Raw genomic sequence first — 67,022 nt, forward strand, 5'->3', positions numbered from 1 at the left:
TAGAATGCATGGAAAGCTTAGTGTGGACAGAGAACAGTGGGGCTGATTGTGGTTCATGCTGAGTGCAGGTCACTCAATAGCAGTCACACCAAGGAAATGCTGCTTTTTGGGTGTTTTTAACCAACTTCAGGCTTTGTCCAATGGGAAAAACTCAGGAGGGAAGGCTGTAGCATCCAGAGGCATCTCGGCATGCTGCTGAGTCTCTTGACTTGGAACAACAGCTTGCCCTTGGCCTGGGTTCATTTCACACTACAAAAAAGCAGAGTTGTGTTTATCTAACAAATCTTTGGCTGTAGGCTTTGTGACCAAAGCGAAGCTATCCTTAGGGGAAATACTTCTGAGTTTCAGGATATGTTTTCAACTTTTTGTTTGCTGGGAAGAATAGAATAGGAAGCAGCTGAAGGCGTCAGGATAAAACATCCAAAGGAACCATCCAGAGCATCCTTCACCCCTCTGCCTTTGGGAGGTTACTGGGATGCTGCAGCACCCCAGTTATGGGGCCAAAGCTTGGGTGTGCATTCAGTGCCTGGAATTATGATTGCTATTTATGGTATCCTCTTGGAAATGCAGCGATGCTCAGGTGGCCACAGTGGGAATTCTTTGCACTATGAAGAAGGTTGGGCAGGAAGACCAAAATGATACCTTCTGGGTCAGCATGTTCAGATTCTATGTAATGACTGGGTTTGGGCTGTTTCTCCTAAAGTCTGCTAGGATAATTAAGGCAAGAGTGGGACGCTGCACACAACACTACTTGTCTAGGCTGCTAAATCAATCTCTCAAGCGAGCACTTTGTCTCCCTTGCAAATAACGCTTCTTTTAATGCCTGATGGGAAAATGTTTTTGTTTTGGATGTCTCGATTCAGTTGCACTTACAGGAAAAACTTCCTCTGCTTGCTGTGTGGCTCCTCGGCCTGTCTATGTAAAGTTTGGAACTTAATGAACTCTCTCATATATGAAAGAATGCATTAACTACAGGTCAGCAAAGTCTGTTTATTGTGCTGTTTTAGTATGGAGAGCTATTATTACTATGTTGCTTTTAAGGTCGCCTACTTAAAGGTAATTATTTAGTTTATCCAAAGCCATGCAGAATGCCAACACACAGCCTCTGCTTGTTTGTGTTAATGGTACAGCGTAGTCAGAGTTCACCCTTGGGATAGCTGAGTTGTGGAATGAAGAGATCTTGGTAATGTTCTCTTCTTCACTTGTCTAGGATTGCCATGTGGTTTCCCTGGACTTGTCACCCATTCAAAATTAATTCAAAAAAGAATTTTTAACTGCCCCTTTAGGATTGGAATTCCGCAGTGCTCTATAACAAGGGTAGAAACCATGAGCCTGAATCTATTTTTACTCCTTGACACAATCCCACGTATTTTCCCATGATTTGTAATCACTGTGGGAATTTACAGCAGGGTGGAGCCCCAAATTGTGTGAAAAGCCCTTTTCTCTTGTAAAGGCAAAGAACACACCGGGACACGGCCTTGTTTGACAGTGTCCTGGGGAGGGTTGCACTGCATTAATGTACAAACAAGATTGGCCTGGCACAACCTCTGAAAGCTGTGCTCTTGCTGGGTGCGTGTGTGCATGCAGAAAGCCCAAAATCTCAGCCTGTTTGAGAAGTCTCCATGCCTTCAGACACTGACCCCATGTGATGTGTCTGCTGTCCGTCCTGAACATCTGTGGCAAAATCAACAAGTGAATCCAAATCCTCAAACTTCCTTCCCATTAAAGGGTAATTGGTGGCATCCTGGCCTTTCAGGCACCAGGCTGTTAAATGTCTCATAAAACATTCAAAAGACTTGCAGAGCCCAAAGAGGAAAATGAGGAGAGAGGTATTTTTTCCGCCTGATGGACGTGGTATGTAATTACTGTAGGCATATCCTGATTCTCCGTCTGGATTGCTCATCGCTGCTGTGCCTGAGAGTTACTTGATATTCAAAGAATGCCCTAACCAAGTCAAGTTTTCATCTCATGATTACATGATGGAGTATTTCACTCTTTAATATTAGTGTGCACACACTTTCATCATGTATCGGACGGCAGTTTGTTCTCTGATACTGCGATACCATGCGCCATGGGATGTCTCCACGTTGAATTATTTCAGGATAGTTATGCTAAGCAGCTCCACAGAGGGGAAACCTGTACTCTAGCACAAAAGCACCTCTTTCTCCTTTATCATAATCCATGTTTGAAATGGATTATGATGCAGGACAGGCCACTCCTATTTCAGAATAATTTTATATAGGAATGACTTTTGTGCTTTCAGCTCACACCCTGCATTATCCAAAATAGCTTTGAAGTGTAGACAAGTGTCTCATGTGGTTCTAGGATTTCCATTCTGCTCCCTGGCTTCTCCTTGTTCCTTTGGGAAGGTCCAGAGCAAAACCAGTCCTGCAAAGCCTGTCCTTTAGGTTTTTGAAAGCTTCATACCAAGGGACATTTCCAATCTGTTTCCCAATTTAGGTACAAGCTTCTGACTCAGAGCCATCCCCCCCAGACTGCATGAGTACATAAAGTGTTTCTGCTGAAACAGGGCTCCCTCTGGAAGCCTATGGCTCCCTCTGGAAGCCTATGGCTCCTCCTGGGACCCATTTGATTACTTCTCTGTTATCACTGTCCTCTTCTGCAACCTCCAGAGGAAACAGACAGATAAAATTCTGAGAATGTTCCAATGCAGTTTGTGCCCTACTGGCTGGGACCTGTGCCCAGCTGCCTGCTCTGTAGCTGGGATAGCCACGGATGTGTTGGGAAGGCTGCAAATGCTCTCAGCAACGACCCCTCTTTGGTTTTGCCAAATGCCATTGCCATGGCTGCTCCCCTGTTCCCTGAAGTTTCTCTTGGTTGGCTGCGCGGATCAGACAGATATCAGCCTCGGAACTGGAGGGTGTCCCTTCTTAAATCTACACAACTGTTTCAAGGTTCAGCCACAGAAGCAGAAGGGACCTCGTTCACAAAGACGGTGGAGGTGCTTTCTTCAAATAAAAAGAGGTTTATTAACATAATGAGAATGACACCGTGGTGCGGGTGTTGTACATCTATTGCAGCATTAAGAGAAACAACAGCAAGTACAAAATCCTGCAGAACTTCTATCCTTATCACAGCCTATCTCATCCATGCTACAGTTCTGTGTATCCAAAACTTCATTCCCATTTCTAATGGCAGAAAAACCGGAGACGTCCATCTTTCAAAAAGGAAAAAAAAAAAAGAAAACCAAATAACCAACTGAATTTGATATAAATAACTCGCACTGGACATTTTAAAACTTTCAGATTTAATTACACATAAATAAATATATACAGATTTAGAACAGTTCAGTTTGGCCTGGTTCAAGTTCTGCTCCTTGTGCTTAATTCATTATTATTAATATTAATAATAATTTTAAAAACTCATGTGCTGTTCTCTGTAGGTTGTGGAGTTGCAGCAAGTCCTGGGCTCGGCGTTCTGACTTTGTCCTCACTGGGAGCATTGTGGGCTCTCTGCAAAATGAAGCCTGGAAGCGTTTCCAACCCAAAGCTGGAGGCTTTCTCCTGGCCTGGCTTTAGGACTGGGCTGTAGGTGGGGAAATAGGAAGAAATAGGAAGGTTTCTTGGGTGTTTGCCCATCGCAGCCAGCTGACACATCCAAGCACAGCTCCCTGCCCTGTGCTGCTCGTGCCCCCTCTCCTGGCACTGGGCCGGCCTTTGCTCTTGCTCTTCTCAGTTCTTCGCTCAGAACAAATTCCTGGAGCGTGTCAGGATCTTATTACGGGCCTTTTTTTTAAAAAAAAAAAAAAAAAAAAAAACTAAAAAAAAAATAAAATTGCACATGACTTGGCTTCCTGCATCCGTGATTTAAAAATTAAAAAAAAAAAAGGCGAAACTAAAAAGCCATCAAACTGGCTTATTTTCTCCTCCTCAGTGCGTCCGTCAGAGTTGTTTTCTTCCTCCTCAATCCCTTCAGTCGTTTCTCCCTCTTCGTTGTTTGCGTTACGAGTTTCACCCCGAGTTCAGAAAGCGCCGCGCCGCTTCCTCCCGGCACCGCTGCCCTTCCTCCGGCGGTGGGAGCTCCCCGGGCAGGGGATGGGGTCAGCACTTCACTTCCGATGCTTCGCTTCCTTCTCTGACGCTTTGGAGTCTCCGGCCGCGTGCCCGTTCCCCGTGCTGCTGATGAACATTTTATCCAGCCCCTTGAGGGACTCCACCAGGTAGTTCTGGAAGGCGGTCAGCGCCGCGCAGATGGCCGGGCCGCCAAAGCCGTGGGTGATGAGGCTGAAATGAGTCAGACAGCTCTGCACGCCGGGCTCCAGGATCAGCGAGGGGCGGCTGTTCCCCAGCGGCGAGCGGTCCTGCGCTATCAGGTCTGCGAACTCTTTGCAAATTTGCCTGGAAGAGAAAGTTTGAGGACGGTGGAATTGTTTTGAGTTGGAAGGGATCTGTAAAGGTCATCTGGTCCTGCTGCCCTCGCGACAAGAAAGGCATTGAGGTGCTGGAGTGTGTCCAGAGAAGGGCAGCGGAGCTGCGAGGGGTCTGGAGCACAGAGCTTGTGGGGAGCAGCTGGGGGAACTAGGATGGTTCAGTCTGGAGAAGAGGAGGCTCGGGGCCATCTCATCACTCCCTACAGTGACCTGAAAGGAGGTTGTGGCGAGGAGGGGTTGGCCTCTGCTCCCAGCTAACAGCAATAGGACGAGAGGCGATGGCCTCAAGTTGTGCCCCGGGAAAAAGGTTGGATATTATGAAACATTTCTTCTCAGAAGAGCTGCCCGGGGAGTGGTGGGTCACCATCCCTAGAGCTGCTCAGAGCCATGGAGATGTGGCCCTCGGGGACACGGTCCATGGGCTCGGAGAGGGTGGACTGAGATTAGACTTGGTGATCTGAAAGGGCTTTCCCAACCAGAATGATTCTATGATTCAAATGAACAGGGACATCTACAGCTCGATCAGGTTGCTCAGAGCCCCAGCCAGGTCTGGCTGCGTGCAGCAATGCAACCACATCCACCCACAGAAGACAAAGCTTTTGGGGCTGTCCCTGCACCATGGCTGGAGTCCACCCCGCCGCAGCACTCACTTGGTGGCCAGCAGCATGTTCTTCCTGGTGTGGAGCTCCGTGGGGTCGGAGTGCTGTCGACACAGGTACTCTGCTGCTGCCTTGGCTGGGAACTCTGTTTCGCACACGTAGCCAAAATCCCGGGCCAGGTGGACGGCTTCACCTGCAGGTGGGACAGATTCACACGCTGCGTCAGCACCCGGCTGCGAGGGGACATTTCCTGCAACAGCCTCAGAATTGGCACTGTCAGGGTTTACTGCTGCTGGAATCAGGGTGCTCTCCTTTCTCAGCTGCCACCCAGGAGCCCTCTCAATCTCTGGCTCTCAAGCTGATGGAAACCACTAAGAGTTTCCCATACCCGTCTATAAGACAATTAGTGCACGTGGGTCCAAATGAACTATCGCCACCTCTAAACTGAAGCTTGACCCTTCCACTGCTGACTTAAAAAAAGGGTGAAAAGAGACCTTAGCAAGCAGGGCCCTCGGGCTGGGCGTGCGGGCGCATATCCATCACCCCTGGAAGAGCCCACCCATTGATGGAATTGATCCATCTCCAGGCGTCCCCCTGGAAATAATCAGAGCTGATGGCAATCGATCACATCCAGCACCCGAAATCCCGCTCGGGCAGGCAGAGCTAATTGGATGTGCCCCCTGCGGCTCGCACGCACGAGGCCATCCATCCTGACAGCATTAACCCAGATCCCAGCGCAGCCCGCCCGGCTCCGGGGCTGCTCTGCGGAGCTGTGTCACTGGGATCGTGCCTGTGCTTCCCACACAGAGCTGCTGCTTCCACTTTTACCTCCTCCTCCAAAGCAGCAGCACATGAGGTAAGCTTAGAGGATTGGAACTGCGGTTGTTTGTATGTTAGAAAACAAAGTGTAGCAGCTGCTGAAAAACAGTTATTGTGACACCAAAAACGGGGAAGGCAGAAGGGAGAAGAACTAAAGCAAGGCAGCAAACATCCGAGAAGGAAGTGCCCGGGGTGCAGGGAGACCAATCCATTTCCATGTGCAATGACAGTGCTGTAACACCTTCTGCTGAGTGAAGCACCTCCACGACACCAACTTGCAGGGGATCATATCCAGCGAGCACCTATGACACCCCTATTTATTTGCCACGAGCAAACCAAAACATCAGCAGCCACCTGAAATCAGACCGTACGTTTCTTCCTTCCTTTCTTTCTTTCATTCTTCTCTTTCTTTTCTTTTAATGGAAATCAGCCTTTCATTCAGCACAAACCAACTGCCCTCGGTAACAACCTCCGCCTAATGAAGCGGGTCATTTAATTTGTTGGCAACAATGGAGATGATTTTCTATTCAGAATCTGCAGGCAGCTGCCTCCAGCACACTGGGCACGGACACAATGGATTCCGGAGCTCGAAGGGACTCAGAGCTGTCGCTGCGTTTGTCTGCGTCCCACGTCCTTTGCTCCAAAGATGCGGCGCGACATCGTCATTTCCATAGCGTCAAAGGTGGGAGGGGAGCAACCCAACGGCAGCCCCAAGTGGCAGCACCGCTCCGTGTGGCACCTGGGGCCATGGGCAGTGGGCACAGTGGGGTGGGGTTGGATCCAAGAGGACTTTTCCAACCTCAGGGATTCCGTGTTTCTATGGAGCCCCAGCAAAGCCCTCAGTGCTCCCAAGGACAGTGAGCTGGTGGCCCATGTGGTTCCATGGTGCCGCAGAACAGCGTCGGACCGACACGTCGGCAGCTTTACTCACACCTTTTTCTCTTTGGTTTCTGTGGTCTCGACCAACTTCTCCTAAAGCTGCTTCACAGAATGAATGGTGAATTGAGGGATGGCCGACAGGGAGCTTGCATGTTCCGCCCCATCCAGGTCCCAGATGCCTTTTCCCAAACAGGCTATGACTGCTCCGACAGAAATGTCTCAGTTTCAGAGGACAGACGTGTTTGGGTCAGCGCAGAGACCAACACAGGGCACTTCCAGTCCCAGTGGTGACCACTGCATACTTTGCTTTAAGTGCTCTCATTTGTGGAATGCTGCAAATGAGGGGTGTTGGAGTTTCGGCACTCCCGTCTCGCCGGGGCTCTTACCTTCCACCAGCGATGTCAGCAGGGTGACGTTGGCAGCTTTGCGCCGTCCTGCGGGAAGATTGAGGCCGATTTTCTCCAACCTTTCCCTCAAACACCGACCCCCGTTTTTCGATTTTGCCCTGGAAAGAGAAAGAAAGGGGGGAAAAGAATGACATCGCCGTTCACATGAGAAGAACCGTAATTCATAGAATCATCACGGAGTCATAGAATGGGTTGGGGTGGAAGGGACCTCAAAGACACCCAGTCCCAACCCCCGGATGCAGGCTGGTTGCCAACCACTAAATCAAGCGCTAGACCAGGTTGCCATGGCCCCATCCAACGCGGCCTTGGGCACCTCCAAGGATGGGGCATCCACAGCTCTCTGGATTCCAACTGAAGCTTTTGGCTTTGGAGGGAAAGAAGAGAAAGCAACAAAAAGGCCATTCCCCAGTGAACCACACGGCAGCAATTCCTCACCCCTGCCCTTACCTGCGCAGGACCCCGCCGAGGAGGGAGGCGTTGAGGCACTCGGGGGGCGAGAGCCGCCTCTGCACCTCCCCCACCGTCACCTTGTACTTGGAGGTGGAGCTGAGCAGCGAGAGGCGGCCGGGCACCGAGCAGAAGACCTCGTTGGGGTTCGTCACCCCTCCGATCAGCCCGTCCTTGTTCATCAGGGAGGGAATGGTGCCGTTGGCCTTCGAGGGGATGGGCACTGCAGGGCAGGAAAGGGAGAGAGGAGAGGAGAGCAGGCTTCAGAGGGCAGAGCTCGGGAAGCACGACCGCAGCTGAAGCCACAGCGTGGGTTCATGTGCTACTCAATGAAGGAAAAGAGAGGTGAGGTTGATGAAGCCAAACAAAAAAAAGAAGAAAGCATAATGGAAGAAGCCCAGGTTCTGCTCTCACCTGCTTTCCCACGCCTCCCACCCTGTGCAATTAAACCCAGGGTTTTGGGTTGGTCTCCGAGAAGACCAGGGTCTGCCCACGGCCCCGCTGCCCTGCACAGAGCTGGGAGGTGCTGGGACGGGAACAGGGGAACCAGGGAAAGGCATCAGCTTCGGGGTTAGCCCTGCAAAGGGAGCTCGAGCAGCTCCAACCCCAGTAACCCAGCAGGAGCTTCCTTCTGCTCATGGGCACTGGGGGCAGTGCACTGAGGCAGCACGGGCACACTTCTCCCATGTGTCACCCCAGCAAGAAACGCTCTGAGACGCGGCAAAGGTTTATGGGTTAAAAGCTCTGGCTGAAACTAGTGCCAAACCTCTTTGGCTTTTATGTTCTGAAATGAATAACCAATTTAACTCTGGCAAAAAAAAAGAAAAAAGAAAAAACAGGTCTTCAGTAAAGCCAAAGAGATCTGCCAATGGCATCACTCCGCATCGGTTCGGCCCTGGCATCCTGTGGTTCCCCAGTAATGGTCGCCCCATGGTGCCACGCACGTGGCAGGTAACACAGGGTTTCTGAAGGAAATACACTTGCCCCAAATGAAACAGAAACCCCGAAAATTAATGGGGAAGGCTACGTGGGCTGGACCTATTCGTGGACGCTCACAATCAGCATCTTGTAAATGCAGCTTAACAGCTTGTTGGCGTGGCAACAAAAAAGGAGCACGTGTTCCATAAAAATGGCTCATGTTTAAGGCTGAAAGATGAATGGGAATGAGAGAAGTTCCCTCTCAGCATGGGACCTGGGCACGGCCAGGGACTGAAGGGCACAATGCACCGCTCCCGCTCGCTGAGGGGTGGGAAGGGAATCACAGCAACGTCACCACGGGACGGAGGAAACCAGAGCTATTTCCAGGAAGCAGCAACTTCAAAGTTCTCTTTCAGAGCCCTAGAACAGGTTGTGTTTGTCTCTAAATTACCCTTGAAATAAAAAGGCAGAGCAAGTTTCGCAAACATCCATGCATTACTACAGAGGCGTGTGTCAGGGCTGGGTACCCGGTGGATGCTGCAGTGGGGTCACCCCACAACCAGACCCCATCACTTGGGGGGCAGCTGCTGCTCACTGCACTCTGCCCGCCCACGAAACACTCCGCATTATTCCCACACAGACACATTCCTGCATGCCCAGGATCATGCGGTGATGTGCGCCCGAGCCCACATGCATGGCCAGGGAGCTGCGTGCGCACCTGGGTGTCATGCAGGAGGTGGGGGCCGTGCTGCACCACACGTGTCCCTGGATGGGGGCACATGGGGAGGAGGCCAACCCAGCCGGCAGCAGCAGCAGGCGCTGCAGAGGACTGGCGTGGGATGGAGCAGGGAGCGCAGGGCACGTGTTGGAGCGTCGCTCCGAGCATGGTGGGCGCACCGGGGGGATGGCGTGGGGCCACGCTTTGAAAGGACACGGTGGCATTTCGAGGAATGACCCTATAGTCCGAAACAACCCCACGGGGAGCTGCCCCGGAGCAACCATGCTGCGGGCATCTGCGAGCCCCGCGGGCACTGGCACAGCCCCAGCACGTGCAGGGACAGGGGCACCCCCGGCAGCACGGCACGCCACTGGAACAGCGCTGCATCCATCACACAACGTTGCCTCCATACAAGAATAAACATAGCCACGGTCGCCATTAATTATTAATGATCGTGATTTGGCCTCACCTGCAGTTTGCCTGGTCTGCTCTGCAGCTTGTTTGCCCATAAACATGCTGCAGGAGGGAGACAAGCTACCATTAAAGCCTGACAGCTTTGTTTCCTTGGCTTTGGGGGAAGCAAAATTGTCTCTTGTCATCTGAGTAAACCAAAAGTCCCCCTCGATCTTCAGTTGCTGCTTCCCCGCTCCCGCAAGCAGCAGGTGATCGGAGCACCTGAGCCAGCCTGCAGACAAAAGGAAGCGTGAGACCGGGGCGGCAGCCAGCGTGTCACCTGCACCGCGCTGCGGGGCACAGGATGGGGACACGACGGCAGAGCTGGGTGCCACGCCGTCAGGACGCGGGTGGGACACGCATGGAGCTGAGCCCTGCCGGCATTTGGCAGGCAGTATGGATGGGAGTGGGGATGTGGCACGGGGGTCAGCGCACTGGGATGTGAGCTCTCCTGGGATTGTCCTCAGAGACCCCTGCCCTTGGCACCAGGGACCTTCCCGCGATGGGTGAGCAGTCCCCAGCGCTGGTGAGCGGTCCCCACGATGAGCGGGTGACTGAGACGTGGGACGTGGGCAGGCCAAGCACCCACAGCCACAGACAGCAGTACCTGGGGCAGAAATGCGCTGGAATGGGGACAAGACTGCACATCACACACGGACTGGTTGGGTATGGTTTGGGTGCTCATCCCCTTCCCGGATGGATGGATGGATGGATGGATGGATGGATGGATGGATGGATGATGGATGGGACAAAGCACAGCTGAGCCCACCCCAGCCCAGGACACTGTGATGGCAGCACAGGGGTTGCCCACCCTGTAGCACAGCTGTGTTCAGTCAGCTTAGTGCAGGATACGGTCCCTGGGCTGCTCAGAAACCTCCGCAGATATGGGAAGAGCTCACAGAACAGTAAACCCCCCCCACCCCATCCTGAACCTGCAGCAGTGCCCCAGGAGCTGCCTCCTTACAGCAGCTGGGGACAACCAGGGCACAGAACAAGTTCAATGATTTACCAGGGATCAGCCACACGAGCACGATCCGGACGCACGCATTGCTGCGCTGTGGGAATGCCTGCAGAGCACCCCGGGCTGCACAGCACTTCCTAAACATTGGGCAATAGCTCGAGAAAACTGGTTACTGCCTGCTGTGCTTCTGGAGCTCCAGATTCCTTCTAATGCTGCGAATTAACGACCTATGTGTCGTTAAGGCACCATCCTTCCATGAGGCTCAGCACCTGCTGCCAGCATCTCCCCGGTGCCACGCAGGACCCCGAGGTCACCTCCAAGGTGCGGGCATCAACGCAAGGGAGATAACAGCATCTGCAGCACAGGGATGCGGTGACACAGCACCAAACTTGCTATGTGACCCCTGGGTGAAAGAAGCCCCTGGGTGGTGGATGCTGCCAGCAGGACGCATTGTGGGTGAGGAGAGGAACAGCGCGGCGTCCCAGTGCCTGCAGCAGCACAGGGGACAGAGGAGCTCACTTCTGGGGTGCAGCTGCTGTCCCCGCTGTGCCACGTCCCTGTTCTGGTGCTGATGGCACACAGACGGCTTGGGTTGCATGGGCAAAGAGATTTTGCCTACAGAAAGACCAAAAAAAAAAAAAGATGAAATACTGCATCGTGCTACCTGCTTGCAAAATCATTTGTTAAGCAGGGAGATGTGGGGTTCCTGGCCATCAAATTGCTTATGGTGTTAGCTGATTATTGCCAGTCCCAGCTGAAGCTCGGGGTGCTGCGAGGGGAAAAGCAAGGCCAGAGGGAAGAAGGGAAGACGCAGATCACTGCCTGTCAGACAGGTCTGGTTTCCTCCTCCCTCGGATCCATTACAGCACATCCTCCTTGGCAGCGCTGGACCACTGGATGCTGGCGGTTTCGTTGCGACATCTCTCTCAGAGCAGGAGCGTGCTACGGCTCAGATCACATCTAACGCGCTCTCAGCTGATCCCCAGGAGCCCACCTGCTCTGAGGCAGCCTCCCATCTCCAGCCCCAAAGGAGGACCTCAGCCCTGCGGGGCCTCTGCTCTGCATCACCGCCACCATATGCAACCCTTCCGGCTGCTCCCATTGCACGCTGCGCCCTGCTGCCGTGCTCACTGCAGGAGGCAGCGCACCGGGGAGAGCTGCAGGCACCGATGCGTGGCAATGGCACCAAGCACTGAGCCCAGGCTCTGCTCCCTGCAGCCAGGCACAGTGCCCTGCCTGAGCCCAGGCTCTGCTCCCTGCAGCTGTCTGCACTGCTGCAGATCTACCCAAGCCCAGGTTTTGCTTTCTGCAGTCAGCAATGTTGCTGCAGCTCTGCCCCAGGTTCTGCTCCATGCACTGGCGTGCATTGCTGCAGCTCAGCCCAAGCCCGCGTTCTACTCCCTGCAGCTGCAGCTCTGCCCCACGCTCTGCTCCCTGCAGCCGGGTGCATCGCCCTGCCCGCTGCGTGCGGCGCTGTGAAGCGTTGGCTGCTGGAGGAGCAGAGAAGCGAAGGGGCCGTACGGGGCCGTCTGCCAGGGAGAGCTCCCGGCGAACCAACCCAACCTCTGTTTGAATGCCTCTGATGTAAATTATAAGCCCGAGATCCACACATCAGGCAGTGTCTGCGTGTGGGTGTGAGCCAGAGGCAGCAGCTCCTGCCTGCTTCAGAGGAGGTGCGTGGTTCAGCTCCTGCCATTTCCTCATGCTTCAGCGCAGAGGTATTTATGGAGGGGCCGGGAAGGAGGTCAGTGCCACGGGCCATATTTCAAACCGCGCTCTGTAATTATCCTTTCTTCCCAGAGGGGTTATACAGGTATTTTCTTTATCTCGAATGCACCACCTGAATCGAGTCCCCATGTCAACGAGCCTCTCTAGGAATCGGCTCGGAGGCCTTTTCACATGGAAGGACGGAAAGAATCCGGGTTTGATCTCTGGGCTCTCCAGATCGCTGCGCCGCGATAGGGAGCGGAGCTGGGACCCTCGGGAGGGGACGGAGCCGCGGTGCCCGCAGCGTTCCCACGGGACAGCGCCCGGCAGAGCCGCGGGGCCATGCAAAGCTCCCTGCGTGCCATCATCCGCCAACGCACATCAGTACGTTAAGCGACGAGCTCCATCACAAGGTGCCATGTGACATTCGCGGCCTCTTCCCGCAGCCTCCCCCTGCACCCAGTGACGTGCTGGAAGGACACACAGCAACAAAACCCAGCCGGGCCCTTCCGAAAGCACCGTGGGCTCCATCGGGACCGGGGAGGCGATGAGCAAGCGATGTGCAATGGCTGCACTTGTTGCAATTACTGCAGCTGCTGCACCTCCCTGCTTTGCCATTTCGCAGCAGCTCGGCCTCAAAGGCTCCTTCCGAATCTTTAGTGGATTTGGGGGAGCGGCTGTGCCGGGTTGTAGGGGCTGTGCTGTGCTCGTGGATGGGAGTGCTGGGAACGTCCCGCTGGAAGGCAGCAACGTTAGCGATGTGCTCCCAGCTCGTGCCCAAAGCCTCACAGGAACGAATGGAGAAGGACTTGCATCCCGCTTTTGATTCTGTGAATCACAGCTCGGGGCGGATGGAAGCAGCTCTGCCTCTTTTTGTATAGGAAAACTGTGATTCACAGCACGGAAAATACTCAGCGCACTGGGAAGGAAAAGAAAGGAACCGGGAGGATGGGGAGCACTGGGATGTCAACGAGAGGAGCTGGGAACCCACAACGAGGGAAGGTCCCCACTGCCGCCCCGCTCTGCCCCACAGCGCTCGGCGTCACAGGTTTATTCACTGAGCAGCACAAACTCCCATTACATTTTGGCAGCCGGTATAGGGGATCTTTATGTGTTTAAACAGTATAATCCATTTTGCAGTAACATGCTTGAGAGGTTCTCCCTGTATTCCCTATAGGAGCGCCTGAATTCGTGCGGCTCAGATCTACATAATCTGCACGGGGAGAACAAAGGTGCAGTGTCTCCTGCACGCGGCGGCGGATCCCGTGTAAGCCGTGCTAACGCTGCTATCAATTTGTTAAAAACGCGTTTCGATTATTGAAGGGCAAAAGACCCTTCAGCAAAGATTAGACGTGAATAATCATCGAAAAGGAACGCTCCTCTTCGTACGGAACTCGGTGCCAATCCTTGCGTGACCGCCCCGACGCTTTGCAGCTCGGGTCTCCCAGCGGAACCACGCCACCCGGAGCAGCTCCGGGTCCCTTTGGCCAAAGCTCTGTGAGCACCGGGGCTGAGCCCCGCGCTGCCACCGCGACCCGTCCGACCAGTCCGGGGATCGGCGCCTCGCACCCGGGGAATGATGCCAGATAAATGCTGGAGATGGAGGGCGGGGAGCCTCGGCCTGCAGGAATCCCAAGCACGCGCTGCGGGACCCGGGGAGGGCGAACGTTCTGCTCCCCTCGGCCACATTGGGCTGCAGAGTGCAGCTCATTGCTGGCAGCATTCTCGCTCCCTTCTGCTTCCCTGCTCTTTCACACACCACGACCCCCACCTCTCTGTGATACCCGGACAGAGCAGAAGTGGTGCAACGCACCGAGACGAGAGCCGAGCGCGCAGCAGCTCCACGCGTTACCTCCGCGCTTGCTAATGAGTTCCTCCATTAAGAATTAAAAGAAACAACCACACGGAAGGACGGCGAGCATGAGTAATTCCCCAGGATCACACAGGGAAGGGAGGGAGGGTTCTGTGGTTGGGGCGCTGCTCTGCGACTTCGGAGAGCTGCATTTGGGCTCTTTAAAAAATGAAGACGGATTGCACATACGTATTTTTTTTTTTCTGAGATCACAGATCTCAGAACGTCACTGAACAGGGAGGAATGGGCCACGTTGGTCTCTGCCCCACGGAGGTAGCACAGAGCCCCCGGGTCTGCCCCACTGAGCCCCCACACCATGGCAGCGCTGCAAAGCAAAGCCTCAGTGCCACCCCCCTGGTGTGGGTCACCTGGGCACTGCTGCCCGCTGCCCGTGTGCCTATGGGAGCATGCTGCAAGCGGGCAGCGTCTGCACCACGGCAGGAGAACGGGCACTGTGAGCTGCATCCAGCGGCCCAGCAGAGCCGGGTGCGGGGACATGCCCTGCTCTGCACCTGGAGCACACAGCAGGCCGGGGAGAAGCAGAGGATCTGCTGTGTGAGTTGAGCAGAAAGAGCTGCACTGCAAAGGTTTGGAGGGCTGGGCACAAATTGGAGCACGGGAGCCTTGGTTTTGACCCAGAAACTTCAGCAAGGAGCAGCAGAAACGTCATGTTGCAATCAAGTGCCCACGGGGGAGGCCTCCCCGGAGGCACTGACTTTTCCCCAGCAGAGCAGCTGCTGCCCACGTCCCTCCCCATAAGCAGCTCATGCTGACCACCCACCGCTGGGTCCCGTGGGCCCAGGAGCACTGCAGCCAAAGCACTGCCCTGCAGGAGCATCTCCAGGGCCACCCCAGCCCCGTCCCATGGACAACCCCCCCCCTGGAGCCCCTCTCCTGCTGTCGGTTTGACTCACCAGCCACATGCCAACAAGCAACCCCAGCTGGCTTTGCCGAACCTCCTCTGCAAGAGCTTGGAACAAAGCAAAAAATTCATTTAGAAACATCTAATTAAGCAGTAAGTCATGACAAGGTATATGAAACTTGGAGATAACACATGCCTGGGAGGCACCGGGAAGGCCGAGACAAAGCCCAGCACCTCCACCAGCACCCCAGCGTGTTATCGCGTATGAACACACACCTGGGTTTATCCCGGTGCAATTACGGGACATTAAAAATACAATTCTAATGCAGGAACGGCGATCTGGACGCAGTTCAGAGCGAAAACTTTCTTTCAAGTCGTGCTGCTTGATCGGAGGTGTTCCTGCATGCGCTGCGTCCGGAGGTGGGAGCAGCGCTGAGCGCGCGTCCCGGCCTCGCAGCAGAGCTCGCACCCCGAGCTGCTGCAGCCCGACGGCGCGGAGAGCAACAAGTCCTCGCAGCCCCAGGTGTTTTATGGGGGTGACCTCATCCATTCATTGCCTTCCTCATCGCAGGAAATGATGTTTATCTCATCTGCCGCCAGTGTCGCGCTTGGGGGATTTTCCGCCGCCACATCTGGCTCTGCAGTTCTGCGCGGCGTTCCTCGACGCGGATGGAGCCGAGAGCGGCGGCTCCGCTCCCACCAGCCCCGACCCACGGGGGGTTGAGGGGGGGACGGCCTCGTACCCACATTGCACGCAGCGCACGCAGCCCCTCCGCGTTCCGGAGCCGTGACACCCCCCCGCCCCGTCCCGGCTCTCAGCACCGCGAGGCACGGCTTTCCGCCCCGGCTCCGCGTTCCTGCGCTGCCGCTGCGGGGCGGCCGCAAATCCCCGTGTGGAAATCTCTGCGACTCACAAACACGAGGGAGAGCCGAGCCGAGAGCAGAGCGGCCCAAGCTCGCTGCTCGCGGGGACCCCCCCCCCGCAGCTCCTCCCCTCCCCCCCACCCCAAGGCAGCACCGTGCTGGGGAAAGGGATTTGTCATTCTCTTTCCGAATCAAAAGGCTCTACCCAAAGCTTTCTGCTGATCCCGAGAGGATGGCGAAGCCATAAAACTCCTCCTTATTTTACGACCAGGCTGCAGGGTTGGGTTTTTTTGTGGTTTTGGTTTTTTTTTTGTTTTCGGCTTTTTTTTGGTTGTTTTTTGCTAAGAAATGCCACGGCACAACGCTGGGTTCCATCAATGGAAGATCCCACGCCGCTGGGTGCAGAGCAGAGCGCGGCCGGAACTTTGTCAGAGCTCCCCATAACGTGTTCACGTCCATTATATTCCCGGTCTTCTATAAAACCTTGGTGGGGAGGAAAAGCAAAACCAAACCAACCCCAAAACACAATTTAAAAAAAAAAAAAAGGCATAGGAAAAAAAAAAAAAAAAAAAAAAAAAAAAGAAGGAAAAAAAAAAGGAAAAGCCGTTTCTGAAACGCTTTCCAAAAAGAAGGAGAACAAACAAACGGGTCCACAACACACAGCGAGGAAACCTCTGCTGCCCCGCGCCGGGCTTTGCCCACGGGACCCTCCCGAGCGATGCAGCCCCTGTTTGCGGTGCAGGGGAAGGGGATCCCCGCTGCCCCCTCTCCCCCGTCCCACTCTCGCTGTCCCCTTTCCTGTAGCAAAACGGCCCCGGGCGCAGCGCAGCGCTCATCTCGCGGTCCCCGTGAAAAAAATCCCCATCGAGAGCCGCCGAACGCGTTCATTTAAGCGGGGGTGGGGGGGCACGAATCGCGGAGCCGCGGATACTCGCGCACGTTTCTCCCCTCCTCGGCCCGCACCGCTCCCCGCACCCGCTGCGCGTTCGCTGCCCCCCATCGCGGAGCTGAGGTCGCTTTGGGGCAGCGATCGGGGCTCGGTTGACCCGGGAGCGCAGGACGGCGGCGGCTCACGGAGGGCGGATGGGAGACGTGCGCGCTCGCACCAGCACGCGTTTCCACCAGGGCTCTGTCCGACGGCCGCACCGCGAGGAATTCGGGGATCAATGCCCCCCGTGCGGTGTTCGGGATTCAGGACCCCATTTCTTTCGCTACTCACGGAGATATTCCACCCCCCACATCCCCTCCGGCTCACGCGCCGTGGATTCTCTACCACCAGTTTTATTTCTCCGAGAGCGTAGGGGGAAAAAAAAAAAAGGGGGTACGGAGATGGGCTCCGGGGGCTGCGGCTCACAGCAGAGCCGGAAAAGAAATGACAATAAAATGAAATAAAATTAAATTAAATTTTAAAAAGACCACGAGTTATCTCAGAACGAAAGGAGATCCGTCCAGGGCGGGCGGCGAAGCCGGAGCCGCCCCGTCCCCCCGCGGCGCTGCGGGCGTTCGCTGCGTGGTTTCCCCGCAAACTCTTCGAGCTGTTCGGGGGGGGGGGGGAGGGGGCGCGGAACCCCCGTCCCACAAAGGGAGTTCGCATCTTTCTGCCGAACACGGCGGAAAAATAAAGAATGACTGGGAGGGGACGCGGGCGCCGCAGGCACAGAGCAGCGCGCACCGCTCCGCGGCTCCTGCGTTCGGGGGGGGCTTTTTTATCCGAACGGAGGGAGCGAAGGATTCGGGTACAGCTGCGGCACCGAGCATTAATTCCCCCCGACGCCAAACGGAGACTTCGGGGTAGGGGTCCGTTTCGGAAAAGGGAGGAAAACAAAACGGAACAAAACAAACCGCGCACATACGCACAAAAATAAAGGAAAACGAGCGCTAACTTCGGCCGAGCTCCGGGCAAACGCTGCTCCCTGAGCGCATCTTCCAGGAGCGCCCCGGTGCCGCCCGCACACACAAAAGGAGCACGCACCCCGCGACGATATTTCACGCAACGCCTCCCGCGTGCTCTAATGAGAGCTCCACTAATGACGGTCCGTTCACGCTCCGCGTTGTCACGAATTCGCAGAACCCCCATTTGGACGGAATGGGGCGGGAGCGCTCCGGGAGCGCCGCTCCCCGCACCGCACCGCACCGAGCAGGGCCGGGGCTCTCCGCCCGCACCGCTCCTCCGTCTCCCGCAGCCCCCGGTGCCCCCGCGTTGTCCCGACCCAGCACCTTTCGTTTGCTGTCCACGCAGCCGCGAGCCGCCACCGACACGTCCTCGTCCTTTCCCTCCACCCGGTGTTGTTAAAAGCAGCGCCCGGCTGCTCCGAGCGGCTCTCACCCCGCGCCGCGCATCAGCCCCTCGTGCTGCTCTGGCTCCCAGCAATGCCCCGATGATGTTTTCATGAGAAAAATATATATATATATTTACGGAGCGGAACTACTGAGACAGCGGTGCCGTGTTTGGAGCAAAGGGTCGGGTAGAACCGGCAGCAAAACCGCGCAGGCGGCGGCTCACCCCGGGTTCCGTGCGGGGCCCCTGCCCGGAGCCGCCTCGGCCCCGTTAAATGCGTCCTCCCCTCTCCCCGGAGCGCTGCGGGGCCGCGGCTGCATCCCCCGCACCGCTCCGGTCCCACCGGGGCTCCAACCGCGAACCGCCCGCGGCCGTCGGGGCTCTCCGGTAGCCGCGTGCTCTCGGCCCGCCGGGATCCGCCGCGTTCGTTTCGCCCCCGGCTGCGGCAGCGAGCTCCGAGCAGCCCTGGAGCCGGGACACCGCGCCGGTTCCTCGCCCCCATTATCCCCCCCCGGGCCGCGCGGTGCCGGCTGTCGCGGGGGGACCCGACGGAAGGGAGCCCCGAGGGCAGGAGCCGGGCCCGCCGCTGCGTCCCGCGGGTTCTTACCTTTCTTGATGACGGACTGATCGAGCAGGTTCATCCCGCCGTCGTCCGCCGCCTGGAAGCACCAAAGCAAAGAGCCGTCAGCGGGAGCTCCCGGCGCGGCTCCCGGCTGCTGGGCGCGGGGCGACCGCGGGGCCACGGCGCGACGAAATCGTTCGGCTACGGCCGAGCCCCGGCGCTGCGGCCCCAGGGGAAGGAGCGGAGCGGCGGCCCGGGTTCTCGGGGGCGGCCCGCTGCGCGCTCCCTCCCGGTAACGGGGCAGGACGCTCCTCGCCCGGGGGTCCGAGCGCCCCGGGGCCCCGCTCCGCACCCGGGATCGCTCTCGGCACCAGAACCGGATCCGGCCGCGTCCCCCCGCGCCCACCCCCCGCCCTCCCCTCGAGCCCCCGGTACCTGGATCTCCTCGAGGCCGTGGTGCCCGAGGCCGTGCAGGCCCAGCGGGCCGTCGGGGAGGCCGTGGCCGCCGTCGGGCAGCCCGTGGAGCAGGCGGGGCACGGCGGGGTACTCGCGGCGGGGGTCGAGCCCCAGGGCCCGGTGCGTCTGCGAGAGCAGCCCCGCGTCGTCCTGCCGGGAGCGTTGCGGGGGCCAGGCGGGCTGCTGGTGCTGGTGCAGAGGGCTGAGCGCCGCGTACGGGTCGGCCAGGTGCGGGTAAGCGGGCTCCTGGCCCTGCGGGTAGGGCAGCGGCGGCTGCGGGTACGGCGGGGGGAAGTAGGGCGGCTGGAAGTCGGCGGCGGGCGTGTGGCAGAGCGGCGGAGCCGAGCCGTAGGGCGCCTGGTTGAGAGCGGGCAGCTGCGGCAGGCGGGCCCCGGCCGACGCCCCGGGCAGCCCCTCGGCGCGGTCCTGCGGCGGCGGAGACAGCGGCGGTGAGGAGGGAGCGGGCCCCCGGTCCCGGATCCCCGATCCCGGCCCCAACCCAGGCCCTACCCCCGGCCCAGCCCGACGCGCACTCACCATGCCCGGGTAGCTGTGCACCAGCATCTGTGCGGGCCCACGGCGAGCCCCGGGCGGGCCGGGCCCCGGGGGTGCCCCCGTCTCCGCCCCTCTATCCCGCCGGAGCGGCGTCTCCCATCGCCCGCCCGCTCCTCTGCGCCGGCCCCGACTCCATGCACACCAGTTATAGTGGCGGGGGCGCGCCCGCCGCGCCGGGGGCGCGCGTCAGTGCGCGGGGCCGGGGACGCGCCGCCCGCTCCCGCGGGGCCCCGACGGCTCCCGACGGGCGGAGGGGGCGAGGGGCGGCCGGGGCTGTTCCAACGCCGTCGGACGGCAGCGTGGCTCCCGCGTCCCACGGGCACGCGCCGCTCTCGCTTCACCTCCCCCCCCCGGGGCTCCCCCCGACGTCAGCTCCCCCCGCCCCGGGCCGCGTTCCCTGAGAGCCCCGAGGGGAGGACCCCGAGGGCCGGGAGGGGTCGGGTGCGGGGCGCGGCGGGGCCCGACGGTTTCACTTCTTTATTAACCCGAGCGGAGTGTCAGGGCCTCGGGCGGCAGCCCGGAGCCCTCTGCCCGACGGCAGCGGCCGGAGTAATGCCCGGGGCCAGGACAGAGCCCGAGGATCCCCCCGGGGCGTTCCCCACTTCTGCCCGACGGGCACCGGGGAGAGAACGAGAGAGAGAGGAACGTGCGGTGCTGCGGGGCCGGCAGCTGCCCGAGGGGACGGGCGGGACGGAGCGCGCTGCGGCGCGACAGAGCGAGGGGAGAGCGCGGAGCAGGCGGTGGCGAGCGCTCCCTGCTCTGCCCAGCCGCCCTCCCCTCCGCCCTCCGTCCGTCCCTCCTCCTCTCCATCCCTCCCTCCTCCTGTCTGGGCCCTCCCTCCGGGTCGCAGCATGACAGCGTCGTGCCCCTGCGCGTGGCACGGGGCTGCAGCTCTGAGGTGCCGGTGTTCCTCTCGGCAACGCGCTGACCCGCACCGATGCACGCACACATGCAGCCGCTGATGCACACTGACCCACATCGGCACGTTTGCACGCTCGCACTGGCACGCTTGCACACGCAGCCACACGACCGCGCGCCCTCGCGGGTTCCGTGCTCCTGCTGCCCGGGTCCCGCATCCTCACCGTGCCGGGACCGCGCTGCCCATCGCTGCACCAAGAGTTCCCGTTCGTGGCAGAACGTAATTTGCGCGCGAGCAGAGAACAAACACTTTCCCCTAAACTGTAATACACTGTGATGTGTGATAGACGTTAACAAACACAATCCCACATTACATTTAATTTAATTCCGCTCTTCCTGCCCCGAGCTACGGCTCCCTTCATTTTCATTTTTCCTCTGAATTCCCACATCTCAGACCTCTTTGATTTCCAGGTTTAATTAACAATGCTCATTAAATGAATTTTTATTCATTTCTTTTAATATTACCCTGCCACCTGTCTTTAGGAGGCGAAGGCTCATCATTTATTCTAATTTATTTCTGCTAAAGATGGCATTTAGGAGAGGGGGGAGGGATGTGCAGAGCAGCGAAGGGCCGACCCGCTCGCATCTCTCCTTCCCCCCCAGACGCTTTTCAAGGAGGCTGCTCCTGAAAGTTCCGTGTTTATTTTCCACCAGATCCGTTTCATTTGCTGAGAAAAATCGGATTGGACATGCTGCATTTCGCAGCGATGTTCCAGTTCATTCTTGGAGCCCCTCGCTCGTCTCGGCCGTATAATCCCGATTCTTCATTCGTCTGAAAGAGGTGAACCTGCAAAGTGCTCGCGGTGAGCGCAGCGAGCGGGGAAGTTGTGCTTCCACCCACAGATGGGAACCTGCAGAACCGAGCAGATCCCTGCTGCCATGTCCCCTCCTGCAGCACGAGGCTCCTGGGGCTCCTGCAGTGCCAAAGAGCGGCCTTAGGAAAGTGTGTGTTCGATTGTCAGTGCTCCTGGGACAAAGACACGGTAAAGTAAAACACACCGAGGCAGGGCTTGCAATGGCATCGTGACATTTAAGCTGTGGCAGCAAAACGGAATGTGCGTCTGCTCCTCTGGGGCCTTTTCCATGTTGCCCAAGCCATGGGAAGGGGCTGGTTCCTGCAGAGCTCGCCCCAGTGTTACAGATGCACTGGGAGGCAAAGCACTCCTTGCTCCCCGCTTTGGGTGATGCCATCCTGCTCTGTGCGGAGCTCCCCCAGCACCAGGGCAGGAGAGGGACACGGCAGCACCTGGCAGCAGCACCCACGGCTGGGCTGGCAGAGCTCGGGGTGGCCAAGGAGTCACCTCCAGAGCCCCCACCCAGCTGCACCCCATGTCTTGCACCAGGAGCAGTGCCAGCACAGCGGGACCTGCGGGTGGGCACAGCCCTGGGCGGCAGAGCCCCATGGCACGAGGCCACGCACTGCCCCTGGGATGTGCTGCCCTGCCAGAGCTGGGGCAGGGGGTCAGCCCAGGAAGGAGGGTCAGCCTGGGGAAGGGGGTCAGCCCCGAGATAGGGGGGGGTCAGAGAGCAGTGCCCTGGGACAGGAGGGCACCGACACTTCTCACTGCAGATCTGCGCAGCGCATTCCCTCTGGCATGTGGCCCTGGAACGGTGCTGGTGTCCCACCCTCACCCTGTCCTCTGCCACCTCCAGGAGAGCATTTCATGGCGCAGAAAGAAAGAAGTGTATTGTGTCCTGAGCACCCCGAGCAGGTCCAGCTCTGGATGGTCCTCACACCGTAGAACATTCAGAATGAGGGATGTGGGACTGACGCAGTGGGCACCTGCTGGTGGCCCAAACCTACTGCCCAGTGCTTGGAGGACTTCTGGGGCTCTGGGTTTGCTGCTGGGGGCACGGCTGGGTGTTAGCAGGTGGTCTGCTTTGGCACTGAGGGCAACAGGGAAAGGTCTCCAGGTGTAGGACTGCTCCAGTCCTGGGGCTGCAGCTGCTGCCAGGTAGTGTGGGGTTAATGCTGTCAGCCCAGCACCATGAACCTCCCTGAGCTGGGGCCACTGGGGAGCTCCCACCTGCTGATACAGCCACCTATCTCTCATTAATGCTAACGATAGCCTTTTATTAATGAGAAGCCCACACCCTTTGGCTGGGATCAGAGTGTTGTGTGGGACTGGGGAGAGCTGAGGCTACAGAATCTGATGGGTTGGATTATTATTACTACTTTTTTTCCCTGACAATTCTGAAGTGATTTTCTGGCTGTTTCAGTGAAGTTGCCCCACGTTGCAGGATGAGCTGTTCCTGGCACGATGGGAGGCCCCCAGCCCACGCACACCAGGTATGCTCTTTTCCAAGTCCAGCACTCTCATTTGCTTGCTTGGCTCGCGTTGCTTTCTGGTAGCACCTACCTTTGTTTCAACTTGCATTAACGTTTCAGGGCTGAGCTGGTGAGATCAGAAAGATACTTCTCCTGATCAACAGCAGATGCCTCCTCTCTGCTTATGTAAGGCACTGGTGTTTATGAATTTGAGCTGAGTGTACGTGTAACGCTGGAGTCCCCGCAGTCAGCCCTCCTTTTGGGGCAGCTCCCCGCCTGTTTTTCTTCTGTTTTTCTCTCCATCAGCCGATGCCGCAGCCCCCCTCCACGCAGGGCAGCAGGATCAATGCTGTGTCCAGCTGCCAGCCTGGGCTCCCTCTCCCAAAGAGCTCCTAGGCTGACACCTGGTGGAAATGCCTCGAAGTGGCCCCGCAGAGCTCTGGGCCGGGCCGAAGCCATCCTGGGCTCGTCCAGCTCCTGCCTCCTCCCCAGCCAGGCTGTTCCCCCTGCTCCCAGGGCGCCCTGGGGCTGGCAGCCCAGCTGCAAAGCCAGTGGTACCGGTGGTTTACTCCTCCTCTGTACAGGTGCGTGTGCTTTTACACCTGGATTCCTTCTTCCGCAAATCAAATGGTAATTCCCCGTCTGCGGGGAGATGTTGAGGTGTAGTTCACTTAATTTTATTTTCATAATACTTACCTGAGGCTCTAAAAAGAGGGAAGGTCTTTGCAGGTTGAGCAACCCCTCTTCCGTGCAAGCTCACAAAGCTCCGCCTGCACATCCCATCCCTGCAGCAAGAGGGAATGTAAGCAAACACCACAAAGCTTCGTGTCTGTGCCTCGTGCAGGCGTGTTAGAGGGCAAACTTGGGATGATGGTGGTGGATGTGAGCAGGTGAAGGGCCTTTCTGCATCCCCCACACACCAGAAGGGGACGGACCTGTGCTAAATCTCAGAGTTACTCTTGCTGCTATTGTTAGAAGTTAAAGCTCTTCCTTTTGCTGCCTTTTGCAGCCTTCTGCTCGTAGTGCTAAACTGCCTCACTGACATGCAGGCCTTTGACAGCAAGGTGATGTTCTGAAGGGGTTACTGGGAGAAAACTGGGAGGTGTTACAGGGAGAAGGAGGCAACCTCTCAGTGCCTTGGGCAGAAATAAATCCCAGCGCTGCGTGAGTTTGAAAAATGAATAGAAAACCTCTTTAATAGTCCAATGATCTGTTCTTAAAACAAAACACTGACAGAAGATAAATTAGGCGCATCTTGAAATGTTCTGAAGCAGCAACAGTTCTGCATGTCAGGTTCTGGAGAGAGAAAATCCTCAAGAGCTCTGCTGCATCGTTGGTTCTATAGAGTTGGTCACTTAAAGGTTTCTTGTCCTTGCTGGCACCAAAGGGTGCATGAGAAATGCTGAACAGATGTCCTGCAAGTGTCTGGCTTCATGTTTCATATCAGGGTGCTGCTGAAAAAAGGCTCTTCATTGCCTGGATAGACACTGTTCCAAAGCTGCCATACCATAAAGGTTGGCCCACTCCTCCCCGTGGTGTGACAGGATCACTTCCCTGCATGGCTCGCTGGTTCTGACCAGCTCAACCAGGACACCCTGGAAAGCAGCGACGAGCTCGAAATCCACTGAGGCTGCAGTGACACGTGTCAGTAACTCTGAGAGCCCTTCCAGCCACTGTGCCTGGAGGACAGCTTGTGGCAGCCAGGGGAAAAGCGGCACGCAGCTGGCCAAGGCCTGCATCCCCAGGAACCAGAGCTCACGGATGTCATCCCAGGCACTCACATAGGCAGGGGATATGGCCAGGGCCAAGCCATGGCTGCCAGGGTCTGCTTGGGCTGTGTGAGCCTGGGACAAGAAGTGAATGGCTGCTTTGAAAAATTCCTTTGCAGAGCCAGTCTTCTGAAGAACTGAAAGAAAGAGGAAATGAATTAGTTGATACAATGCCTACTTGGCCAAAGGAGGGACCCTTTGGGCTGGCCCGCAGCAGGGCTTCCAGGGAGAGCAGAACACCATGCTCCATGCTGCTTCCCAGCCATTCAGCCTGCATATTCCCTCCTCCTCTGGGATTTTGGTTTTGTCAAGCTACCAGTGACAAAAACTCTGCCTGAAATGAGGTCTGTTCCCCTTATATTCTGGGGTCCCCTGTCTGTGCAGAGCAATGTGCAGCTTTGCCATTAGGAATGTGTCTCACCTGCTGAATTTGAAAGGATCCTTGCCATCATCAAGCCCAGAGTGGCAATGTTGGCTGCTAGCACCAGGTGATCCCTCTGAGGTAGAAGGAAGGGAAGAGACTTCAGCAACGTGTCCATCAAAGAAGAGAAGGTTTTCTCCTGCCTAGAGAGAAAGAAAACCCTGAGCAGAGCCAGACACACTTGATAAAAGCAGCATTAAAAAAGTAACGTGATTGGCACTGGGAAAAGGGGCATTGCTTTTTCAGTACAAGTGTCTTAAAAGATCCTGGAAGTTCATCTCGCGTTGCATCCTCTTCCTTCCAACTGATGGTTTTAAAACAGGCTTCCGTGGCTCTGTTACCTGATGAGGTCTGGTGCAGTCACAACCAGGTTAAGGAAGATCCCACATAAAGTCTGCAGGCTCATCTCGGTGCTTGTCAGGGGACTTGGGGACTGAGACTGAGAGGTCAGCACCTCCCACTGATGCACAAAGTAGTCACACAGTAGTGCTGGTGCCCCTTCTGAGATAAGGATGTCTCTGGGTCTGTCCTCTGCTGTTAAATGGCAAAAACCAGGTAGCAGAAATCTGTAAGGTGGAAAAAAGAGCCACAGAATTGGTACTGCAGAGAGAACAGAAAGGAGAAATTACTCTCAAAATCAGCTCAGCCAGCAACACAGTACCGAGTTCCTTATGCCTGAGGGAAATGTACTGAAATCTTACAGAAGAGACCATGTAGGCCGATCTGCTTCTATAGAGGCCTTATTCTTTGCCCTGCTTGCTATTGCATATCAAGGCTTTAGCTGCTTCCAGAAGTCTTTCCTTGCCTCTTAGTCTCTGTGGGCAGCTGCCATCTCACATTAGTCATACATGGAGAGCTGCATTGCACTGTGGCAGTTCCAGTTGCCTCTTTCACAGCAAAGGATCAACAGGAACTTGACCTAAATGCAGGACGCATTTCTTTGAGCACAGGAAAAAAGAGTTATTTTGTGTTGAAATGCATTAGCTCTGTACTTAAAATACATACCGCAGAGCATCCTGGCCTAAGATGGAGCCGTCACTGCTGACCAGCCCAGCTGTCTGGGGAAGATTCTCTGCTGGGCCACCCTCTTTGAAAAGCTTCTTGGTGTAATGAATAAGGAAAGGCAAGAGCTCACAGATCTCTTGCTTGAGGGAGGATGTCTCTTCTGCCATCCAGGCTCCAAGGATTCGAACAGAAGCAAATACAAAAGGATCTTGTAGCTCCTCCTCTTTAACCTGTGTAAAGAAGAAAACAGATAATAGAAAATTACAGCTCATGAGCTACCTCAGGCCTGAAAAACACAGTGGGCCAAGATGCATATTGTGTCTACACAGCTATGGACACGAGCTGCTAGAGCCACTCTGGACTTCTGCAGCTACAGTAGATGCTGATTTTTTCTTATTCTGAGGTAGGAAAAGGATGGATCATAAAAACAAGAATCATAGTAATCACTGAGTAGTTAATTTGCTGTCTTGTGATCTATCAGACTGGATGCATCATACTGTAACCACATGCAGGTCAGAGGCCAGTAAGACCCAGTTAAAGCACTCCAGGAGCTGTTTAAAAGCCTCCCAGAGAAATCCACAGTGAACAGACATCAAATGTGTTCCTTGCTTTGAAAGTTCTTTACCTGTCTCAAGTAAAATACTACAGCTCCAAATGCTTCCTCCATGATCCTCATGAGCTGCATTCTCTGTGCTTCATCTAGCGGTGATTCCTCTTCTTTCAGACACTCTTGGATCCCCATCTCGATAAGGACATAGCAGGCTGTTACCACTTCTTTTTTCCCCTCCACCTCCAAGGGATCAGGCTCCTCTAGGGTTAGGCGGACTTCCACACAAGCCAAGTTCACCAGCAAGGCCAGGAACTTGCTGCCAGTGCTCCCTGCCGGGATCCACTCTGACCCACAGGCCTGCACGAGGCTGGCAGCAAGCTTCAGAGCAGGGTCCCGCTGTGACTGGCTGAGTTTACTGCCCAGAATGTTGGTCAGCCCTCTGTAAAGCTGATGGAAGCACTCAGAGCCCTGTGAGACTTCTGCAAGTGGTGGTGAGAGGGGGATGAAGCAAGGCAAAAGCTCACACAGCTCAAACTTGGTCACGTCTTCAGCCTGGACAAACTCCTCAGAGAGCTTGCTGAGCACGGCCAGGAGGTGTGGAGCATCCTTCTGCCAGCACTTCACCTCTGCTACAGCCAGCAGCCCCAGGAGCAGCGTCAAGGCGCGGTCAGAGCCATAACCACCATTCACATAAGCCTGGCACAGGGCAGAGACCGCTCCTTTGGTCACCAGCTCCCTGGGGCCCCTGGGGGTGGCCAGGACAGCGGTCAGGCACTGGTACGCATCATCCACCATGGACGTGCAGTCCGGATTACAGGGGGAAACCAGGACGTCGCTGAAGGTTGGGATTTTGTTCAGGATCTGCGAGTGGCCGGCCAGCTCCGGGTCGGTGCAGAAGCATGCCAGCAGGGTGAGGCCCAGCGCCCGGAACGTGTGCTCGGGGCAGCCCGGCGGCGCCTGCCTGGAGCTCAGCAGGCGGTTGGGAAACGTGAAGCCAATGGCGTCGAAGATCTGGCGCCGGGTCTTCGTGTCCAGCTCTCCGGCTCTGACCGCTTTGGTCACCTGTAAGGTAAAGACAATAAATAGCAAGAAGCCTCGCTGCGGCTTTCGCGTGTTTACAGCACCGACGAGCAGAGGCCCAGGCCCGGCGGTGACGCAGCCGTACCAGCAGCAGGGCTGCCAGCTGCTCGCTGTCGTTCCTGGCGTCCCTCAGCACGTCCAGGCACTTCTTCAGCGTGGCGGCTCCGGGTCCCGAGGCCATGGCGACCGGCGCGGCTCCACCCGCGGACTGGCGGCTATTTTCTGGATAGCGAACAGAACCCGACCGCCATACCGCACCGCGCTGCACGCGCGATCCGCCCCGGACGCCGCCGCCGCGGCCTCGCAACGCTTCTCGGCCAATCAGAGCGCTCGCGCCGCGCCGCCAGCCAATCAGCCGCCTCCTTATTGCGCAGTTCTCGAAGCCGCGCCCTGTGGGCAAATCCCCCGCGGCGGCGCTGCCGACCCCGCCCGGGGCTGCGGGAGGAGCGGCGGCTCGAGGCCCCTCCCCGTGCGGAGCCGGGACAGCCGGCAGCGGAGCAGCGCAGAGCCGAGCCGAGCGGACGACGGCGGCCCTGACGCTCCCGGTGGGTCGGTTCCGTTTCCGGAAGGTGTCGGTGCGCTTCCGGGCTGAGCGGGCGCCCGGCGCTATGGCCGCGGGGCAGGAGGCCGCGTTGCCCCCCGGCCCGGCGCTCTGGAGGCCCGGCAGCCCGGCATGAGCCCGCGCAGGAGCAGCGGAGCACCATGCGGCCCTGGTACGTGCCCGCTGCGGGGAGCGCTGCCCCGGGCTCGGACAGGCCGCGGCCGGGCCGTGGGGTGCGGGGGTTGCGGGGTTCGGCCCCTGCCGGCTGCGGGCGGCTCCTGTGCCCCGGCGTCCCGGCCCGGTTCTGTGTGCGCCTCTCGGTGCCCGATGCGTGGGGTGGATTCCCTCCGGATTTAGCAAATAACGAGATTTAAGCGACGTTCTGATGGGTGACGCCGATTGCCGAGCCTTCAGCGGTGACAGGTTGAGCTCCTTGTGCCCAATAAGGCTCCATCCCCCCTTGGAAATAGGCGCTGTTTATTGCCTGTGCAGTATGTAACATCTTGCATCACACGTTGCCTAGCGCTGATTGGGATTTCAGGAACGTCTGTGCCTCCAAAATTGACACTGGGGAGACCGAGAAGCATCAGTGTTTTCTGGTTTGTGCCCGCAGAGCAGAACGTACCCGTATCTTAGCACTGCTCAGCATTGCTGTGTTGTGCTCGTTTTGTTTGTGGCTGGCACCAGCTGGCACCGACGTGTGAGCAGTGACATCGCAGCACGGATGTGCAGGGTTTGTCAATGTCTGTGTTATGCTGGAGGAGCTGAGTGAGGATCCGTTGCCTGTGGCTTATTTAAAACCAAGAAAGTCCCAAATACAACTTTGGGATCCGGTAGTTTATGCTGTTTGGCGTTTTGCTGCTGAAAGTGATAGAATCGGGGTGGGGAATCACGAGGCATGCTGTAGTTCAGCAAATGGGAATTGTGCTGCTGAAGGTCTCATTTTAGTACTGTGACACTGGTGGTTACTTATCTGCTGTGCTTAGCTGCTGATAAGATTAGATGTTCCTTTTCCTCTGCAAACGCTCTGTGCTCTTCATCATGTTGAATGAGTCCATGCAGGAATATACCAATCTCCAGTGGATATCTTCTGTGTTTCCAGAACCCCGCTGCTGCCCACAGAGGCCATGGAGAGGAGGTTGGAAGCCAAGCTCAGCATTAGCGCTCCATTTCTGCCACAATACTGCCGGGGAAAACCTGCGAGGGAGCTGAGAAGCCTGCAGCTGCTCTACCTGTGTGCTTGCCTGTGTGCCTTGTGCTCCTCAACAGGTGATTGTGCTGCTCTGCCTGGGACTGCGTCGGTATCTTGGCTGTTTGTCCCTCTCACGCCTTTGAAATATTCAGAGAGGAAGGTGAAGTTATTAGCTGCTAGCCTTTGTTTGGTTTTCATCCAGCTACAAACTTGATCGTTGCTAAATGAGCTGTCAGAAGTGTGGGATAACCAAGGCTCTCTGGAGAAGTGTGGGACGATGAGGGGTTGTTTCTTATAATGCTGTATCACTTTGATACCTGACTGCTGTTAACCAGGCATTTGGCAGCAGGGTGTCTGTCTGTCCCACGCGGCTCCTGTTGGGCATCTTCACACGTGCTGCTGGCTTTCAGGTGTTTGGATCTCACAGGGAGCTTTCTCTGAGATAAGAATCCTTTTCCCAAAAAGGAACAAGTGATATCTGGTTAATAATTTCATCTGAGCAGTACTTGAAGGAGGTTGGGAAGGTGGGAGCGTTCTTAAGCACCTAATGTTTGAAAGTCTCCACAAACACTGTGTCAATAGTTGATTTGCCTGTGGGTAATTTTTGTTTGTTTTTGTATTTCCTGTTCAAACTTGAGTAACCAACCTCCTGCTCAAGTAAATACACCAAATGGGTTTCTTACATGGAAGCTTTCTTGTAAGGACCTGGGTGCTTGGGTGTTTTTTCTTTTATTTAAAGAAAAAAAAATCAGATTCTGTCTTTTCAGAGGAATGGGTTAAATTTCTCTAAGTGTTTTAAGGCCTCATCCTCCCCAGGAGGTGGTAGTTTTACCATGAGTGCACATAGCATTTATCAGATCTGAGTTAAGGTTGTTCTCTGGGTTTTACATGCAGGTTGATTTGCAGGTTGAAGACAGTGATGGCTGCAGTACACACTGATGCATGTGACAACTACCACACACTGGAAGGTTGCTATGTCTTAATGGTAGCAAAATATGGAACTGAGGCTGTTCCTCTTAGTTTCTTTCCCTGTGGATGCATTCTGTAGGCTGCCACAATGTCTCTATTGTTTCACTGGGCATTCCTTGGCACCTACTGACAGAGAGGTTTGATTTAAGCTAACAACCTACGTGACCATAATCTGTTCATTTAGAACATGGGAAAACATAGTTGTATTCCTGTTCGGAGCAAAAGGTTCTCAGTACTTTGTGTTTGAATGACGTGTCAGGTGGACTGTGTTTCCTTTTAGATAGGCTTCGTACTTAGTGTTTCCTGTCATTGGTAATAGCTGAGAAGTGCAGAGCCATGAATCAGATGTTGTTCTGGACAGTGCTGTGGTGTTTGAGGGCTTATCTGCGTGGGTGAGTTAAAACCATGAAGGCCGATGCGTGTACAAAAACAAATGTGATTACATTTAACGTAGTTATCCCTCCGTGGAAGCTTTTTTTCAGTAGAATTTTTGTTCTTTTGGTTTTGTGCGCCTCACTTAGGGAGCAGAGTTGGTTAAACTGAAGAGGAATCATAGATGGACAGAAATGAGTGTGCTCATGCGGAGTTACCCGAGGAACTATGTTGACATACTTGGTTACGTGTGACAGATTACAAAAAGACCATGCAGCCGAGTTGTTAATCATTAATTCCTTATCACTAGGGATTAACTGCCTAAGTCTATGAACCTGAGCTTATTAATAGAAACTGTTCTTAACCGTTTTGTTTCCCCGCTGTTCAGCAGAGCTGTGAGTTGCATCACAGGAACAGGAACTCCACCGATTGAGGACAGCATTTTCTACAAATATATACTAGAGAGGAAAAAAGGACAAAAACCAGTATGAAGGAGTGACTAAGCACACAGTATGCAGCAGTCGTGTGATTGGTGTTGTGCAAGGCTGGTTACCTTTCTGGAGCTTAGGACAGGACTTGTTCACAGGGTTGTTCCTGCTGGAGATTTTCTTTGCATCCCCTGAAGTTGCTGGCCTGACCCAGCCTCCAGGTTCCTCTGTGCAGCTGCCATGCTTACAGCATGAGGAGCTGTAAGGGGCTAAGCAGGTGGCTTCTGTCTTAGGAAACCTAAGTTGGTAACTCTGCCTGTGCTTACAGCTGCCTCCACTTGTTTGGTACAGGTCCATGCCCTCCCAGTGCTGTGGAGGTCCTCATTTGTAGGGCTGCAGATAGCAGTGTGGAGGTTTTTCTGGCCCTTAGAGTGTTCCTGGAGGATCCAGGGAGGCAATGTTTTGTGAGCAGGCTGGGTGAATTTTCCATGCAGACCAGAGGTGAAATGCAAATGTAGACAGAGGAGCTCTGCTTTCTGCCATCGTGCTTCGATGAAGCTGTGTGAATTTGTGACGCCTGCCAAACACCGTGGGAATTGCATAGATGAAAATCAGTGTGGTTCTATGAGAAATGCATATCTTCAGTGCTGGCCTTCCATATTGTGAGTTGCCTGTTTAACTTCTGTTGTTTCTGTGAGTTAATTGAGCTTTAAGCTATCTGTGTAGAGCAATAGAGAAACCATACTGGCTAATTACAGATAAACGTGTCCTAGGTGGGCATTACCAGAACTTTGGAAATGAAATCTGGATGAAATATAATTCTCATCTCTGCATTTTGACTTCGCTGTGGGTTAAAAGAGAACAGAATGTTCTCAGCATGGTGGTGTTTTGTCAGCTAGGCTAAATCCTGACTCTGGCATACCTAGGAGATGCTGATGGAGATTAGAGTTTTAAATTTTAGGTGCATACGTATAATGCTTGTCTATGTAGTGACTTTTTTCACAAGTGATATCTTCCTGGGGAGCACTTAGATTTTAAATGTGCTCCATTCTGTTTGTGCTTGGTTCTCAGCCTGTTACTGGAACGCTCCTGGTGAGTTTCCCTGGGCTCTGGACTGAGCCTTAGTTTGTGTTGTATGCATGAACCAGGGCTCACACCTGAGGAGTGATGGATGAGCCCTGGGTTCAGGAGGAGCAGGGTTTTTAAGGATGTGGAAAGCAGCACTTTCTGCACAGGAAGTATTAGAGAACCTTAAACAGAGAGTGAGGGTTTTTTGTTGTTTTCTTCTTTTTTTAAGACTAAATCAAATCTCTACAGGTAAGATCCTCTTGAAATTCACAGCAGTAGTGTTATCCTTCCATTCATTGCCTGTTTTTCCAATTCCAGTGTGTGCATGCTCACGTGCTTCTTGTGCTCACAGCCCCTCCTGGTGCTCTCCCCTATTTCCACACCCTCCAGGTCGGTGCCAGGTGCTCTTCCCTGCCTGCACACAGCCACGTGTCAGGGTGACTGTCAGCCCCAGTGCTTCAGAGTGTAATGAGGTCAGCTGCTGGCCCTGGGCAGGCAGGCTGCCTGTCTTCTTGCTCTCCAAGAAAATGCTGTGCTGATGAAGTGTGACAACTGCCGTGCTGATCTTAAAGGTGCTGCTGTCAACATCTCTTTCTGTTGAACATATGCAATATTTCACAGATCGCAGTTTCTCAAGTGGAGAGCTTCCCCTCCTTTTTGCAGTTCTGGGCTCAGACACCTGCAGAGAGCTCTGGTCCCTCGTGACTCGTTCACAGATCTCAGGTGCCTTCTGTTGTGCCTGGTGCTGGCTTGCTGGAGCCTTGTCTTTGGACTGCCTCTGCTGTGCTGGCCTCAGAAATAAGCTATAAATAACACTTCTTCCTTCTTTCTGCTGTCTCGTAACTTTCCACGTGGCGTGAGTTCCCTTTTTGGGTTGAAATTCTTGATGTTGCAAGAGAAGGAACATGAAAATGGCCATCAGCCTTTATTTTGAACAAGTGTGTAATCCACTCTGGGTAAACAAAATTAATGTGTTTGAAAGCCTTTAATGATGAGTAACAGAAGAGCTGTGACACCCACTGAGATGTTTGTGATAACTGGATTACAGTGAAATGCATCTGTCATTGCTGCTCGCTTTCTTTGGTCATATAATGTTATCCCAAAGATACTGGGGACTGGGGACGAGGGGGAAAGTCACAGCAAATTTGTGCTGCCAACTCTGGGTATTAACTGTGATTCAGAGGATCAGAGTTCATTGCCACATCAACAGCGTGAGGTAAGTGCCTCCGTGGCAGGAATGCCGAGTTCTGAAGTCAAATGATAAAAGTCACCAAGGTGGAAAACACTGTGTTTGTGTCTCAGTCTCACAGAGAGTCTCCCAGGGTTGTTGTTGCAAGAGATGGAGGCTGACCACTGCTTGTGAGCTCCACATTTGATTAGAAAAATAGGAAAAAAAAAAAAAAACAGAAAGGAAATTGAGACTACTTTATTTTAACAGGGGAAAAAAGAAGTTCCTCATTTGTGTTGTGGTCCTTATGGGGAGGGAGCCAGGTCCAGAGCATGGACTCCAGCTGCACCACTCAAAAGTCCAATGGTGTAGTTTGTAAAGTAATCTTCCAGTAACCTGTTATCCCTTGGATGCTGAACACAGCACAGTGTAACAGTCCCATAGGTCATTAGTCTATTTTTAGGGAGTCCTTAATCCGCAGAGCTCTGAATTTTGGAAGCCTTTAATCCATTGATCCTTGCCAGCACTCCGATTTTTCATGCTAGAAGAAAAAAAATCTGCACGTAAAGCAATTGCTGCTTTACCCCCAGTCTGAGATCTGAAGTAACTTGAATAATAAAAAACATGTTTGACAGATAATTGCTTTTATAGTGTGAAGCAAGGCACTGTTACTACTTCATTCAAGGGTGGCTATGGGCAGAGTACACTAATTTTGTCTTGGCGATAGTGATGAGGATTTAGTGTCGACTGCCTTAAAAAACTGAGAATTGTCTTTGTCTTTCCTCCTTCTTTCCTAGATGCAAACTGGAACGGATCTAAATGTGAGCCAGGGAAGATCCTGCTTGGTGGACGTTTGGGATCATGGGAAGATCATCACTTACAGCTTCTGGAAGGCTTTCACACTGTGCAGTCCTGTCAGGCTGCTTGCTGCCAGAGCCCTGCCTGTGATGCCTTTTGGTTCTTGGAAAATATGTGCATCCAGGTGAACTGCACTGTGCCTGCCACGTGCCAGGCGAACAGGACTGGCGCTTCTGATTCTGTTTTGGTGTTTTTAAAGAAATCCAAAAGCACTGAGCACTTCTTAAAGCTTCAAACGGAAAATGACGTGAAGACCTGGCTTCGCAGGTGGTTAGACTGGGGCAGCCCAGTCCAGGGGAAAAAACGACTGTGGAGGTCTTTCCAGAAACGGAGCTTGGCAAATAACAGGTTGCAGCTCCTGAAAGGGGACACTGCAGCAAGCCCCAGTGATGAGGCTGCAGCCAGAGCATCAGACAGCAGATCTAGAAGCAGCCGAAGTGACACAGAGCACTTGAAGGATCAAGTACTGAAGCACCTAGGGGAGGACAGGGCTGTTCCTGGGGCCCATCCAAATCAAAAGAAAGACTCGCTGAAAAATGGGCAGAATCCACAAGAGCAGAAAACCAAAAGCCCGTTCCCTCCTAAGAGCAATAATGTGAATGGATCTGGTGATGCAGACAGTGTTGGCTTCCCACAGGTGAGTATGATTGCTGGGACTGCAGTGGGGCAAACTTGGGCAGCTGTCACTCTCCTGCTCTTGCTTTATATAGATTTGGACTGTTTAAATGACAGGATAACTTTCTAGATGTCTGTTTTCAGCCTTCTGTCAGCAAGGCAAGGACAAAGGTTCATTTTCTGCTTGTTTTTTTTTGGGGGGGGAGGAGTGAGGGGTTGAGTTTTTTCCCCACTTCTTCCTATTTGGGATAAACTGTCTTTGAGAAGGAAGATGGAAATCATAATCATGCTTACACTTTGTATAAAGTCATGGAGCATACCGGTCAAGTGAGATGTGATAGTGGTGATGTCAGTGGGAAGCACCTGGGAGCTGAAAACTGTTACCCAGTAAAGTACCTTTTTGGATCCACAAAATCAAAGGAACTGTTTTCTTTGGAGTGCTGAATTGAGGCAGCTAGGTACGTTATTTATAGACTTTTATGCATGGGGTTTCCTATCTCAGCCTGCTTACTTGAGTTGGCATCTTCACTTTCTGTTCTGTTTTTGAAGGCTTTCAGTTTTTCAAATCCCCAAAAGCTTACGTTGGCATTGGTTGAATGAAACCAGTTCAGTCTCTGCTCCAAATATGTGCCACGTTAATCTAGTAAATCTAGACGTTAGTCTTAAGGTTGTATTTTTAAATCTGCCAGCATATATATATATATTTTAAACACATACCAAAAAAAAACCCACAGATGATGATGGTTAAACAAGAAGAATCCTGCTCTGTGAAACTCTTCTGTACATATCTCCTGCCTCGTCTCCAGGATTTGGCACTGTTGTAGCCCGATGCCTTTTCCTGTTGCTGTGTTCCTGTTCTGGAAATGCCTGAATTTATTTCTCTCCCTTGAATGCAAATCTTGGTTCCAGGTGGGGCTGTGAGCGGAGCGAGCCACCGCCCCGCAGAGCAGGATGTGGAGAGCAGCCAAGGAGCACCACGTGGAGCTGCAGGGCAGCCCTGCTGCTGCCTGAAATCATGCACCAAGACTTTACAAATGTTTGATTTTCCAGCACCTCGCAGCATTCAAGGCTGACTGTAGAGTTCACCTTTCCCTCTGCCCTGCAGTATTGCAGCATTTCTGCCCTACTATTTTTTTTCCATCTCATATTTGGGATTTGCACAGTGACCCAGCTCTCTCCTTTGTAATGCATGTAACCTCTGGTGAGACTTCTTTTGCTCTTGAATGTCTGCTGCATCTCCCTGCTTGTTCAGCTTGTAGTGTGTTGCATTCTGAGTGTTCATGTTATTACTGTTCAGTGCCTCAGTGAATGGGCTGCAAATATTAAATTACATGGATTAATCAGTCGGTGAATATTGCTGAGCATCCAATTTTCCCATCTGTAGAAGCACTCCCCTTTGTCATTCAGGTGCATTGTAGGGTGTATGGGGGGGAATGGGTTTCCTGCACCTTACTGGTTTTTGCTAGCAAGGAAATCTGCATCTTCCAATGGAATTCTGGTTCATCACAACAAATTCTTACTAAAAGGTACTGGCTGTGATGCAATTCCTGGCAACTGCATTTCTGAGGTTTAGGAATACAGTTTTTGAGGAAGAATTAAGAAAAACCACCTTAACAGGAATGTGGAGTTGAAGCTGATTCTGCCTGGCCCTAGGCTAATTCCTTGGCTAGCAAACCATCCAACTTTCACCAGCAAAATATAAGTCAAGCTATGCAGCTGTCCTCACATTTCTGATCTGAGAGCAGTTTAATTTAGGCCAAGGATACAACATTCAAGGCTTTGTGCTTGGGCCCTGGCCAGCCTTTGCAGGAGGGAGATGCCAGAGTAGGGATTTTTCCAAGCTGGGTCGATTTGGGGCCAAAATAAGTAAAGTTACACACACGGTGAAATCAATAGAATTTAATCCGAGCTAGATTTGATCAGGTACATTGTTTCAGTAGGTGAATGCAGTGCTTCTAATGCTGCATTTGTAACACAGATTTGGCAGGTAGGGTGGAAGCTGGAGGAAATCACTGCGTGCAAAGCAGTGCATGCTTGGGAGCATCAAACATCTGAAGTGGAAGAGAATATGGAGTGCACGGCAAGGAGAAAATAAAAGGATTCCCCTAGAGATGTGGGGAATGGTCAGGTGACTGTTTTAGGAAGACATTGCCTCACTGGGTTTTAATTTTCCTCTCACAGTTCTGACAGCTCCATAGCCATCTGCAGTGTCATTTGCTAATTTGCAGCTAGCATTCATTTGTGGTTTTACTACACCCATGCTGTAGTGCCAGAGATGGGGGAAGGGGAGGGTACCAAGGTAAACCGCAGTGCACCCTGCTCGTCAGTCCTTAACTGAGGAAGGGAAATTTGGGCTTGTCCTTTAGTGAGTGATATCTTGCCAGGAACCCAAATCTTTCCACCTTGTTGTCAAAATACTTTGCCAGTTTTTGAATCTGGCAGTGCATGTCACAGCCAGTCAGAAGTATTTAAGTGCAGCACTGCTGACGAGAAGGGCTGCAGCAGCACTGCAGCAGTCCTGCAGGCAAATCATAGCAAAATCTGCAGCCTTTAAAATGGGGTTTTTGCAACAGAGCCAGCAAACAGCTGAAGATGCAATCTAAGCTGCAGGGAGCCTGTTTTGTATATGCACACCACTCTCACCAAAGAAAGGCCCGTTTAAGTTGAAGGATGAAACAGAATTCCTGAACATGGGTGTTCTTCTTTTAAAGTACATGGAGTGCTGGTTCTGATGCACGTAGCTGCTCTGTTTGAATGCTGCAGACATAAGACTGTCAGGCAGGGGGAGAGATCACTTGTCCCAGGACAAAGGCAGTTAGAGGCTGGAATAAAAAATGCCTGACACTCACGTTCTCTTGGGCCAGTAAGCCACTTTTCTCTGTTTTGTAAGCTAACAAGATAGGACAGCTGGCAAACTTCTAGTCTTCCCCTCATCTATCCCCGAGAATGAGATCTTCTGTTCTTTGCTTTAAAGAATTCGGGGTTATTGGGTAAAGATAAGAAATGTCTCAGCTTAAAAGCATCAGAGGCATTTTTGACTGTTATGTTGCCCCAGGCAAAGCTTATCTATCTCGAGCTGTACACAGACATTTGGCTGTCAATTCATCCTGAAGACTTCTGGGAGGAAGAGGGTCTTTCTTAACTGTCAAGTATTTTAGGCATTTAAAGGTGTCCCAAGGAAGCATCCAGCTCAGTGAAGATATTACTGAGCAAAGCAGAGCTGCAGCTGCTATGCCTTATTTGTGACAGCTGTTCTTGCAGCCCGTGGGGGTTGATTCTCGCGAAGCAAAAAATGGTTCCCGGTAGCGGTGTGCGGTCACGGGGGCTTTCCCCTTCTTTGCCTTCCTGAAGCAGTCAGTCTTGAGTGTCTCTGAGCTCCTGCCCGGCTGCTGAGCTCACATAAAGTTTTTCTGACTTCATCTTAACTTGGCAAGAGTATGCCAGTATCTCCAGTTGCATAGCTGCCAGTCTCGAGGCTGCTGCTGCAGAGCAGCGTGGGGCAATGCTTTCAGTTTTGTGACTGGGGAAGGCTAACTGTGATACAGAGAGAGGAAGTTATTTGCCTGAGACAGCAAAAAATGCTTCTGCAGAGAAACCTTCAGTGCCTCCATTGCTGGCTGTTCCAGTGCATGCAGGATAGCTTTATTTTTACAACCAGCATTTAATATTTTATAAGCCCGGCCCATTTGCTAGCAGGATGTTGCCCACCATAATCTAGAGCACTTGTTTCCTGGACTGAATGCCAGAAGCCTGGTAAGGCAGAAAGGCCTGAGAACGTTTCCTCCAGTGTGAGCTTTTGAACAGCTCCTGTTTTGGGGAGCAGTGGTGGGCAATCCAGTTCCAAAACACTTCCAAAATCGAAAACAGTGAGTTGCTCCATTGCAAACATTTAGCAGATGTTCCCCCAATAGGGTTAGCACGACGAAATGTGCTGCACACGTGTACTTTATGGTGGAAGGTGGATTGTCAAGAATACAGCCCGGTGGACGATGAGCTGGAAAGGGGCTGGGTGCTGCCCAAGGAATTTTCTGATGAAAGAAAGGAAATTGTTCCTGCCACTTTGATTATTTTCAATAAAGCGGTTCATCCCGTGTGGATGTGAGCAAGCTTTCTGCCCTCAGGCTCCAATCCCTGCCCCAGCAGCGTCTCCTCTGGCATGCACTGAGGCGGTCGTTCATGTCAGGCCACCTTGCTTTGAAGAGTGATTCGGAATAAATTTCATCTGGCTGAAAATATTTGATTATTAAATAAAAATGCCATCGCAGCCCTCCCTCTGTGTGCTTGCCAACTGCGCAGCTTTAGTGAAAGGGAGACGTGGCCAAAATAAATGCCCCAAATGAACCCCGGTTCCTGATCCTTGTTTTCTGCTCCTGTGTTATTCCCCCTCTCTGTTCTTTTAGTCCTGCTCGTTGCAGTTTTGAGCCCGAATCTTCTGTCGTGTCTGCCACGTCAGCAGCAGTGACACTTCAGCTGCTGTACTTAGATCTGAGGTCTTAAGTGGTGTTTCACTGAGCTAGGAATGGTTTCTCTGCTGTGGAATAACAGGGAGAAACGTTTTAGAAGCAGTAAAACATCATCCTTACAGGGAAAAACAAACCAGGGGCTTCTCAGGATCCCCCAAACAGAAGTGATGCAACTTTTGGTGGAGTTCAGTATATAGAACAATCCAATGGAATTTTGATCCTCTGTGAAACAAACACAGCGGGACAGAACTGATGTTCAGAGCTCAATTCAACTAAGACTACTCTTTCCTTTCCAGACCCATGCAGGAACACCTGCACCAGAGCCACCAGTGTTGGCTACGTTCTCCAGTCCTGTGGCACTGGGCTTGACAGCTGCTGGGAAGACGGAGAAGCCTGAGCTGCCAGATGATGCTTTCGTCCAAACCCACTCCTCAGATACACTGCCCACCACCAGCCCTGCGCAGGGGAGAAGCACAACGAAGATGCAGGCTGCTACTTCTGTGCCAAGTGGGGTTCCCACAAATAGTAGTGTTTCTCCAGGCCAGACAAACAGCGCTGCGCCGCCGAGTACCACTGCGACTACACCAGGTGAGAGCATGCAGGGATCCCTCATCTCTTTGGGTTTTCTTGAGAAACCATTGCAGCACTGAAAAACACGAGGTATTTTAATGGTGGTACCATCAGAAGAATGCTGAGACACATATTAGTGCATGCAGTGATTGGTCCTCATTAATTTATGAGGTCCTGGAAGGAGATACTGGCCTTGTAAATCTGCTTGTGACCATTGGGTGTGTTTCCAGGAGCAGCTTGAAAGTAACTGTGATATCTTCATTCCCAAAGTGCAAGTTGGGATGTGGTGTGAGGCACAGTCATGGGAAGCGTTCTTTCAGCAGCTGTGACACGTTGCTCTCGATCAGGTTCAGCAGAAATCTTAATTAATGTCTGTTCAAAATGGAGTGCATCTGATTCTCTTCCATCTCTGAAATGTCAGTGCACATAGAGAGCAGCGTGCTTGGCCATTAGCCCGTGCTGTGCTTTGCAGCAAAGTGGCATTTCTGTTCACATTGGTATTTCTTAAAGCAAACATCTGAAGATGTATGAAAACAGAAACGCACTTTGGGCAGCTCTGTTAGCCCACACAGGCCATTAGCTCATCCCGTGAGGATGTGTGCTCACACTGACCGATGTGTACTGGCCATGTGATAGCCCTGAATTCAGTTAATCCAGTTTTCTGAATTTCTTTTGAATTTAGGGTTGCTTTTCCCTTACAAGGAAACAAATGGAAAGCGTGAAGGAAACATTGCATCCAAGGACATTTTAGGCAGGAAGCTGATTGGATGCCTGTGCTAACGAGTTAGCATTCTTTTTAAGGACTTAAACCCAACTAAAACCGGAAAACTTATTCAAAATATCTTCGGTGGTTTGTGCTGGAAAAGCAGCATAGCCAGGGCCTCCTTGTTTTGCTAAATAATGCAGAGATGATCACGTGAAGGGTATTTTTTTCCTAAGAGGAGTTTTGGGTTTTTCTCTGTTTGTTTTCTGATGAGGTCAGATTTCTTTTTGCCTTGGAACTCTTTGCAGCTGAAAGACTGATGGGGCTATAAAATCTCAGGAGGTGGAGTAATTGAGAGGAGGGGAAAAAGGATCTGATAAATTTGTTTTCTTTTAGTTAACTGGTTAAATCCAATAGCTATTAAATGGATGGAAGAAAGGCTAAATGTTTACTGATATTTTCCATGTCTTTCTTTATTTTTGGTACCTATCTTTGAAACATTGGTGGGATCAAACTAGGAAGGAGTAAGCTTTCTTTATCTGCCAATTTATTTGAAATGGTATTGAAGGAAATGTCATAGTAAATGCTGCAGTGATTTCCTATTTGGAAAAGAAAAGGATAAAAAGAAAATATAAACAAAGGGAACAGGTTTGTATTTTGAGTTCCCGTACTCAGTGCTGTAGCTATGCAGATTTTAGAAAATCTCTTAACCCCCAAGCAGTTTTTCAACTAAGAAATGCCTCGGATTCTTCATATATTTGTAAAGATCTGAAATTGCAGGTTGGTAGATAGCAATGTTTGTCTTGCTTTGCTATGAGACTGCAGCTGGGTTCTCTGCCAAAAACCTGTCAGCAAAAAAACCCTTCACATCCTGCTGGACCTGACTGAGCAGAGGCCCCTGTGCAGGGCCTGGGGTCACGTTTCAGCTCTTCAGAAAAGGAGCTGGAGCTGCCCAGTATCTGCCAAGAGGCGAAGGTGATGGAGTAATTTTGCCCATTAGTGCTTGTGCTTTAACAATGAGACTGAAACCTGAAGCAGGAGTTACACTGAGTGATGAGATGTTTACAAAATACAGCCTTTTGCTGCTGATTTTTATCCCACAGGCTCTGAAGCCAAGGTGGTTTTTATGTACGCATCTAATGATTCTGTTTCTCCTTCAATTCCGTCTTTCTCCCTCTCAGTTATGAAGGAGCTGGTCGTTTCTGCTGGAGACAGCGTAGAAGTGACCCTGCCAAAGAATGAAGTTCAGCTGAATGCGTTTGTGCTGCCTGAGCCACCACCTGGTAAGGCTTCCCTGGGGATTCTGCTGAGGGCAGGTGATGGTGATGTGACAAACAGGCCTTACAAACAGCATTAAATAAGGGCAATCTTGAAAGTGTCTTTTGTCAGAGAGCAGTTTGCATGTACAACATTTTTCTGCCTGTGCTGTGATCTCATATGCTGCCTCTCACAGAAAACAGTGAGACCAAAAGCATTGAAGGTGCCATGAGATCGTTCTGTTGGGTTTGGGATGCTGCATGTTCTCAGTGCTAGGTGAGGAAGCAACTCTTCAGCACCTATTGGTGATACTTGCTGGTACATGCCAACCTCTCATAGCATATGATCTCTCATTTGGTGATTTAAATCATCTTGTTTGGGGGCTTTGACAAGCTGAGGAATACTTTCCTATTCACTTTCATTTCATCATACCAATTATTCACAGGTATTTGTAAAGTTCACGTTTATAGCTCTGTCCACAATAGCAGCAGGAGTAGAGGCAAGCAAGTTACATGGTGCACAGCAGCAGGGGTAGATGAGATGTGTTCCTGTTCAGAAGCTGGCATTATGTCATGCCTGCAGGATCTGTGGGCACAGTAAGGCTTTTCTCTGTTACCATCCTGAGCTGTGATTGTTCCAAAGCTCTTTAATGCCTTACAGGCAGAGAGATGGCTTTTGGCTGTAGAGTAAGTGTGTTGAGAAGCACAGATTGTCTCTTTTCCTGGGTATATTCCCAAAAAGCTGCAGTCCAAACTCTAAGCAGTCTTATTTCTCCATGCAGCAGAATGGGCCTTGTAAATATTTAATGCCTTTGCTTTTCTCTAGCATGGCAGAAAGGCAGTCTTTTAAAAACTAACTTCTGGAGCTTTTCTTTTTTGTTATTTTTTCAAGGAACCACTTATTCCTACGAGTGGGAACTGATTACTCATCCGAAAGACTACAGTGGAGAAATGGAAGGGAAACACTCCCAGACCCTTAAGTTATCTAAGGTAAAGCTTTTGCTGCTTGATGTCCTGTTGTATGGAATGCCAGGTGGAGAAGACAGGAATCCTGGCAGCCAGGAGAGACTTATATGTGATTTCACAATGAATAGGAAATAGCATGATGGGCAAGCAGCCAACATTTCACTACCAGCCCTCTTCTAAGTCTCTTGGAAAAAGGAGCTTGCTCTGGAATGAGGGGAGAAATTGATTTCAGCATCTAAACGCTGCCTGCATGCCATGTGTCAAACTGAAAATGACACAATTTAACATGAACAAAAGGTTGTGACTATTTCTACTACTGTAACACTGCAGTGGTCTGTTTAGGTCAGAAGCCTTGTACTGCTCTCTAAAAGGATGTGCTGATTCCATTAGCTTAGAGCAGTGGAATACCTCCTAGCATGTCCCTGGCTGCTGCTTTTCGACAAGCTCTAAAGGAATGAAAGGATTGTTGGTTTCTGCACACGGGGTTTCTTAACAAGAGAATGACTTTAAATACTGTATGAATATACAGTTCTGTTTTTATGGGACATTCCTTTGAGCATCATGGATTCTTCTGCACTCAGAACAAAATGTGCAGGCATTAATTGTGATGGCATGCAGAGAAAAGCACTTCTAAAGGAGCACGTCTGTCCCTGTCAGGTTTTCAGCCTTTTAGATAGCATGACTGTTGTCCAGCACCCAGTCCTCCTCATTTTGATTCAGCACTGATGAAAGGGTGACAAACTGACTCGTGTCCCCTAGAAGGAAGAGAATAAATACGTTTTTTTGTAAAAACACTTGAACAGATTTATTTTTTTTGTTACATGCAGGCTTTGTAAATCTCAAATGTAATCTGCTAGTACAGATTCCTGTGGCCACACAACCTGAACTAATCTGTTAGAACTCTTCTGTTTGCTTATTGTTGACAGAAAGTCAAGCTTGACTGACAAACCTGTCACCTGTGGCAGTAAGAAATATTAGTCTTTAGTTTCTGATTAGTTGTTGTGAACTAAAATGTATGTAGTATCACCTTGGCTTGGAAGCCATGCTTTGCCTTGTGTGCATAGTTTGGAGCAGAATTGTGTGTTTTATGCTGCTAATACAGTACCAAGGCATGGTGACTTGACTTTTCACCAGGTCAAATTGTGATTCTGCTGTCTTGATTGAAGGTTAATAATTGTTTGTGTTTACTTTCCAGCTTACTGTTGGTCTGTATGAATTCAAAGTTGTTGTTGATGGGGAGAATGCACATGGAGAGGGCTACGTGAATGTAACAGTGAATCCAAGTGAGTTCAGCGTCATTGCATCTTTTGTGAACTTCAAATCTCTCTGTCTTGCTTACTTGGCTGGACCTTAGATTAACATCATGACAATTCATTGTGCTGAGATCTCAGTGTGTACGTACGTGTGTTAAGTCCTTTCCTGAAATGTGAAACTATGCTAATACACACAGCTATTTGCTATACTGCATGCAGGCCAGCCACCCAGTGCAAGAGCTGGAATACTCATACAAAAGTGCTTAGCAAGTGCCTCATTCTGAAAGACCTCTGCTGCAATAGAAGCTAGATGTAACCAGGTGAAAAGTATATAGCAGCAGCAAGAGCAGAAAATGAAAGGAAGCTAGGGCTTTGAAGCTCCTTTTCTTCCCTGTCCTGATAAAGAATAGCATTCCAAACCATAGGCAGGTTAAATCAAAGATGCTTTTAAAACTGTGGTTTGTAGCTGAGCTGGTGTAGATACAGCATTGTGCACTAGGTCTCACTTTTTAGATAAGCTGTGTAAGGAGGGATCCACAGGTTCTGCATCTGCTTTTATGCAAGATGACTTTATTTTGCACGCTTCAGCAAGACTTCTTCCAGAGCCAGTGTGGGCAAGGCATTGCTCTTGTACTCCCTAAATGAGCAAGAGCATGTAGCTGCTCTTTGGATGCTGTTACTGTTGTTTCCTTATAAGCAGTGAATCTGCAACTGGCAGCATGCATCAAAACCATTCATTTTTCAGAGCAGCAGCTGAACTTTGGCAAGAAGCTCTAGGTGCTCCTCAGTTAGAATTGTCTGTGCTTGAATGCTCATCTCAGTAGGGGAGCACTGATGGACTGCAGCCGTTTCTAGGGTACTAGGCATGGCAGCAGTTCTCCTTCCCTTTTTTTAGTCCCTTTTACTAGCACTGTTTCCCTGCATTGGCTCATAACTTGCTGGAAGCAAGAATTATTGTGTCGGAGATAGTGCAGATCTCTGCTGTCTGTCTGTATCAGTGGCTGTCCTGAAGCTGCACAGCACATTTGCTCCACGTTTTGGATTCCCCTCCTAGATTCATGGGCTATCAGTTGAATGATTGCAGGGTGTGAAGGAATAGACAGAGCTGGGGAGAGGGAAGATGACGGGCAGCATGTATTCTGCTCGCTACTCCTAGTGCCCAGAAGCAAAGTAGCTTTGCAGAGTTCTCAGCTAGGGCTTTGTATCATGATCTGCCTGTAGATGTCATTGTAACAGCTCAGTTTTTGTTGCAGAGCCTCGAGTGAATCGGCCTCCTGTTGCCATTGTCTCCCCACAGTTCCAAGAGATTTCACTGCCAACCATTTCAACTGTTATTGATGGCAGCCGTGAGTACCTCCTGTTTTAAATACTTCAGTGTGCCTGCTTTCTTTGTGTTTGGTTCTGGGCTGGCCTTTTGGGTAAATTTAGTGAAAACAATCAGCTTCTCCTGCTAGGAGGGGGGAATCCACGTGCCCACACACCTGCACCTCTCCACGTTTGCTTTTGAAGATACTGGCCTGAGTGAATCTCCTAGAAAAAAAGGCTCTTAATCAAAAAAATTGGCCTCTTGTGTTAAGCTTCACATCATGGTTAGCTGACACGTCACTTCTAATGATCCTGGCCCACACTAGAGCTTCTCAGGAGTTTCTTTAAATACGTTCAGGTTGACTTGTCCAGGACGAGCACTATTTTATTTGTATTTTTTTGGTTCTGTGTTTGGTTTTCTTTTTCTTTCCTCAACACGTAGATGTGGGATTAAGGATATTCAAACGTACCTCTGAAACTGAGCAGACACTTTGGGTATCTGAGTGTAATGGAGATGGGGCTTGGACCAAAAATGCTTTTGCTCACTAAGCCCAGCCCTGAAGTGGGGAACTGAACGTCTGCATTTTGTGAAGCATTGTTTTCCTACTCCTTGTATGCCCATTTTCCTTCTGTAATTGAAACAGAAAGCACGGATGATGATAAAATTGTCAGCTATCACTGGGAAGAACTGAAGGGTCCTTTGCGGGAAGAGAAGGTTTCTAGTGACACTGCCATACTGACACTGACCAACCTGGTTCCTGGGAATTACACATTCAGGTAGGTTATACCTTCCTCAGTTCTTGTCCCCTAAGAATACAATGTACAGTGTTCCTGCAGTGTCAGCCTGCTTTCCAAACAAACAGGAAGAGTACTCTGTTTCGTGACATGCTCTTCACACCTAGCTTTTCAGGTGGTTTCATAGCTTTTCACTTTAGAAAAGATGGGCTATCCAGCTGCTTGTTATTCTTAATTGGTAGCACTGGTGTAAGATGATGCTTTGGTCTGCGTTTTGCTGTTCTATCCTTGCATAACATTAGCAGATCTATTTAAAATAATATTTTATTTAAAATAAAACGGAGGTTGGTAATTAAGCATTTAGTGAAGTTGCTATTCTGAAAAAGCACGTGTGCCTCGAAGAGTGTTTTTTCAACTCTAGAGGAAGGAGAAAGAATACTGTCCTCAAGTGTCTTAAGTTTCTGGCTTTTCTTGTGCGTTTCGTTTCACTCCAGCCACTGTTTTGTATTCTGCTCTGATGCTCATGACTCTTAGTTGCTTTCCCACTTATTTGTGTTTTCTCTTCAGTCTAACAGTCGTGGACTCAGATGGTGCCAGCAACTCTACCACTGCCAACTTGACTGTGAACAAAGCAGTGGATTATCCACCGGTGGCAAACGCGGGCCCAAACCAAGTGATCACCCTGCCTCAGAACTCCATTACCCTCTATGGCAATCAGAGCACTGATGATCACAGCATCGTCAGCTACGAGTGGCTGCTCAGCCCTAACAGCAAAGGGAAGGTGATGGAGATGCAGGTCAGTGCAGGACTCCTGTACTCATCTCTGATTACTCATTAGCTGTTCTTTTTTCCTGTAGTCAAGCTGTTTTTAAATGGCTGCAAGCAAATGTTTCTTAGAATCTTTGGAGAAATAATTAAATGATGATTAAATACTTAGAACTAAATCCACACAAAGATGGTATTGGCTTATGGCTGAGCTGACGCACCAGTCTAGCCACTGTTTTTCAGTGGCATCCTATTTCCTTTCTTGAGCAATGTAGTTTTAATTACTGCTTGAGAGTAGAGTATTAAGGGAAATGGGAACTTGATAGCTTTGGATTCTGCTGTTCCATATAGCAGGTCTCAGCATAGCTTGTATCTCACTTTAACCTATGTGACTGCTAGGGAAATGTGTTTTCTGTCTGTTCAGTTGCTGACTCCTCAGAACATTAGTGATTGCTAAATCAATGGTGATATAGTATGGATGCTTAAGTGCTATCCAAAGGTGTGGAGCCAGACTGTGTCATCTTTTAGCTAACTAAAACAAGAGTCGGGATGGCATTGAGATTCCCAGAAGTGGCACAGACTTCTGGTCCCATAGCAGGAGTTAATAATAAACACCTAGAATCTGCTGGTAATAGTTGTTTTAGAAACAAGAGTCTTCAGGTCTACAATCACTGGTGTAGGGAATCTTCTCAGTACGTTAATATGTTTTCTCCCAGGGGGTGAGGACACCAGTCCTGCAGCTCTCTGCAATGCAAGAAGGTGACTACACTTACCAGCTAATAGTGACTGATTCTGCTGGGCACCAGTCCACTGCAGAGGTCACTGTGATAGTCCAGCCAGGTAAGCTGCCCTTAATTGCTTTTGCCATTTAAGTTCCAGGTGAGCATCATTCTGTCAGCATACTCTAGATCTTGTAGTAGCTTTCTGATGCTTCCAGAAAAGCTTCTGTAATTCAGGACCTTTCTGGGATATTATGTTGCTGATGAACCAACTTAAGAAAATTTCTACAGATATTGCCTTTCTAGGCTGTTGTCTTGTTTTACACAATGTCATCTAGTTAATCCAGCTGTGATGGCAGGATTGTACTTCCTGGGAGCTGTGTCAGCTCACAGTGCTAAGTCCTGGGGGACAGGAGCAGGAAAAGTGAAGCAGTGCTTAGAGAATGAGAATCAAAAGTGAAAACTCCTGGATTTCATCAATCTACCTTTTAGTGCAGATGTGTCAATAAAACTCTGATCTGAACTCTGAACTGCTTTTTGACTCACTTTGTCTGAGTGTAAGATTGAAATAACGGGCAGAAAGTATACTAAGGGTATAGTATTGGAGGAACTTCTTAGCACTGGGGAGCATGCTCCACCTTTCTGGCATATGTATAAAAAGCACTGCAATCCTTTTTCAGAGAACAATAAGCCCCCAAAGGCGGATGCTGGTCCTGATAAAGAATTAACTCTTCCTGTGGACAGCACTACTCTAGATGGCAGCAAGAGCTCAGATGACCAGAAAATAGTCTCCTATCTTTGGGAAAAAACACGGTGTGTATCATCTTCCAGCCCATTCTTCTGCAAGTGTCTGGGTGTTTAGTTTCAAGCAAGACACGCCACATATACCTCTCTTGTCTTAAATCCTTGTCACATCAGGCATGACAAACTTCACCGCTGACTAGAGCGAATGTTACTCTTTATTCTTTTGATTTCCTTGCTGTGACTGGAGAAAATAATTTTGCTTTCTGCCATGCACTCCGTATTTCCAGGCAACTGTGTGTTTCTGTCCCTGCAAACTCTGCACGAGCCTCATGTTTGTGTTGAGGTCAGTTCCCATGCTCTGTGCAACGTTGAAACTGATCCTCTTGTCCTCTGTTTAGGGGACCAGATGGTGTCAAGTTGGAGAATGCCAACAGCAGCATTGCCACTGTAACAGGCCTTCAGGTTGGGACATATGAGTTCACTCTTACAGTTAAAGATGAGAGGAACTTGCAGAGCCAAAGTTCGGTCAACGTCATTGTCAAAGAAGGTACGTCCAGCCATACACAGAACTGCCTGGGGCCCAGGTTATCTCTGAGCAATTGAGCAAGAGGCAAACTTAGGAGGAATGGATGAAGAATAAAGTGCAGAGCACTGAAATTGCCTTTGTAATTAGGTGTCTACCCTTTCCTGGAGGAGGAGTATTTTTCGCTGATTCCCACAGTTCCTAATTGCACTTTTCTCCACCAGTGTTAGATGGGGATTTCTGGGTTACAGTAGAGGTCTAAGGCAGTCATTTTTCATTGGGCACTACCAGATTTCTCTCCAATTGTTTCTTTCTGTTTGCTTAGAGATAAACAAGCCGCCAGTTGCAAAGATTGCGGGGAATGTTGTCATCACCTTGCCTACAAATACAGCTGAGTTGGATGGATCAAAATCCTCTGACGATAAGGGAATTGTCAGCTACTTGTGGACTCGGGATGAGGGGAGCCCTGCAGCTGGGGTAACGTTTCCTTTATAAATGGCATCCTGCAGCATCACAGAAGTCAGTGAGAGGGAGCACTGACAGCTCCTGAGGAAATATAAAGCTGACCATTGCACTGGCTACCTTGTAATCCTTAAAGATGATGAAGCATCGTGCTAGTTTGATGCTTCCTTTACTGATATTCTCTTTGCTCTGCCTTCCAGGAGGTCTTAAATAATTCAGACCACCATCCGGTCCTTCTCCTGTCCAATCTGGTAGAAGGGACTTACACATTCCATCTCAGAGTAACAGATGCCAAAGGAGAGAGTGATGTGGAGAGGACCACAGTGGAAGTCAAACCTGGTGAGTGGGTTTTTGTGCTGTACCACGTTTGCCTACAGTGCATTAGCCTTCTGCTTTTCTGGGTACGGTTTATGTACTGTGATAAAATTGTGTGTTCTAGATCCAGCTCAGAAGCGTAAAAGGTCAAAAATTTGGGGGAAAATAATCATATTTTTATGTGGTTCTTGGAGGCTGGTTCTTACCATTTGTCATTACCTTTGAGGGTCATAGACGTGTACCCCTTCCTACAGTGAGATTCTGTACTTTCGGATTCAGACCAGAAAGATGCTAGAAACCTGACTTGTACCTGGTCTGTTAAATAGAAGTTCTAAAGGTCTGTGTTATCTATGTTCTCACTAGATCCTAGGAAAAACAACCTGGTGGAGATCATTCTGGATGTGAATGTCAGCCAGCTGACTGAGAGGCAGAAGGGCATGTTTATCCGCCAGATAGGAGTTCTGCTGGGAGTCCTGGACTCAGACATCACTGTGCAAAAGATCCAGCCGTACACTGAGCAAAGGTAGGATTTGTCTGTGAATGCAGGGGGAGAGGAATTGCTTAAGGGTTTAGTGAACAAAGGGCTGTTTTCCCTTGGGAAGTAAATTGGAAAGCCAGAACATACAAAGACATTGTGTAAAATTGATGTTTCTGCTTGCTTGGGTCAGAAGAGGCGTGTTGCCAAGCAGGTCTTGGCTGTCCTTTACCTCTGGAGATGGTGCACGGTCCACAAGAGCTTTTCTGCCTACACAACTAGTTGAATTTAATGTGAAATGAAATGTTGAGAAACAGTGTAATCGCTGTTAGAACAGAAAATGGAAGGTTGGTTTTGGTTACAGTTGAGTTTAAAATGAGCTGCAGCTGGTCTCTTTTAAACAAGTGGAAGTTTGCATGTAGGCCACGTATCTCAGTATTAACAGCAGTCTGTTACCATGGGCTTGTTGGAGGGTGCTGGAGGTCGAAGGATCCCGTGGTAAGGGAGGAGATTATGAAAACAGCAAGACCATAAAGCTTGGGTATTTCCATATTTAGTGTGAGCATGCAAAATTGTGCTCGGAGATGTTTGAAACTAGGCTTGACAAAACTGTCAGCAAACTGAAAAACAGTCCAGCCCTAGCTTTGAAGATATGGTTGGATCAGGTGTCCCAATGGTAGATCAGGTTTACCAGAAGTTCAGCTTTCAAATAAATCAAATAAATTCGTGATTCTGAGCGAGTCCCTGTAATGACAGGCAGAGGAGAACGACTCTGCCTGGTGTTTGGAGAAGCAGCAGGTAATCATTTTTGTCTGACTTTGCAGCACGAAGATGGTATTTTTTGTACAGAACCAGCCCCCCCATCAGATCTTCAAAGGACGGGAAGTAGCCTGGACACTAAAAAATGAACTACGGAAGCAGCAGTCAGACTTCCTCATCTTCCGGGCACTAGAAATTAACACAGTCAGTAAGTAAGAGTCGCTGTGCTACGAGTTAATGTTTTTTGCACTCTTTTTTGGATACTTGCAAGAGAGCAAAATTTTCTTAGCGTGTTACGTGTGTTACGTTGCTAATGAAGCAGGACTTCATTTGGCATCAGGCCTAGATGCTTACATTTGCACTTCCTGCTCGCAGCTGTGGCTAAGCGAAGGGGATGAACTGCACAGCGACTGGATTTGGGTCAACACCTCATTGGGGTTGACCATATGGAACTGCCTTAGCCTTTTTTTGCCTCACATGTGGGTCACTGAGCTCACCTTGCTGCCTTTGGTCCCCAGCGTGTCAGCTGAATTGCTCTGAGCACGGACGCTGTGACTCCTTCACCAAGCGCTGCGTCTGCGACCCTTTCTGGATGGAGAACTTCATCAAGGTGCAGATGGGGGATGGCGAAAGTAACTGTGGTATGTGAAAGCTCCCTGGCTTTGCTCAGCTTTAGGAAGCAAACAGTGTTTGTGGCCCGAGATACGCTGTGTAGAAGATGCCTGATTGCTCACAGTATCTCTGACATCGTGCGTGCACAAGGAGGTGGTCCCTGTCCTGGTCTCACCCTTCAGATAGGAAAGAGTGGATAGGAAAGTGACTCCTCTTCAGAGCCTCTTGGTGAACATTTGCTGAGAGCTGAGTCCGTTCTCAGTTTATAAGTTATGCCCCTTTGCTACTGTGATCCCATAGGGGATTTCCTGCCACAGGGAAGCAGATTTTTAAAACAAAGGACAAAAAAAAAAAGGCAAACTTGTGCAGAAAGAGTGCACACCAGGTCCCAAGCCTCTGGCTTCCATTGGAGACTTAAGAGATCCTGCCAGGGATGGGTGCTAGCCTCTGTAATTCCACAAAAGGTCGAGCCTGCCTTTTATTTTTTTCTTGAGAGTAGCCATCTAAAGTGCACACTGTCAGCTGTATGAGTTGCCAAAACGTCTTTATCTCTGGGGTGTTTTGCTTTCAGAGTGGAGTGTGCTGTATGTGATCATTGCATCTTTCGTCATTGTGGTTGCCTTTGGAATCTTATCCTGGATGGTGATCTGCTGTTGCAAGAGGTGGGACTGAGGCCATAACCCCCACTGTATCAGTGCTTCAGAGCCAAGTGGCTGCATTAGGAGGTGAAAGAGTTTCAAACCCAGAGTCCCAGCAGGTTTTCTGCTTAGCCCTGTGATGTTAGTTTTTCTTGCTCAGTGTTTCAAGTGGAACATTGAAGTCCTAAAACTCTGGGTTCATTTAAGAAGTGAGACTTGGATTAGCCTGTAAATGTGCAACTAAAGCAATGTTTTTAATGTTTGCTTTCTGATGTTAACGTAGTCTGAAATAAGCAAGTACTCTGGCTTTGAAGATCAGAGTGTTGGTTTTTTTTTCTGCCAACTTTTTATTAAGAAGTGCCCTGCCTCTTAATTCCGTCTTTTCCCCTTTAGACGAAAAGGAAAATCCAAAAGAAAAAGCAAATACAAGATTTTGGATGCAACGGATCAAGAAAGCCTGGAGTTAAAACCAAATCCCAAAGCAGGTAAAACATGAGAGGGAAGAGCTCAGCAGTTCCAGAATGCTTGCTAAGAACACTCTTCCTCAGTGGACTTAAAAACCACAGAGTGAAACAAACACGATGCTAGTCGCTGATGGATGAGTCTCAGAAGATCTCAGCTTGTTTCAGATCTGTAGTCAGGCTATTTAATCAAGTTAATTAACTCTTTGCTTTAAATGTTTGGGGCTGAAACTGCTGTAGTCCTGATGTTTCTGCTTCCCATCACGAAGTGGGTGCTCAGAAGCACTCCAGAGACTGACCTGATCCAAGAAGTCCAAAGCTGGGTGTTAGCTGTTGTTTCCCCTGCTCTCAAGTTTTCCAAGTAGTTCTGTTACTCTGTTTCAGTCAGTTTGCTTCTTGCCAGCATGCAATTCCTTGGCAAGGCTGAGCATGAATGCAGTGTCTTTAAGCATTTCACTGAACTGATTGACTTTGACTGGTAAACAAAAGGACACCAAGCAACGTGAGCATTCCTGGTGGCCTGCAGAGAGTGCTGTTCGTATCTGCCCTCACGTTCTCCCACTCCAAATTACTTGTTCATAAATGTATCCGTGCTTGTCCTTGCGGGCATGAGGCTCTGAGAGTTTAACCCAGCCTTTAATTTGTGCTGGAAATGCTTCTCTTAGGAGAGAGACCAATGAAGTCCACAGTGTTCTGTGTGGCTGTGGGCCCGTTGGCCCACTCCAGAAGGGCAATCACTTGTCTTTGGCATTCTTAGCCAGCATTTTCCTGCCCGCATTGCTGTCCTGGAGAGTAGTGCTTGTCAGGTGTTCTGCAAAGATCACGGAGTTATTTCAGGCAGGAGCATTTTTGCTGTGGTTGTATCTGATATCAGAACCCAGCCCTTGTCACCTGCTGATTGACCAGGAGAGCAGGGAGGAGTGGGAAGGTGTATGCAAAGCACAGCCCCACCGAGTGCTGGGCAATGCTTCAGCTGCTGGAATGCACGTTTTGAGTAAGAGCATCAGCCCTGCTTTAAAGAGGAGTGGAAAATAGTCCCTGCTCCTTGTTTGCTAGTGGAAAATAATTGCTCATCATAGTGTTATCCCATGTAATAGTGTTCCAGCAAAGTGAACGGTGCCTGATGGTAGCACTGGCGGGCACTGCAGCAACAGAGCTGGTCACATAACTCCTCTGAGAGCTGGGCTATCCCAGCTGCACAAATAGGGATACTCTGGAAAGACAAAATTGGATGGTTTTCCTCCTCAGCACCCAACTCTGCTTTCATCTGTCCACCTGTCACCTCGCACAGGAGAGCCCCGCTGTTGAGTAAAGGGTTTGTTGTTCTGCACTCTGTAGCAAACGTGCTTCAACCATTTGCTCCCCGGTAACCAAACCCATCTTGCCTCTTCCAGGGCTGCCTGCTGACTGAAGTCTTTTTTTCCTTCTAGATATGTCCAGGGGGCATTTCCTTTCCTTTCTCCATTAAGGAAAAGCTAAATTTAAATATTTCCTCTGCTGACAATATCAGCAAATGCCTCTCTCCCGTCCTTGTGCATTAATCTAAATTCAGCCCTTTAATTTATCTCCCTCCCCTTGCAGGCAGGAGAAGTGGAGATGAGAGCAGTAAGAGCGCAGCGATCTCCTCCTGCACACCTGCATATTCTCTTCACCACAGCCAATAGCCCCCAGAGAGCTTTCTAGGCAATGCCCTCGAGCAAGGTCAGGGAGACAGATCCCACGAATTCTCACAGCCCCTCCTGGTAACGCGGTTTGTTTCCCTGCCCACGTGTTGTGCCCTGCACCGCGTGGAATGGCTGCGTGACCTTCAGGTTTCTGAAACAGGATCACTTTGGCTTCGGCGTGTGAAGGGATGAGGGTCGGATACAGGGAGGTCAGGTTAGGCCGCCCCTGTGATGTGACAGTAAAATGAGGCAGAGAGAATGGAGTGAGGTGTGGTGGTGGTTGTCCAGACCTGAAGGTAGCTTTAACCTGGGAATCTCTCTCCTTCAAAGGTGGCAGACAGAAAGCCCAGGTCCTCAACACTAGCCTGATGCACTCAGAGTCGGAGCTGGACAGCGACGAAGCCATCTTCACGTGGCCTGACCGTGAAAAAGGGAAACTGCTCCGAAGCCAGAATGGCTCCTTGCGCAACGGACAAGTGACACCAAAACCCAAGAGCCAGAGGGAGGAAATCCTCTAGCTCCCTTCAGGTGGCCTTTTTGCTGGAGCTCAGTAGGAAGGAGAAGGCCACTCCCGTCCCTGTTCTACAAAGGCCTTTGGAGGCCGGTTTGGTTAGGACTACAGCTGCTAACTTGTTTCATAGAAAATAACTTTGTGGGTTTCTTTTCGTTCAGTTAAAACTGGTTGTACTTGAATTTGAACTGCAAGGGAAATCGAAGGGAGGAGAAGACAACTGTGAACCACAGGCGAAGCGTCAGGAAAGGCAGAGCTGGCATCTGGAGCACGGAAGGACAGAGCCACGCGGAGCAACTGTGAATGTGCAGGACCCACCCCACACTGCAGCAGAGGAAGCACCTGTGGGCTTCCAGGACCTTTGCCTTGGAAGCCTTTTGAAGCAGGAAGGTCAAAGCTGTTGTTCAGGCTGCGCTCTGAGCTCCCTCCAGGCTCCAGCAGCTCGCCACAAACTACTGCTGTCCGTTTTCTTCTTTCCTTTCCACCTTCCCTAGTGGTTTAAGCACTATTTTAATTTAGACTTGTCCTTTCACAAGCACTGGCTGTTTCGTAGCATAGAGGAGGAGGAATCTAAACGCTGTGGCCGTGCTGCATCAGCTTGCAGGTAGGAGAGGGTGTTGTAGCCGTCCTAAATAAAGGTCAGGCTTTTCTCACTGGGATGGCACAGTGCCTGCTCAGTGTGGGGAAGCTGACCTGTCTGTGGTAATCAGCTGGGCTAGGAGACCTCCTCCTGCAGCAGGCTCTCCTGTTCAGTACCAGAGCAGGGACAGGACACTCACCTTTGGTACCTCTGTCTCATGGCAGATTTAATTCCAAAGCTCTGCGATGCATTTCAGCGGCCCCAGCGTTTTCTATTGGTCCCTAAGCCTTCCGTGAGCCTGAACATCAACCACCTCTCCATTCTGAAAGGCTCTGGGTTTCCCTTCCTTAAAACTTGCACGGCCCAGGCAAGCAGGGCTTGGTACCTTCAGCTCCCAGCAGAGCTGTGCCCTGTGCCTGGCAGCGTGGTGGCCTGGTGTCACTGCAGCTGGGCAGCCCCGCGTGCCCCCGGTGCAGCATGAGGAGCACACACCGAGTCCTGCAGGCAGTGGAGAAGGGAACCCTCGGTGCCTGGTGAGTGCTGTGGTTCCCTGCTGGGGTCAGGTGTGGAGCTGCTCCCCCCGTACCCGCTGCTTTATCTCACTGTGCTGCTTCCATGGGTTGCACCCCCGTCCTGGGGCAGAAATGAACCTCGTACAGGCACAAAGGATGCCGCTGCTCCTCCGTGGCCGGGTGGGCGGCTTGTTGCCTTTCTTTGTGTTTAATTTAAAAACTGGAAGACTCGTTTCACTGGCTTTTTCTTTCTTTCTTTCTTTTTTTTTTTTCTGAGCTACTCAAGCCAAAAGGCTCTAACTTCCTCCGTTGTATTTATATTGCTGCACTACTGATTTGTGTTGAAGCGAGTGGAAGATTAAACACTATTGAGCGCGGGGGGGGAAACGTTCCCTCGCTGAATGTGGTCACGGCTGCTGCTGCGTTTATTTTCTGGGGGCTCTCCGTTGTCTCCCGCAGGCACCGGGGCTGGAGCCGAGCGCTGGGGCTCAGCCTCGTGCCCCCTCCTGCCTTGCACTGGGGTTTGCCTCTGGCCTGCGTCACAGCACGGCCACCCTCATGCTCTCCTGGCCGTGCAGCCGCTGCCTGGAGCCGCTCGGACCACACGCGGGGATGATGCCGTGACGCCGGGCTGCTCCCTGTGCCTCCAGGGGTCACAGCCCAGCGCTCTGCGGCAAGGCCCCTCCTGCTCGGGTACCACCCCGAGGCCTTTCCCTTCGGATGGAAGACGAACAGACCACGAGAAAAGAGGAGGTGTCGAAGCGGCGGGCGTTAAGCAGACGTGGTCCTGGGGTCGTTGCGTGTTGGTGCACTCTGCCACGCGCGTGCCCTGCTGCTGTCCTCCCGGGGAAATCCCCTCTGCAGCGGATGAGCGCTGGCAGCGTGCGCGCCCTGCTTGCTGCAGAGGGAAGAGCCCAAAGCCGAGCAGCTGTTCCCAGCCAGCGCCTGTGTGTGGCCGAGGTTCTTCTCTTTGTCCTCGCCGTTCTCGGTAGGAAACACGCTGAGGCTGAGGTGCCTCGCTCAGCGCATCCCTGCTGCTGCTGCTCCCTGCTCCGTGCCGTGCTGTTCCCCGGCTCAGGGCTTCCCTCTGTGCCCATTTGTCACCGCTGAGCACAGGTTTGTGACAGCGCAGCCATCCCCGGTGGCATTCCCTCACCGTGCAGCACCGGAGCACTGAGCTGCTGGGAACGCTCAGTGCCTCAGCATCACTGCACGGGGCAGGAGGACCAGGGGACCCCCCCAGGCTGCAGCGGTGGGGCACGCTGCGCCCCAAGGCTGCGTGAAAGTGAATGCATTCCACCTGCCAAACCCCTCTCCCGTCCCCCCCCCATCACCGACAGCGCTGCTCATTTGCTACCCGAGCACCGTGGTCCCGCTCTGACCTTGCACGGGGAAGGTTTCTGCATTGCTATGCATTATGATTTCACAATTAGAGACACCCATGTGTGGAAGTTAAAGGCGGAGGCGTCTGTTAGACAAACGCTCCGAGTCACGGATTTTATTTCCTTTAACATCAGCGTGCTCCGAGCCCTCGTTAAGATGATTGGGGCGAACGTTGCCATCAAGTTTTCAAGCAGTTTGCTCTTCCATCTTCATTCCTCTGCGTACCCGTGGGCTGCCCAGCCTGCCCAGCCCCAGCTCACAGTGTCTGCTTGTAGTGTTACTTGGGTCGAGACTAGAAGTAATTATTTTTAACGAAGTGTTTCTTGCAAATAAGGAGGGGAGGTTTGCTGCTGCTGCTCCTCTCGCTGCTTTCTCTGCTCCCGGCCTCTCCTCGGTGTCAGCCTTCGTGCAGAGCCTGGGGCTGGGGGCTCTGCGCTGGGTTCTGACCCAGGGTTGGTTCCCTGAGCAGGGCCCTGCCCAAGCAGAGCGATAAAAAGAGCAGGACAGGGCCCTGCATGGAGCCCAGGCTGGGAGCACAGGGGTGTTTCCCTCCCCGCGTGTTCTCACCCCTCTGCCTGCGCTGTCCTTGCTGTGACCACGTGGATTTGGCAACTGCTCCTGTCATCAGGATTCCCCGGATCGCTGCTGTCCCCCCGGGGGGCTACGGGCAGCAGTGGGGCAGCAGTGGGGCTGAGGATGCAGCCATGCTGGTGGCACTGCGCTGCTGGGCGCATCCCAGCTGCTCCCGCACTGCCCTTTGTGCTGCGCTCCCGGTGCAGAGGCTCAGGCCTGGGACATGGGGTGCTGCAGTGCTGTGTGCGTGTGTGGGCGCCCCGGGGATCCCCCTGTCCGTCCGTCTGTCCGCGCGGGGCTCCGGCTCGGTCCGTCTTTCCATTGTTCCAGCGATCCCTTTTCCGCACCCGGTGCCAAAGCCTCCCCGCTCGCTCCCGCACGCGCCAGTATATTTAGCTGCCTCGGAGCCTCTACCTTTCCTTATATAGGAGAGGCCAAACGAATTTCGCACTCTCATTATTAATAGCCCGCGAGGAGCTCTTCGGAGGCGGCCAAAAATAGCAGCGTGCAGCGCACCCGGGGCAGGGACACCGCGGGGCCGCGCTTCGCCCGTGGGTGCCGGGATGAGGTGCACCCTGGGGTCCCCCCCGGGCTGACCCCGCGCAGAGGTAGGGCCGGGGGGGGGGGACGCGGGGCGGGCGTCGCTCCGTGCTGCGATCCCATAACCCCCGCGGCGCCGGGCTCAGCCGGGTGGGTCGGCGCGGGTCCCCATCCCCGTGGGGTCTGAGCGGCGATGGGCCCCGGCGAGGGCTGCGGGCGCTGCGGGACACCCAGGGGACGCGGGGGGGAAGCGGAGGTGGCCGCGGCCCCGCCGGGGCGACGCTCGTGGCCGGGGATCGCGGCATCCCGGCGGCCCAGCGCGGGGCGGGGAGGGGGCCGTGCCCGGAGGGGCTTCCACCTGCGCCCAGCGGCACCCGCAGCCCGGGCGGGGGCTGCCTTAAATCCCTCCCTCCCTCCTCCCTCCCCGGCGAGGGAACTTCTCCCGCTGAACCGGAGGATGCTGCAAAGCTCCTGCGGACGAACAGGAGGAGTCCTATGGCAAAGTCACGGGGACGCGACGAGCCCGCTGCCACCGGAGCCCCGCGCCGGGCACCTCCAGGACAGTGAGCGCTGCGGGGTGGGGAGGGGGGCTCGGGGCGCTGCGGGGCTCTCCCCGCCGCCGGCGTTTAACCTTCAGCGAGAGCCGCTGGAAGGAAGAACCGCGCGGGTGGGGACGCGGCCGCCGCTCGCGGCACCGCGGCTCCGCTGCTGACAGCGGGGAGGGAACGGCCCCGGGCTGCGGGGGGGTCCTCAGGTGTCGGGCAGGCGGAGGAGCGGGGGTGACCCTGGGGGGGCTGGGGGTACCCCCGAGCATGCGGTGCGGGGATGCCCGGTGCAGCGGGATGGGATGGGATGGGATAGGATAGGAGGGGATGCCCAACTCTCAGCCCTGCGCATGGCGCAGCACTGGGGCAGCGCGGGCCCCGAGATTCTCCACGGCCAAAGATGAGGGTGGGGACCCCCCAGGTGGCAGCGTGCCCACCCCCCGGTTGCTGTGGGGCTGATGCACTGGCCGATCCAATGCTGAGCGGTGACACTTGGCGAAGCCACCACCACCGGGCACGCGGTTGGGGCACGGCGTGGAAAAAAGACGCTTCCTTTTATAGCCAGGCCGGGGCTGGTCGGTGCTGTGTGAGGATGTGGGACACGGCGGGCAGCCCCAGAACCCCCCCCTCTTCTTCCCCCCCGTGCCGCTGCCTCCCCCTGCCAGCCCATTTGCCCCTGTGCCCAGAGCTGCTCCTGGTGCAGGTATGGACACGGGGGCTTTGGGGTGAGTGCGGTGCTGGGTGCTGCTCTCCAAGGTCACTGTGAGAGCCTGGCCGGAGGCTGTGGGGCTGAGCCGTGGGATGGAGCCATGTGTGTCCCCAGGGTGAGGGGACACCGCCACCGCAGTGCTGGGAGATGTGCCCGGGGGGCGGCCTGAGCTGACCTGTCCGGGATGCGGCAGCCCCCAGCCCACACGCTGATGGAGGGGGCTCAGCTGCGGGCAGAGCCCTGGGCTCACAGCTCCCACGAGACCCCTGCAGCACAGCCCAGGGCCGGAAAAGCCAAAGGGGTGAAGCAGGGACATCCCTGCAGCACGGCCCCGGGACGCCCTCAGAATTCTTATAGGGCACCGGGCTGCTGCTCTGGAGGCCACCAGCGCGGGGACCCGGCCCTTGGGAGCCACGTCCCCATGGTGCCCGTGACTCTGGGCACAGCCCCATGGCAATGGGGGGGGATCGGAGCACCCCCGGGCTCTGTGCTGCCTTGGCCACCTCTGGCTCCTGCAGAGCTGCAGCACATGGGGCGCTGAGTCACGGCCGCGCTGGGTGCCCCCCCGGCCCCACAGGGTCGGTCCCTGCGTTCCCGTGCAGCGCTCCAGCTCTGAGGTTAGCGGTAGGAAGGTCATGGGGGTCATGGCGCAGCCCGGCTGGTGTCATGTTTGTCCCTCCCAGCATCGTACCTTGGCCGTGGTCACACTGTGCTGGGCCTCATGAGTCCCCCCATCCCCTGCTGTGGTGTCCAGCCCCACAGACACCCACTAATTCCCCCACTGGGAAAGGTGCCCTCGGCCTGCCCTGCCTGCTGTGCCAGGAGGGGCCGTGGGGGATGAGGGCTCCTGCACGCTCCTGGCCCTGCAATGGAGGGGGGTGCAGGGAGGTGCTGTGCCCCCAGCCCTGTCCCTATCTGCAGTGCAGTGCAAACGCTGCGTTGGCACCGTGGGGTGCTGGGGGGGCTGTGGGTGTGCACCAGAACCCAGCACAGCTGTGGGAAGGAGGAGGCCCTGGCAGGACCTGGGGTGGGTTAACGAGTGGGGTTAACGAGCGCTTGGCTGCAGGTGGATCCCATTGGTGTCGGTGCTGATCAGTGGAGATGGGGAAGGGAAGGAGCACACCTGGCAGGTTGGAGGCTGTGCTGTGAGCCCCTGTGGGCTGGGGCTGCCTCCAGCAGCAGCCCCGTGCCCGCTGCCTCTCCCTCCCAACCCTACATACTTCTTCATATGCCCATATGGAGTCGGCCGGCGTTATGGAATGTTAAGAAGTATGTATCCTTGGGCTGGGACCCCCCCGTGCTGGGACTCCATCACTTCCAGCAGCTCTGGCGGCCTCTGCGGAGCGACGGAGCGGTGCGTCCCTGGGGCTGGTAAAAAGGAACCAGATCAACTACAACTGGATTTGGTCCCCTTCAACCAGCTGCAGTGGGGCACGCGGTGACACGAGGTGACACCAGGCCCGGGGACACGGAGGGGACACAGAGGGGTAAGGAGCGGGGAATGGGACACAGGGAGGGCTGGGACCAAGCGGGTTTGGGCGTTTTTTTGAGGCTGCTGAGCAGAGGAGAGAGAGGAGCTGGAAATGTCCTGCATTCCTCATCCAGAAGTGCAGAGCTTCACCGCTCTCGGACCCTGATAAAGCAGCAGACACAGAGGGAAGGATCTGCCCCCCCTTCCCCCCCGGATCCTGCCCTGCACCATCCATCCCCGGCTGTGTGCCGCACTGGGAGGCAGCACCAAGCCCTGCCCCCTCCCCCAGCACCTTGTGTGAACCGGCATGGCAAGGGTTAAACGCTGGGATCGATCCCCAGAAACTTTGCGAAAACCAAAGCAAACAGAGGGATTTCCTGGAAATCTGCTTTCCTTACGTCATCGCTTCAATCCCCCCTTCCCCCCCCCATCACAGCGCAGGGATCGCTGCCCTCGGAGCAGGGCAGGGGTCGTGGGGGGGTCCCTGGTGTGTGGGGCTGGGGGGGGCATGTGGGTCTGTGGGCGCTGTTCGTTACGCGCTTTGGCCACTGGGGGGTATTGATGGTTTCCCTCCCCACCGACCCGGGCTCTTTTCCTCTTTTCCTTTCTGCCAGCTTCTCCCGGGATGTCTCGCACCGTCCCTGCTCGCAGCTCGCTGCCGATACGGCACGGGCACGGACGTAGGTCGCTCCGAAAGTAACGCCTCCTATTTATTACCATAGAAACGACAACAGCTACAAAGAGCACGATGGCACTGCTCCATAGAACCGACTCTCAGCTACAAAGCCCCGCTTCCCAGCAGCCCCCAGCTCTCGCTCTCTGCGTTTTCAGCAACGATGAACGGGAGCCTCCGTGCCGCGCTTGTAAAATCCCGCCCCGGCGGAGGTGAGCGCTGTCCCCGCTGGAATGCACCCCCCCCCCCCCCCCCCCGGTGTGCAAAAATCCACTGCTGGGAGCGCCCGCGATGGGGACCAACCCCGCCCTGCGGGACCCGACAGCTCCGCTCCGCTCCGCCCGGGTCGGGAGGTGCTGGGTGCGGGGAGGGGCGGGCGCTCCCCGTTCCGGGTCCGTGGGTGCGGAGCGCAGAAGGGCGCTGCGAGATCTGCGAGCGGATGCTCCAGGCAGCAGGTACGGGGCGGGGGGGGGCACGGCGGGGGGAAGCTGGGGCTGCTCGGGGTGTGAGCGCTGAGCGATGCTTCTCTCCTTTCTTCCTCCTCAGCCATGGGTCCGTTCACCAAGGCCGCCATCGGGGGTAGTGTTGCAGCAGGTGAGGGGCTCTCCCGTGGGGTGACGGCGCGGTGGGGCCGGGGAGCAGAGCTCGGGGCCGGCGCCGTCTGGTGCCCTTCTCCCTGGGGACGCGGCACCCCCACCCCTGCGCCCCAGGGGGCTCCGACAGCCCCGTGCCACGGGGGTCGGGCACGACGCTGGCGGGGGGGCCTGGGGGTGGGGCAGGGGTGGCACTAACGGCGCTGTCCCGGCGCAGGAGCGTTCCTCGTGGGCTTCCCGTTGGTCGTCTCGTCGCTGGGCTTCACGGCCGCCGGCATCGCCGCGGGCTCCGTAGCCGCCAAGATGATGTCGGTGGCGGCCATAGCCAACGGCGGCGGGGTGGCTGCGGGCAGCACCGTAGCCGTGCTGCAGTCGATCGGTGAGTTGGGGCGGGTGGGCTACAGGAGGAGCTTGGGGTGATGAACTCGGCTTGCTTTAACCCTTGGGTTCATTCACCCACAAGTACGGGGAAGGGATAAAGCCGTGGTGGGGAAGGGGGTGGGGGCCTGCTGGGATAAGGGCCCCTGGGCTGCCGAGAGCAGCGCTCGTGTCCGTGCGCGACGCGGGGGTCAGAAGCGGGGGGGCGGTCAGAAGAGTCCTCGGCTGCCTCCGCCCCGCGCTGACATCGGCCCCTCTCTGTCCCTGCAGGAGCCGCGGGGCTGTCCCTTGGTGCCAAAGTCGGGCTGACCTCCGCCTTCGCCTCGCTCGGGGCGCTGATCGGTTCGAAGATCCCTTCCGGGGAGGATGATGAAGCCGAGGAACCAGCTGCTGCGTGACCAGCGCTGGGACCGTACCCTCAACCCAGGGCAATGAGAGCGTGAACTCAATAAACGTGAAGCAGAGGAGGTGTCCTGGGGGCTGAGTGTGTCGGCGTGCGGCGAGGCTGGGGCTGGGGCCGGGAAGGAGGAGGTCGGGGTTTGTGGCTTCCAGCTCCTGGGGTCGGAGCAGCTGGAGAACGCGGTCGCAGTGCTCGTGGGACCTCGATTTCCGTGTGTGGGACTTTGGGGGTTTGTGGTGGGAGCTGCTGGGGGGCTCTGCTGCAGGAGCGAGCCAACGTAACAGGAAAGGACGAGGTACTCCTTCACCGAGGTTAAAGGTTTTTAATCACTTTTCCAGAATACAGATACGATTCAAACAAAAACTATTTGGGGGGGGAAGGGTCTCGGTAATTCATTTATTAATACCATACATTGAACTCTATAAATTCTCATATAAGGAAAAGAAAAGTCTTTTTCATCTAGGTTATGACGCGCTGGCGACCTGTTTAAATCTTTTGGAGTGACTCTTTGCAGCCGTATAGCACCTTTCATCACGGGGCTGCAAAGCATCCCGCAGAATTCAGCCTCATTGTGCCCAAACGAGGTAGGAAAGTCCGGCCCATTTACAGAGAGGTGCAACCGAGGGGCGAGGGAGCACACGCGGGGTATCAGCACACAGCAGCAGTGAGCACGCACCGGGCCCTGGGCTGCAGGGGGAGCGGGCAGGAGCAGCCCCACCAACCCCTTCCCCCGAGGGCAGAGCCCCTCCGGCTCCACGAGGCCTTTCCCGAGGGTTCTGCCTTGTTGCCTGACAAATAAACGGGGAGGGAGGAGCTGAGGGGCTCCCGTTGCAGCCCCCTGGTACTGCAGGTATGATGCCCGTGGGCTCAGGCTGCGTGGGAGCAGGGGGTCGGCAGCTGCTGAGTGCACTCGTGCAGGTGGGAGGCAGCTGCAGATTCGGTGTTGGAGGCTTTATTCAGCTCGAGAGCTCCCTGCAACAGATTTCCTCCTTCCCTCCAAGCAAGTGCTAACCTACAGCGCTCCTGGCTTTTCTTTGATACAACCCCAATCTCTGCTGAAAAAGCCCCTAGCTCAGCGGCCGTTCCTGCAGACATTGCCATTTGCCCAGGGATGGAGGAGCTGCGTCCTAGGTGCAGGAACACTTGCAAGCCCGGGTTCTCGACCTGTTTGTCTCAGCTGGGCCCCGTGCTCACATTCACCGCTTCCTCTTCACTTCTGCACTGCTCACGGGATGGAAACGCGTTGCCCGCTTGGTTACCAAACCCAAAGGCTTGGCAGCACGCTCGGCAGCACCGCCACGAACCCGGCCCTGCAGCTTTGCTGCTGTGAACACACCTGCAGGAAACGAGCAGGGACTTCACTGCAGCTCTGAGGGGACAGCGCTTGGCTGGAGCCTGCAGCCAGAGAAACCCAGCGCCTTCCTCCAGCTCAATTGTTCATTAAGGTGGCAGAGCGCTCCCTATGATAACGGAGCTTCTTTTGGCACCTCTGCAAACAAACACCGCCAGGAAAGCTGCACGACCCTGGGAACTGCAGCTCCCTATGGCAGCACCCTCGGCCACGAGGAACCTCCCCAGCCGGCAGCCACAGCCTCACCTCTGTGTGCCGAGCCACAGCCGGGCACGGCGTGTGGGCAGGGGAAGGCACACGGAGAGAGGAGGCATCCAGCCCAGCCGCAGGGACATCGCCTTCCTCGCGCTCATCTCTGTGGTTCCTCTCTCCGCTCTGAGACCACCACGAGATTTTTCTCCTTGAGAGAACTTGCCCATCAATGAGCAGCGCCCCACGGCTAGCGGATGACTCAGCTACCTCTTATTCCAAACAACTTTTTCTACGTAGCGGTCAGGACGTCAGCGCCGCGTCCATCTACGCACCGCAGTCCTCCAAGCCCAGGACCTGGGTCACGTGCGTGGCTGGGAGCTCTGGGCAGCCCCGATAGCCCCAGCACAACACCAGGAATGGAAACTGAAAGCACTCGCTCTGATCCTCGCTGCGCCCAGCCCTGTCTCAGAGCCATAAAACCAAAGCAGTCAGTACCACGGTGAACAGCTCTGCCTCCAGCCAGCCTCGCCGCTAGGGATTTACCTCTCCTTGCCAAGAGAACACAGGGGGCAAATCCATTCTAAGTACCTGGAAAAAAAAAAAAAAGAAAAATGGACATACGTGGAAGCGTTCACCAAAAAAAGATGGCCTTCAGAGAAAGCAAAATGAACGCGTCGCTCCTAATGTACAAACATCCTGCTTTATTCTAGGGGAATGTGCCCGCCCATCCAGGGGCAGCTCCCCCCCCCTGCTCGGAGCAGCGCTGCTCCGGGTGCTGCCCAATGCTGCTCAGCCCCAGGCAAAGCAGAGCATGGATGCAGCCTGGCACGGCCCCGAGCTGCTGCACTCACACGTGGGGTGCCCAGGAACCGCGCAGCTCCCGGCTCCTTCCCTTCTCCAAACGTTGAGGTTTGGACACTGCTCCGTGCAACGCGTGCGGCTCGGGCTTCTTTTCACCCCCCCTGCAGCCCCAGCCCCTGGGTCACCGAGTTCTTTCTTTTCCCTTGGAACACTCTCGGCCATCCCGGCACAAAAGGCCGTGCCTGCTATCCAAGTATTTTAACGTTCCTGTGGGGAGGGACAGGTCCGTGCTCACAGAACATGGAATGAACCTGCACCACGGCTACGTACGGATTACAGCCAGGGATCCTCCCCAGGAGCACTGGGCCTGAGCAGGGAGGGAGCAGCAGCTCCGAGCAGAACAGACACACACGGGTGGGCTTCGATCACACAGAACCAGGGGCAGCTTTTACTTTTCACATAGTTTTCTGTATTAAAAAATACATCGGTGAAATCTGTTACAGGCAGGGACGGGACTACCGAGTACACAACGTCAATAGGCTACTTTCTGATTTTATTTTTGTTGTTGTCGTCGTTGTTAAATTACTTCCGTTACTGCTAAAAAAAAAAAAAATAATAATTAAAAAAAAAAAAAACAAACAACCAAAAACCAACAAACGGAAACAAAACAAAAAAGAAAATATTGTTCAAGGCTGTTGATTTTCGTCTCTTGAAATTGTAGTGACAAGATCAAACATCAGACCCCTGTTACAGAAGATGGACAGCTTGGCCAGAGCTGGATAAAAACAGCACAGTTCTCTTCGTTAAAAACAGCTTGGGTTTCCAATGAGGCTGCGGTCGCTAAGTCATCAGAAACACAGAGAAAACGGAGATAGGGGCAGGAGCTGACAAAGTCCTGTCCTTACACACAACGTGGGAGCTCTCCTCTTCCAAAAGATGCAGTAACAGCCAAGCCTTGAGAAAAAGTCTCTTTCGCTTTCCACCGTCGTGCCTGCGTCTCTTTGGGTGGGGTGGGAAGCAGAGGTGCATGGTAGGTTTCTACCATAGTTCTGCTGTCGGAAGTAATACTGCATCCTTTGTACAACACTGCACGCACTGCAAAGGTGGGAAGAGAAAGACTGCACGTATCTTCCATTTGAAATGACCAGGCCCTCCGGATTTGCCCTCCAACGTAACCAAAACCACAGGGGTAGGGGAAAGAGGAGAAAGGAAAGCTGCCTCAAGGGGAAAAAAAAAAAAAAAAAAAAAAAAAAAATTCCACGCACCTCAGTATTTGCTAGATTATCATCAACGGACTGCAGAGCTACCGGGCTAGGAAAGGGATTTTCTGCACGTACCCCAGGACAGTCACCCTCCCGTCCACAACCCAAAAGTGTTCGTCCCGTTGCGTGATCGCTCTGAAGCTGGGCCTCCAGCATTCCTCTGTACCACGGGCCCAGCAGCCGGGCTTGGCCGCTGGCCTGGGCTGAGAG

General features: G+C 53.2%; 6 protein-coding genes across 14 annotated transcripts in view; 2 read left to right on the forward strand and 4 right to left on the reverse strand.

The window, feature by feature from the left end:
• TFAP2E (transcription factor AP-2 epsilon) lies at window positions 3,890-19,736 on the reverse strand. 2 transcript variants are annotated; one of them, XM_021375513.1, is made up of 8 exons: window positions 19,710-19,736; window positions 19,152-19,598; window positions 18,762-18,813; window positions 13,480-13,511; window positions 7,542-7,747; window positions 7,074-7,192; window positions 5,041-5,182; window positions 3,890-4,358 (listed from the first exon to the last, which is right to left on the reverse strand). In XM_021375513.1, exons 1-8 carry the CDS (start codon window positions 19,734-19,736, stop codon window positions 4,070-4,072), a joined length of 1,314 nt encoding a protein of 437 aa, XP_021231188.1. In that variant the 3' UTR covers window positions 3,890-4,069. The 2 variants fall into 2 exon arrangements, with proteins under 2 accessions (XP_021231188.1, XP_021231187.1); XM_021375512.1 differs by lacking the exon at window positions 13,480-13,511 and having other exon boundaries at window positions 7,542-7,764.
• Window positions 22,775-56,343, forward strand: KIAA0319L (KIAA0319 like). 3 transcript variants are annotated; one of them, XM_021375496.1, is made up of 21 exons: window positions 22,776-22,935; window positions 29,383-29,549; window positions 34,275-34,972; window positions 39,710-40,001; window positions 41,868-41,969; window positions 42,835-42,932; window positions 44,104-44,191; window positions 45,415-45,507; window positions 46,111-46,243; window positions 46,769-46,997; window positions 47,683-47,806; window positions 48,366-48,498; window positions 48,828-48,976; window positions 49,278-49,429; window positions 49,615-49,753; window positions 50,093-50,252; window positions 51,029-51,171; window positions 51,482-51,604; window positions 52,147-52,237; window positions 52,607-52,698; window positions 54,669-56,343. In XM_021375496.1, exons 1-21 carry the CDS (start codon window positions 22,907-22,909, stop codon window positions 54,854-54,856), a joined length of 3,423 nt encoding a protein of 1,140 aa, XP_021231171.1. In that variant the 5' UTR covers window positions 22,776-22,906; the 3' UTR covers window positions 54,857-56,343. The 3 variants fall into 3 exon arrangements, with proteins under 3 accessions (XP_021231173.1, XP_021231171.1, XP_021231172.1); XM_021375497.1 differs by lacking the exon at window positions 22,776-22,935 and adding an exon at window positions 28,314-28,452; XM_021375498.1 differs by lacking the exon at window positions 52,147-52,237 and having other exon boundaries at window positions 22,775-22,935; window positions 54,669-54,805.
• NCDN (neurochondrin) lies at window positions 24,108-27,959 on the reverse strand. The gene is made up of 6 exons (XM_021375505.1): window positions 27,825-27,959; window positions 26,735-27,721; window positions 26,110-26,339; window positions 25,446-25,670; window positions 25,105-25,247; window positions 24,108-24,820 (listed from the first exon to the last, which is right to left on the reverse strand). The coding sequence occupies exons 1-6, from the start codon at window positions 27,918-27,920 to the stop codon at window positions 24,384-24,386; spliced, it is 2,118 nt and encodes a 705-aa protein (XP_021231180.1). The 5' UTR covers window positions 27,921-27,959; the 3' UTR covers window positions 24,108-24,383.
• Window positions 59,055-61,831, reverse strand: LOC110387404. Its single transcript, XM_021375515.1, has 2 exons — window positions 61,745-61,831; window positions 59,055-61,059 (listed from the first exon to the last, which is right to left on the reverse strand). The coding sequence occupies exon 2, from the start codon at window positions 60,335-60,337 to the stop codon at window positions 59,321-59,323; it is 1,017 nt and encodes a 338-aa protein (XP_021231190.1). The 5' UTR covers window positions 60,338-61,059; window positions 61,745-61,831; the 3' UTR covers window positions 59,055-59,320.
• On the forward strand, window positions 61,902-63,273 carry LOC110387408 (interferon alpha-inducible protein 27-like protein 1). Of its 2 annotated transcripts, none has more exons than XM_021375522.1 (4): window positions 61,902-62,047; window positions 62,382-62,429; window positions 62,646-62,807; window positions 63,077-63,273. In XM_021375522.1, the coding sequence occupies exons 1-4, from the start codon at window positions 61,999-62,001 to the stop codon at window positions 63,202-63,204; spliced, it is 387 nt and encodes a 128-aa protein (XP_021231197.1). In that variant the 5' UTR covers window positions 61,902-61,998; the 3' UTR covers window positions 63,205-63,273. The 2 variants fall into 2 exon arrangements, with proteins under 2 accessions (XP_021231197.1, XP_021231198.1); XM_021375523.1 differs by lacking the exon at window positions 61,902-62,047 and adding an exon at window positions 62,178-62,290.
• The window catches only part of LOC110387389 (zinc finger MYM-type protein 4-like), a 38,249-nt gene continuing 34,735 nt past the window's right edge, over window positions 63,509-67,022 (reverse strand). For 4 of the 5 annotated variants that reach the window (XM_021375488.1, XM_021375487.1, XM_021375490.1 and 1 more), the window contains one exon: window positions 63,509-67,022. This exon is cut by the window's right edge and continues 842 nt beyond it. The gene's annotated coding sequence lies outside the window, so the exon portion shown is untranslated. The other variant, XR_002432480.1, reaches the window with a different exon arrangement.

Source organism: Numida meleagris, chromosome 22 (genome assembly GCF_002078875.1).
Source record: "Numida meleagris isolate 19003 breed g44 Domestic line chromosome 22, NumMel1.0, whole genome shotgun sequence".
In the NCBI taxonomy this organism is placed as follows: Eukaryota; Metazoa; Chordata; class Aves; order Galliformes; family Numididae; genus Numida; species Numida meleagris.

Bases quoted from the DNA above. Each gene is read 5' to 3' on its own strand.
- TFAP2E (XM_021375513.1), bottom strand. From the start codon at position 19,736: ATGCTGGTGCACAGCTACCCGGGCATG. The intron at 18,814-19,151 runs GTACCGGGGGCT...TGGTGCTTCCAG, and splicing joins ACGGCCTCGAGGAGATCCAG to GCGGCGGACGACGGCGGGAT. The intron at 5,183-7,073 runs GTAAGAGCCCCG...TCCCACCTGCAG, and splicing joins GCTGACATCGCTGGTGGAAG to GTGAAGCCGTCCACCTGGCC.
- KIAA0319L (XM_021375496.1), top strand. From the start codon at position 22,907: ATGGGAGGCCCCCAGCCCACGCACACCAG. The intron at 22,936-29,382 runs GTATGCTCTTTT...CTGTGTTTCCAG, and splicing joins CCCCAGCCCACGCACACCAG to AACCCCGCTGCTGCCCACAG. The intron at 42,933-44,103 runs GTAAAGCTTTTG...TTTACTTTCCAG, and splicing joins AGACCCTTAAGTTATCTAAG to CTTACTGTTGGTCTGTATGA.
- NCDN (XM_021375505.1), bottom strand. From the start codon at position 27,920: ATGGCCTCGGGACCCGGAGCCGCCACGCTGAAGAAGTGCCTGGACGTG. The intron at 25,671-26,109 runs GTATGTATTTTA...TCCACCTTACAG, and splicing joins TTAGGCCAGGATGCTCTGCG to ATTTCTGCTACCTGGTTTTT. The intron at 25,248-25,445 runs GTAACAGAGCCA...CTTTCTCTCTAG, and splicing joins ACTGCACCAGACCTCATCAG to GCAGGAGAAAACCTTCTCTT.
- LOC110387404 (XM_021375515.1), bottom strand. From the start codon at position 60,337: ATGACCCCCATGACCTTCCTACCGCTAACCTCAGAGCTGGAGCGCTGC.
- LOC110387408 (XM_021375522.1), top strand. From the start codon at position 61,999: ATGAACGGGAGCCTCCGTGCCGCGCTTGTAAAATCCCGCCCCGGCGGA. The intron at 62,048-62,381 runs GTGAGCGCTGTC...CTTCCTCCTCAG, and splicing joins AAAATCCCGCCCCGGCGGAG to CCATGGGTCCGTTCACCAAG. The intron at 62,430-62,645 runs GTGAGGGGCTCT...GTCCCGGCGCAG, and splicing joins CGGGGGTAGTGTTGCAGCAG to GAGCGTTCCTCGTGGGCTTC.